Source organism: Conger conger, chromosome 9 (genome assembly GCF_963514075.1).
Source record: "Conger conger chromosome 9, fConCon1.1, whole genome shotgun sequence".
Classification (NCBI taxonomy): domain Eukaryota; kingdom Metazoa; phylum Chordata; class Actinopteri; order Anguilliformes; family Congridae; genus Conger; species Conger conger.
This window is the reverse complement of record NC_083768.1, coordinates 29,818,882-29,890,970: the sequence shown is the minus strand read 5'-3', so window position 1 is coordinate 29,890,970 and position 72,089 is coordinate 29,818,882. Positions and strand designations below refer to the sequence as shown.

General features: G+C 40.9%; 2 protein-coding genes across 4 annotated transcripts; both read right to left on the bottom strand.

Annotated features, from left to right (window-relative positions):
- Positions 1–15,951: 15,951 nt before the first annotated feature.
- Positions 15,952–68,319, bottom strand: cables1 (Cdk5 and Abl enzyme substrate 1). 3 transcript variants are annotated; one of them, XM_061255591.1, is made up of 12 exons: positions 68,305–68,319; positions 65,887–65,942; positions 60,443–60,892; positions 41,775–41,846; positions 41,197–41,289; positions 36,720–36,797; positions 29,825–29,933; positions 29,265–29,421; positions 27,338–27,441; positions 21,243–21,349; positions 20,329–20,536; positions 15,952–20,110 (listed from the first exon to the last, which is right to left on the bottom strand). In XM_061255591.1, the coding sequence occupies exons 3-12, from the start codon at positions 60,778–60,780 to the stop codon at positions 19,970–19,972; spliced, it is 1,407 nt and encodes a 468-aa protein (XP_061111575.1). In that variant the 5' UTR covers positions 60,781–60,892; positions 65,887–65,942; positions 68,305–68,319; the 3' UTR covers positions 15,952–19,969. The 3 variants fall into 3 exon arrangements, with proteins under 3 accessions (XP_061111575.1, XP_061111573.1, XP_061111574.1); XM_061255589.1 differs by lacking the exons at positions 65,887–65,942; positions 68,305–68,319 and having other exon boundaries at positions 60,443–61,134; XM_061255590.1 differs by lacking the exons at positions 36,720–36,797; positions 65,887–65,942; positions 68,305–68,319 and having other exon boundaries at positions 60,443–61,134.
- On the bottom strand, positions 66,124–69,360 carry LOC133137360 (zinc finger protein 501-like). Its single transcript, XM_061255592.1, has 2 exons — positions 69,177–69,360; positions 66,124–68,417 (listed from the first exon to the last, which is right to left on the bottom strand). Exon 2 carries the CDS (start codon positions 68,181–68,183, stop codon positions 66,891–66,893), a length of 1,293 nt encoding a protein of 430 aa, XP_061111576.1. The 5' UTR covers positions 68,184–68,417; positions 69,177–69,360; the 3' UTR covers positions 66,124–66,890.
- Positions 69,361–72,089: the final 2,729 nt, after the last annotated feature.

The window sequence follows — 72,089 nt, the reverse complement described above, 5'->3', positions numbered from 1 at the left end:
TAACCAGTCCCGAATGAATGTTGTTTCAACCATATGTCCACTAGGTGACATTCAGACACCTTCCTTTAGTAGTGTATGCTATAAAGCCATCTTTTTTTTTTTTTTTTTTACATTTACATTTTAATCATTTGGCAGACGCTTTTAAGTGACTTACAAGTGCATAGGTTCTTCCACAGGTTAAAAGAATCAAATAGTAAAATACACATGAAGGGCTGTTTTAAACAAAAAGATGGTCATCGTAAGTGCAATATTTTTTTCTTTTAGAAAAATGTTAGGGTTAGACAAGAGGAATATCGGAAGGGGGGGGGGAAATCAGGAGGGAGGACTAAGGTATAGTTTGAAAAGTTGTGTTTTTAGTCTGCGTCGAAATATGGGGAGGGATTCTGCTGTCCTGACAGTGGTAGGCAAGTCATTCCACCACTGAGGAACCAGAACGGAAAACAGGTGTGAACGTGCAGCTCGACTGCCAGGTGTTCGTAGTGAGGGAACCACAAGGCGACCACAGCTGGCAGACCGGAGTGGTCTTGCTGGGGTGTAGAAAGCAATTAAAGATTGTATGTAAAGTGGGGCAGTCCCCTTAGCAGACTAGCGCCTTGACCCGGGTGCGTGCTGCAATAGGAAGCCAGTGTAGGCCAATGAGGAGTGCGGTGACATGAGCTGACCTGGGCTGACTGGTGATCAGGCTGGCTGGAGCATTCTGGACCAGCTGGAGGGGCTTGATGGCACAAGCTGGGAGATCGGCCAGGAGGGAGTTGCAGTAATCCAGAAAGGAAATGACAAGTGACTGAACTAGGAGCTGGGTGGCTTTCCCCAAAGAATTTTGTTGTCAAAACATATAGCTAATTTTGGTAAAATATCCTATTCCCGCAATGTTATACTTAGGCAATGTTAGAAGGGGCGTGTGCTTCAAAGTTCTTCAAAGTACCCGGATTCGCTGGTCTGGTCTATTACAGTGAGGTTGTTGATTGGCTACATTTGTTTGACAGTAACATCCTTTTGCATCAATCAAATTCTCCCTGACCTCCACAAGGTGACTGTGGTGACAGTGGAATCTTCAGGCGAGGCAGAGACGATGAAGTAGCCAAAACTATTAGCCATGTATTTTTCCTCCAGTCTGTGCAGGACCGACATGGCTATATGTCGTAATTTCAGTGAAATTATAAAATTAAGTTTAGACGATGACAGTGCAGTGAGGGCCAACCTGTGTACCACTAGCAACAACTATATGCAGCCAGCCAGCAAGTGAAAAAATGATCCTATGCTAGGATAAAAAGTGTGAAGGTAAGAAACAAGACAAAAAAATGAGTACCTGTCAGAGGAATCAGCAGATGCCAATCCAGTCCAGTGACCAGGGACGCAAGACTGAGATCCAAAAAAGACAGACACATCCATGCATGCTCAACAATTTATGTGATTGGAAGAAAGGGGAGGGATTTTCCTTTCTCTTCCTGGCCTGTGTAGAAATAATGAATGATTATGGAAGTACCAGAGAAAATTTGGTCTTTAGCCTCATATATTTTAGATTTGGGCCACTCAATTACATAAGACATCTTTCTGGGGTTAAAATGAAACTAATATTACCAAGCGTTTTAACTTAGGCACTAATGATAAAATAACTTGCAACACACAAGTGGGCGAGGAGAGAATCGTCAATACTTTACTGGCTGTACTTCGCACTGAAGACCAGACTGTGCCACAAGAGCAGAGTAAGGAGACATTACATATTTTGTACACTCATATGCTTTGTAAACTACAAGAGCCTGTTACACTTACTTGGTGATAAGAATATTGAAGATATCAAGCTCTTGCTTTGTCATGGGTTAAAAGAGACAAGTTTGGTTATCAATTACATATTTGGTCTGCTAGTGTGTTGGGAGACATCATTAATTAATTAAACGCACACCATAAGCCAACCTAAACTGTGAAGCACCCAGACATAAGGCAGTGCAATAATTTAATGGAGTGCCAAGGCATAGAAATTGACTGCTATAGTAGTCTGCCGGTTTTGTAGCAAACATCACCTTGACCAAAATGTCCCAAATTAAGCTGAACTAGTCATAATTGGCTAGGAATGCAATGCAATATCTCGTTTAGCCTTTCACTGCATTTCTGAGTTTGTCGGAGAAGGGAGAGAAAGTAGCCAGCAAATAAAAATACCATTGTGTGGTAAACACAATACAAATGGCCATAGCCTAGAGATAAACATCAGACTTTCTATAAGAAAGGTCTGAAAGCAAAATTGTCTAGAAAGAGCCAGATGGTCCATTCTCTCCATTTGAATATACTATATGTGTTTTAAGTTGGTGAAAAAGACACACAGCAATTCATACAAAGGGACAATTTCTGCTTGCAGCAATCTGTTTTTTTATTATACAAATACAGTGAAAAGAATCAAGCAGATTGGCATGATCAAGAACCATTCTCTGTAATCTCAGTGATAACATAATATCACACAAAGAAAATTAATTTACGAACGAGTGATAACCCAATTATATAATAAAAAAGAGCAACCTTGTTTCTGTTCAAATTCCCATAGTTCCAGAAATTTGTACAATATATATCTATTCAGCTATCAATCAATTATTTCATAAAAATGTGAACAGAGTTCTTAAACTCAGGATCTGGCAACTTTAGTTTACTGTCCTGTTCATGTAACAGGAATAGTTGCTCTTTAACCTATTCCTGTGAATAAATAAAATCAAGTAACCGCTTGCTATGTAATTGCAGTTGGAGGAGACAAGTTTGGTTATTAATTGTTTGGTATGCTAGTATGTTGGACTGGGACAGATGTGCAGTGTGACAAGACCAACACCCCAGTCGCCTCTTTATTCTACATACAGTCCATACAGTATATATTTGGATAGCTGGTAGTTCTGTTCTTTTAGCTCAGAGGTCCAGCACATTGGATTTAGAATTTAACAATAACTGTGAGATTAAAGTACAGACTGTCAGCTTTAATTTGTGGGTAATCCTATAAGATGAACCAGATAGGAATTTCAGCATTTTTTGTATCTGGTCTCTCCATTTTAGCAAAGAGAAATCTCCATAACTGAACCGTCAGTAATGTAGCCTACCTAAGCACAATTACACACTGGCTAACACATGTCACGTCTGTTGTCTCAGTTTGCACTGGCACTAATGTTGCATTCGATATTTCATCAGCCAGTTGTTTTCCATAAACAGTGAACATACAGTCAAGTAGTTCATTTTGACTTGTTTCTGATGTGTACCATTGTGTGTTAGACAAGTGATCGGCTAACTGGCTATCTAGTTTGAGCCTACCCATCACAGACACGTGTCCTCCACGAAATTTAATACAATGGACAATTCCTGACAGTGAGTGCATTTTTCTTTACATGTTGTTGGGGTATGGAGTTACAATGACCTAACATTACTTTCATCAAGCTGACAAGCGTCAATCTGCCAATGCTAGGTAAGCTATTTCCAATATGAGTTTCCTCCTCGCATTTTCTCCAACAAATGTTCTGTAATGCCTTGCCATGTCTAAGCAAACATGAGAAATTGAGAAACAAATTGTGAGCTACATTTGCTGTTAGCTACCAGTCCTTTTGTTAAAACCATGAAAAACTTCCTGTTGTCTAAGCTGCACATTGTTTGGTCCCCAATCTCTTTATTTTCCTCCACAGACATCTTATAAAAAAGATGATTAGCAAAGAATATAGTCCACCTTTTTCATATTTGTACTCGCCATTTCCTTTCATCACAAACAGTTATTCACACAATAACAAATTGAAGGGGCTTATATTACACAGACCTTCAGACCTATACAGTCTATGCTTCAGACTGTAATGGGCTTAATAAATTTAGGCCAAATGGAAAACAAATCAAAGGGGCGTGTCACTATATGCAAAGGGAGGATTTTCCATTGCGTAGCCGAATCAACTGTAAGTCGCTTTGGATAAAAGTGTCAGATAAATGACAAATTATTAAAAACAAGTGAATTAATATATGTGACATGTACAGTATTTAATATTTTCTTTATACTTTTATTCTTTATATTTTTTACAAAACGTTTGCACATGGGGCATGCACAATTTTTAAAAAAATGCGTCCTGGGGTGGGTGGAGTAGGTGTCGATCTCATTTGCATAGAATATTCACTAAACAATCAAACAGTACTCTGTGTAGTATTGGTCCATAACAGCTGACTATCCAACTTTGACATAGATATGACATGGCGGTACCTCCAAAGAGGTACACTGACATCCTGATTGGGGCATTACATTACATTAAGACAATCCGCCCCTGAAGCAATGCAGGGTTGAGGGCATTGCTCAAGGCTGCTATAGTAGTCTGACACAATTAAGCCTACTGCATTCTAATCATTCATATACAACTATCCTATCTCTAAAATAAAGATCACATTATTTTCCCAAAACAGGAAGTTCAAGCGGGGTTCAAACATATGACTGGATTTGGCGCATAGTCAAATCAGTTCATTAAGATGACAGTTTCAAACTATAAAGAAAAGTTAATTTGACAATGAATATTGTGCAGAAATATAACTTTTTTTTTTCTGCAGAATGCTGTGGGGATTAGCACAATACTAATTTCAACAATACCAATCACTTGGCTAACTAACATTTCATTCTATTCCTGAAAGTGCATTTTTTCCACTAGCCGTGTGTACTTGAAGACCTCCAGGGAACTTAAGTATTGTTTCTGTGTTTTTCGCGTGTGAGCAGTAGGTTATAAGGAAACCTTGTTAGTCTATCAGCAGTTGTAGATTTGCTGGCAAATTACTGCGTTAGTTAGACCAGGTGTGTTGCATTTTCTGTTATTAGTTAGCAAATCTTGTGTGTTTTTCACCAGCTGCCGGCAGTTTCGCTCGGTTCTGTTATTCTGATTAGGTGATCAGAATCAATTAGACACTTTGGACGCTGCAATTGTTAGGATAATTTTTAGATCGCTAGTTTGCATTAGTAATTAGCAGTTTATATAGGCGTGCTCAGAGCGACGCTCCCTCCCATTTTGGAATGGTATGGTGTGTCAGCACCCCATTACGGTCTGCTCTCTCCCCTTCAGAACGCGCTTCCAGCGACGTGGCCCTCCACGGCGACGGAACCCCACCAACCTCTGCTACCCCTCACTGACCCCCTGTGACAACTTCACAGTTGCAGGGGGGCTATGGAACTGCCAGTCTGCCACACGGAAGGCTGACTTCATTACTGGTTATGCCTCCCTCCTGTCCCTACAGTTCCTTGCCCTCACCGAGACCTGGATTACACCAGAGAACACTGCCACCCCCGCTGCCCTCTCATCCTCCTTCTCCTTCTCACACACCCCCCGGCCCTCTGGCCGTGGAGGTGGCACTGGCTTGCTGATCTCCCCTTCCAGGAAATTCTCTGCGTTTTCCCTCACTGACCTATCCCTATCCACATTTGAATGTCACGCTGTCTCAATTACTCACCCTGCTAAACTTTATATTGTTGTTGTTTATCGTCCTCCAGGTGCCCTGGGAAGTTTCCTTGATGAGCTTGACACTCTACTCAGCTCATTCCCTGAGGATGGCACCCCACTTATCCTCCTGGGAGATTTCAACATCCACCCGGAAGCCTCCCAGTCTGCTGCCTTCTTACCACTACTTCACTCCTTTGACCTCTCTCTGCAGCACTCTCCCCCAACTCACAAGGCTGGAAACCTTCTCGACCTGATCTTTCTGAGGAACTGCTCCTCTTCTAACCCCACTGTTACCCCTTTACACAAGTCCGATCACCACTTCATTTCCTTCTCCATCCCCCTAGCCCCTCTACCTCCCTCCCCTTCTCTCACCCCCACTGTTTCTGTCCGATGTAACCTCCGCTCTCTATCACCCTCCTCCCTTGCCCCCAGAGTCACCGCTTCCCTCCCTCCTCTTGAATCTACCCACCGATTCCGCATCTTCCGTGCTGCTTCCCTCTCTCTCCTCAGCCCTTGACTCTCTCTGTCCTCTTGTCTCCCGGCCTGCTCGATCCTCCCCTCCCAGCCCATGGGTTTCTGACCTTCTACGTTCCTCCAGGCCCAGCCTACATGTAGCTGAGAGGAACTGGAGGAAATCAAAAGACCCGTCGGACCTGTCTTCCTACCAGTCTCTCCTGGCGGAATTCTCCTCCGCTATCACCACTGCCAAAAGAAATTACTACCAAACAAAAATCCAGAACTCCACTTCTAACCCTCGTAAACTGTTCTCCATTTTCTCCTCTCTCCTCAGCACACCTCCCCCACCACCTCAGTCCTCGCTCACTGCTGATGACTTTGTGGTATTTTTTGACGAGAAGGTTGCAGATATCCGCAGCACCTTCGCGACCACCACCACTTCTATGCCTGCCTCCATTTCTGTGTCTGCCCCATGTTTCTCCTCTTTCTGTCTCCTTACAGATGCTGATGTGTCTCACCTCCTGCTCTCCCACCGCCCTACTACTTGTGCCCTGGACCCCATCCCCTCAAGCCTCTTTCAGGCAATCACGCCCGACATCCTCCCGTTTGTCACCTCCCTTGTTAACTCCTCTCCGTCCTCTGGCTGCTTTCCCTCATCATTCAAGAGGGCCTACATCACCCCGCTCCTAAAGAAACCCACTCTAGACCCCTCCTGCATTCAAAACTACCGTCCGGTATCTCTCCTTCCTTTCCTATCCAAATCCATTGAACGAGCCGCCTCCAACCAACTCTCTTCCTTCCTCTCTGTCAGAATAACCTGCTGGACCCCCACCAGTCCGGCTTCAGACCTGGCCACTCGACGGAGACTGCACTCCTCTCTTCAGGCTGCACGAGCAACCTCTCTCTCCTCTGTCCTGATCCTTCTTGACCTCTCTGCGGCGTTCAACACGGTCAACCACTCCATCCTCTTAGCCTCCCTGGCATCTACAGGGATCTGTGGCACAGCCTTAGAGTGGATCCAATCTCATCTCTCTGGCCGGTCCTCCCAGGTGTCCTGGGCTGGAGGAGTGTCAACCCCTCGCCCCCTTGTTACAGAAGTCCCCCAGGGCTCAGTCCTCGGACCCCTCCTCTTCTCCATCTACACAAGATCCCTTGGCCCCGTTATCTCTGCTCATGGCATCTCCTATCATTGTTATGCCGATGACACCCAACTCTTTCTCTCCTTCCCCCCATCAGACACACAGGTCTCTACCCGTATCTCCGCCTGCCTGAGAGACATCCAGAGCTGGATGGGCAACCACCATCCAAAGCTCAACCCAGATAAGACGGAGGTGATCTTCATCCCTGCTTTAACCTCTCCCTTCTCTGATTTCTCCATCTCACTAGGGGATACCACAGTGACCTCATCCCCTAGTGCAAGAAACCTTGGAGTGGTGTTGGACAACAGGCTATCCTTCTCCAAGAACATCGCTATGGTGACCCGGGCGTGCAGGTTCTTCCCGTACAACATCCGGAGAATCCGACCCTTTCTCACCACCTACTCCACCCATCTCTTCAGGCTACACCTTTCCCTCCCCACTCAGCTCCTTGTTCAAGCAATGGTCCTGTCCCGCCTGGACTATTGCAATTCTCTGCTGGCTGGCCTTCCAGCATCTGCCATCAGACCCCTACAACTCATCCAGAATGCTGCAGCCCATCTGGTATTCAATGTTCCCAAACATTCACATGTCACCCCCCTGCTCAGCAACCTCCACTGGCTGCCTGTTATGGCTCGCATCAAATTCAAAACTTTGATGCTCGCATACCAGGCAGTTAAAGGATCAGCTCCTGTGTATATTCAATCCCTTATCAAGACTTATACACCAACAAGACCCCTCCGTTCTGCCACTTCGTGCCGCCTGGCGCCTCCCCCTCGCCACACCTGCACTTCACGCTCACGACTGCTGTCTGTCCTGGTCCCATGGTGGTGGAATGACCTCCCGGTGGATGTCAGAACGGCAAAGTCTCTCACCTCCCTCAGCGCAGACTGAAGACCCATCTCTTCAGGCTACACCTTTCCCTCCCCAACTCACAATCACTGTGATTAGCCTTAGACCGTAATGGCACTTATGTATAGATAGCGGTACTTGTATAGGTGTGCAGAAAGGAGAGGCCTTGTCATGATTTATTTATCTGTCGCCATCTCCACTACTCTCCAGCTTGCTATATACTCAGCTGTGGAAAGAAGATAAAATATTAATGTTGTTTGGATGGTCATTCTTGAAGGTGGAGTCAGGTAGAATTCCCACTGTTATGTAACTTGCTTTGACTGCCAATGAGCTCGACCCCCCCTTTAACATTTTATGGAAAATTGATCCGAATTCCTAGCCAAGCCATCGATATACAGTCAGGTCCAGAATTATTGGCGCCCTTGATAAATATGCACAAAAATACTGTAAACTAAAAAATTATACCATTATTGACATAGTTTATTTTTCAACATTGTAAATACAAAAACACATTTCCCCCAAAAAGATTTTTTTCAAAATTATTGGCATCCCTGGTTTAATACCATGGCAAAGATGACAGCTGTGAGTCTTTTCTTATTTGTGATAAGGCTAGAGAACACATTTGGAGGGATTTTTGACTATTCCTCCATGCCGAAGATCATTGATATTCTTGGGTTTGTGCTTATGGACTGACATCTTCAGTTCAGACCACAGGTTTTTGATGGGATTAAAGTCTGGCTACAGCAGAACATGGATGTTGTTTTCCCTGCATGGATTTTGCTGTATCTTTGGAATCATTGTCCTGCGGGAACATCCACCATACGAACAAGTCTCTGCTTCTTTGCAGAGAGAACTAGATTTTCTGTCAAAATGGTTTTCTGTCCTGGTATTTTGTTGAATTCATTATGCCATTGATATTAAATTGTGCTTCTGAACCACTGGCAGCAAATCATCCCCAAAACATCAATGATATCCTCATATTTGTCTGTAGGTATGGGGTGCTTTTTTTTGTATGCATTCCTCTTTTGCCACCAAATATGTTGATGGTGTGTATGCCCAAATGTTCGATTTTGGTCTCCACTGATTACAGCACTCTCTTCCAGGCATACTTCCAATGAGGCTTGGTTTTGTTTATTCTGCTCAGTAAGGGCTGTCTTTGTGCCGTCATTCCAAAGAGTCAGGACAAGGCACACTCACATCCTCTTCCTGGAAAGTTTGCAACCATTCCAGGAGTTTTAAAAACATTGCTAAGTGCCCTTACAGTGATTAGTGGTATTTTTCCCTGTTTATGCATTTCATTACCAGTAGTGGTCAAGTACCATCTATCTCTTCTGAATTGGCAGTTCTTTGGCTTTTCCCATGCTGATGGATGACAAAGGGATTTTGCATGCTTGTTACCTCACTTTCATTCTCTAGTGAAACAGGAAGTGATGGAATGGCACAATACAGTAACTTTTGACTGAGATTAGCTAAATCAGTAAAATGTTATTGCCAATTTAAATGTTTTTTTATTTAAAATAACTGTTAGGGGTGCAATAATTTTGACACCTGTAGTTTTCAGAAAAAGGAAAAGATAACATTGAAACATGAAGGTAAATGTATTGAAATAAAAGTATATGAATTCCCTAAAGGGCGGCACGGACGGTGCAGTGGTTAGCACTGCCGCCTCACAGCAAGGAGGTCCTGGGTTTGAATCCCCGTCGGCCAGGGCCTCTCTGTGCGGAGTTTGCATGTTCTCCCCGTGCCTGCATGGGTTTTCCTCCGGGTACTCCGGTTTCCTCCCACAGTCCAAAGACATGCACGTTAGGCTGATTGGAGAGTCTAAATTGCCTGTAGGTATGAATGTATGAATGTATGAGTGTATGAGTGTATGAGTGTGTGAGTGAATGGTGTGTGTGCCCTGCGATAGACTGGCGACCTGTCCAGGGTGTATTCCTGCCTTTCGCCCAATGTATGCTGGGATAGGCTCCAGCCCCCCGGCGACCCTGATCAGGATAAGCGGGTTCAGATAATGGATGGATGGATGGATTTCCCTAAATGTTTGATAATTTATAGATAATTATCTGTGTCATTATATAGATACTTCTTCTATAGATATATCAGGTGCCAATAATTCTGGAGTCAACTGTTTATAAAAATAGATACAATTCAATTCAGTAGAACTTTATTTATCCCACATGGGGCAATTTAAAGTGACAAAACATCATGCTCTGTTCTAGTTTTAGTGACAGGCACATACACTTAGTAAGCACTTCATTTGGTAGACCTGTACACCAGCTTGTTAGTGCAAATATTTAAGCAGCAACTAAATGCATACAAGCATGGAAACATGGTCAAGTGGTTCAGCTGATTTTCAAACCAAATGTCAGAAAGGGGAAGAAATGTGATCAAAGTGACTTTGTCTGTGGAATGATTGCTGGTGCCAGACAGGGTGGTTTGAGTATCTCAGAAACTGCTGATCTCCTGGGATTTTCATGCACAACAGTCTCTAGTGATCATACCCAATGGACTCCTTTTGAGAAATCATCCCTGATAGTTCAAATTCATTTCAGGTTCTACAGAACCTATTTCATCGTATGTTGCTGCTATTTTTACATTAGCAGGGGTTGTACAGGGGCATTTTTAGATTGGCCAGGTGCTGTACACCACATTCATTCTTTCACAAAACATTTGCATACCAGATATATCTGGACTAAATCATGTATTGCCACCTACTGGGCAATAATAGCAGTTTAAATACAAAAGCAATATACCACATACCCATCCTTTTTTAAAGGAACCTTAGTATTACTTATGACTAGAGAGAGAGATATATAAAAACAATACCAGAATACAAATGGATAAACTTTAATTAACTAGACTGTGCACAGAATTAGCATAAAACAAAGTATATCTTTATCCTCACTGGGTATGTTGCAAAATCAATGTTATTCCATCTTTCAACTTATCCATTGCTTTGCAGGTAATAAATTGAGCTGCAGAAATGATTGATGTGTCTGTCAGTCAGAAAAGTCTCAAACTCAAAGGAGGAGACATACAGGTATCTGTTGAGACAATGACAGGAAAAACAGGGTAAGTTGTACAAGACCACAGTACAAGAGACAAGAGCTGGGCTAGAAGCTATCATTCTTAACAGAGCACAAAGTGGCTCAACCACAGCTGCATAATTGGGAAAAAACTTTGAATACTTTGTATGGGGCAGCCTGTAGTGTAGTGGTTCAGGCTACTGTTGTGCAGGAAAATGCTACACAGAGTCATGTCTCATGGAGCTCAGGGATGACTGGACACCTGCTCAGCTATGACCTGGGACATCATCCTCTGGAAAGCACTAGGGGCAGATACCAGAGTCAGACCGTAGGGAACCTTTGTGAAACAGAAAGGTCCCGTGTGAGTGGTAAAAGCAGTAAGGACTCTGTTCTCACTGTGCAGGGGTTCCAAGTTTCATTTCATGCTTTGCCTCAGGAAAAAATACTTGGGACAGTAGGGGGCAGCCACGTTGCATTTCAGGGTGACTTGCCCCCATATAGAGGAACACTTAGCTCTGGTGTGTAGATATCATTTGTATTTGGGGAAAAAAACCTTTCCTCTTATTTAATTTAGCAAATACCTGGGACAATATTGATTTATAATAATCAATATGTCAATTTAAGTAGCGCCTGAAATTCCCGGTTGACTTCCATTCTTTTTTTCACCCTGTAACAGGCTGAGCAGTCATTTATAGTAAGATTACCCATAATCCTTAGGTTGCCAGATGCCAAACCACAACCACCATCATGACTAAGTGGTCTGAGCACTGTACTCTTGTGGTTCCACAAGAATAAATCATGATCCGTCAACCTGACGGATGGGGTCGCAACCGTCTTTTTTTCTTTTTTTTTACCAGTCATTTATTTAATGTTCTCCTATTATGCATTTTTGTATGCATGTTCATTCCAATCCATAATGAAAACTAGGTTGAATTATGACATGATTTCACCAACTGGTGACACGCTTACAGCAGTACAAGCTGCAAACTGAGTAGGGTGCATCTAGGGTGTCCAGTGAGGCCCTGTTACAACAGGCCCTGGTATTTACAAAATTGGTCACATTAAAGTCTAAAAAGAGGAATTGTATATCATGGATAAAAGACACGCAAAACGTATAGTATTTTTATCCCTATTGATTGACCTTTAGAAACTTAAACTTAACTTGAAAGATAAAACAAATCCAATTACACTTGATTCTGGCAAAAATATAAAGAAGCTAAAATACATGCTTTACCTAACATGTATTTTTACTACGGGCTCAACAATAACACTGATATTAATTATACTGCATCATGCAGTGTGGTATAATCAATTACTCCACGTTTTTCAGCTCTCCATGCAAGTTCTCTGAAGTGAGAAGCACCATTCTGGGAATGTCAGCCAAGATTAAGGTCTGGTATTTCACAGAATCTATCAAGCCATGAAAGGCCATCTGTAACAGATATTGGCTCTGCTGGGTGAATGAAAATCAGTCTTCCATCTGAGGCATGTGAAGGGTATGCACATCTCGTCTCTCCTTTCCCTCTTAATTCAGTTCAAATCCATGGTACTTATTGGCAGGCCAATTAGAGTATTATTGCTCTAAAATTATACAATATAAAAAAAAAGGATACAGGATGTAACTATGGCATACTGTGATTGACATACAAACATGAATGTAATCTATATTTACACATTCATTTTCATTATCATAAATTGGGAAATCTATATAACCAACTTCAGAATATGCCACTAAACTGGAACTGAGACTGAGGGAAAAATTCCTGTGAGTTTTGGTTACAAACATCCTGCTGTTTTATGAGCAAGTGGAAGCATTTCAAACATACTTGTCCAATACCTCCACATTGAGCAAACACCAGAAAAATAAAGAAATGAAATAAGAATCCTCCACAATAGTCACTACTAACCAAATATTAACCTCAGTGGTTGCATGAAAAGTAGGTATGTATAGGTATTCCCATTTCTGTGAAAATAGAAAAAAAAAAAAGAATTCAAAAATGAAAAAAGAACCTGCTTGAACTGTAATATTTGGTTTGGATGGAGTCAAATCAAATATACTCAGAGCTCCCCCCTCCCCCCCACCTCAAGGTTGTAATGGAAGGTAAACAATGATTTCAGTCACGGAATTGCTGAAGGTCATCGTTGGGAAAAATGCCTTGCATGTGATACTAATACCTTTACAACAAAGAGTATGTTGTGTAGTTTTCTTGGCTGAAGCACGATTTCGGCCCCTAGTATCATTGGGGCTTCCGCTAGAACCTTTGCTTCCCTCCTTAAACAATCTTCTATCTTCCAAAAACATTTCCTTCACGGGAAACAGACAAGGTACCAGAGATTATAAGAAGAGCAACAATGTTAAACCTTTTTTATTTCTTTATCACCCATGACTTTATATGCCAGAATTTATTGGTACTTTGTCGAATTCATTGTGCCATTGGTCTTAAATAGTGCCCCTGGACCACTGACAGTGAAAGATCTCCAAAACATCAATGACCAACCTCCATATTTTACAGTAGGTATGAGGGGCTTCTCATGCTGATGGTGTGTATAGCCAAATGTTCAATTTTGGTCGCATCTGCCTATTGCACTCTCTTCCAGTCATAATTCCAATGCTTGGCTTTGTTTATTGTGTTCAGTAAGGGCTATCTTCGTGCCACCCTTCCAAGAGTTTGTTGGTATAGACATGCCATTTTCAAAGATGCAACCAATCTCTGCAATTCACTTGCATCCTCTTCCTGGCAAGTTTGCAACCATTCCATGTTTTATATTCGTTTTATTATTACCCTTACATTGCTAGGCGTTATGATTAACTGTTTATGTATTGTTTTGTACCCATTACCAAACTTGTGGTGGTAAATTACCATCTGTCAGCTCTGAATGGACAGTTATTTCTCTTCTCTCATGCTGATGGATGACAGAGGGATTTTGCATGCTTTTTACCTCATTTTTACACTCCAGTGAAACAGGAAGTGATGGAATGACACATAGTTCCTTTTGACTGAAATAAATTAAATTAAGTGAAATTGTATTGGAAATTTACAATAACTGACACCCATGTCTTTCAGAAGAAATGAGATTACTTTAATGAGAGCACATTAAAACATGAGAACAAATTAATATAGTTTTCCTATATTTTACATTGTTTGAACATACGGTAACATATAGATTATTATCAGTATATACAGCCTTTTTTATTCATTTTTATCAATATATCAACGTTGCCCACTGTATATGATATTATATTCCCCCAATCTAAAAAAACAGTAGCCCCATCGATTTTGCAATTGGCATCAATAAATAAGTAAAACTGATATGCACTGTACTTTTGGTGTAACCAAATTCATGTTGGTGTGTGGGTCAGTCGACAACCCAAAATAGATGCTGGGAGACACCCCGAGGGAGGACAGAATAGCTGGACACAAATGTGGAAATTCTAGTTTTACTGACATTTTTATTAGTGTGTTAAACTAATAAACACAAATCTTCACAATTTACCTTCGCAGGATCCTAGTAGAAATAATTCAATAAAATAACAAAATGAACCAAACAACACAAAAGCGTTTCAGCCACCTTTTACCTCAGTCAGTCTTCGTCTCTCACTCTCTCTGCTTGCAGATTCCAGTTTCGGACCCCCAACTGTGAAAAGAAGCACTTTTAAACCTCTGGCTGATTAGCAACAGCCCCAGTTCTGTGCGTGTGCTCTCTTAACCAGCTGGCGTGGCCCCAGATTGCCCCAATTTCCTCCCCCAGGGTGAGCACTGCCATGTAGCCACTCTGAGAGGAGGAGATGAAATGGTCACGTGTAACGTGGGATGAGGACAACTTCCTTGTTTACAAACTGCTAAAATGAATTGTGGCATTTGACCAAGTGAAAGAATCCCTGAGTCACGGGCAGGGAAACCGCTGCCTCAGCCAAACAGCAGCTGTGTAAAAAGGAGGTGTGCTGGCAAGTACTGAAACCCGTGCTTATACAACGCATGTTATTTCTCACAATGGGGGTCGCTGACGTGTGACCAACTGTCCGGGAAAAGGCCCTCAATGGCCTCTTTTTATATAGGGTTGAAGTGGGAATTAGCTGGTCAATGGCGAGGGCTAAACAGAGTGGCTGCATGCCATGGGGGTCAGGCTTGTGTGTTTGTTTTGATCACTGCAAGGGGGGGCTGGCGTGACTGCAGGCCTTGTTTACACAGGATATGTGTCAAGCCTTAGGGCTTTTGAGCGATCCTGATGGATGCCATCAGATCTTTAACAGCACATTGGGAACATCCCAATATAATGGGCCTTCTGAAAGTGGGATCTCTTGTTGACCCCGGATGGCATTCCAGAACATTACAAAATGGTAAAACAAAAGATAAACCCCAATTAATATCTAGAAATAGGAGGATTCCACAAATCCAATGCACTCGCTGCATTTATCATTAACCAAAGCATAAAAACATTGGAATCCATAGGTATTCATTCATTTGGACTGTATTTTCTGGAAAAACAAGGCTGTGACGAGTATTTTTTTTCAGCATCACCGAAAATATTTGCCTCCACAAACGGAGGATTGTTATTTACACTATGACAAGTTGACCTACTGGGGAAACCGATCAGTGATGCATATTTCAATAATTGATTCAATAATCAACAAATACCTAGAAGTCTTGCCTTTTATAATTGCATTTTACATACTAGAAATCTGCTCGAGAGCCATAAGATTCCAGATCGTTTTGCTCATTCTCCTGGCATTGCATAAGTGCATTTCAAACAGCAGTGGAAATTACAGTCTGCTTCTGAACCGTATGATTTGAAGGGTAAGAAGTCTTGAATGATAAAATATATGACAACAGCTTGGATTGCAGCAGCTTATTACAGCAGTCTTCTTGCTGCTGCTTCGCTTACGGTTCCTGTAGTTTGGGATAAAATGTACACTGAAGTTAACAGAGGAATTTGTGTAATAGGTAGTTTTGGGAGTCACAAGTACCTGGCAACATCAAAAAAATGTATTTCACATGCAGGCCCCTTTCCAGGATGATGACAAGAGCACTCGGGGTGAAAATGAAAGGGGGACACTTAAAGAACCATTTCAACACCTTGTTTTTATTCTACAAGCAAATAAGCCTATTTACACACACAGATATTTTGTATTTTCAAGAAATTGAAAATCAATTTGCTTCCTCACAAATCCTAAAGTGCACACCCAGGGGCCAACTCTTGTCTAAAGGGCCAAGCAGTGAGATACTTCACAAGTCAGGCTCTTTTAAGATTCTTAGGAATAATTTACATCACTGTGTGCAATCTCTGTCATGTTCTCTCTTAAGAGCTCTGATTTGAATTCAGGAGAAAGCTGACCACGTACATTCACACTTTAATAAGCTGTGCCCTATGTGGAAGAGTGTTTAGCACACAGCCGGCAGGCTGTTACTCTCCAAGCCTCTACCACACAGTTATGAAAAATAAACAATGCTCGCAGAAAAGATGCTGCAGACAGCACTCTCAAGTTGTAAGATCAAACTCAAAGCCCTACATGGTGATCTTAGCACCGCCTACCAATACTGCGGGCCTTATCAAAAGGAAGAGAGAGAATTTGGCATTTTGAAACAGAATATTCTGAAAATAACTGATTATAGATTATGATTGTATAAGCCACTAACAGAACCCTACCAGTGAAGAACAGGACTGGTGTATGGTAAATGATACAAACTTAGTTGAACGGTTTTCAGTTGCTCTGAACTAAAAATACAGCATGCCCACAATTTACCTCATAATATAGTAATGATGGGTTGCTAGTGTGAAGTACATCATTGTCATAACTGATCTGCAATTGAAATTCCCAAAATCAGGTAATCTTCTGTCCTTTTGGAGAAGTAAGCAGGGGTTTGCTCTACCTGGAACTGTCTTTGTTGAACTTACAACTTTAGGATTGGGATTCCATTAAATCCGATCAAATGAAGGAAGGAAAACACATAGGGCACTGTGGTGAATGACATTACAGTGCATTCACCCATCAGATAAGACACAGAGCCCTGTCAATTGGCCATACCCTCATTGCTGGCCATCAGCTATGCACCCTTAAGCTCAGTTTCTGCCCCTGCTTGAGATTAGCACCATAAACGTGCTGATAATACACTCTAACATAGAGCACAGGCTAAGGATCAAACTCACACAACAGCAGTTCTAGCCTTCACGTGTTCAAATGAAGCTTGGAAAGCCAGTAGAAAAGTTTGAGTACTGAAATGTACTATACTGTATGAAATCCCCATAACTAAACATTCAGCAATTTTTCCCCTGTAAAAATGCGCCTACCACTAAACCACCAATCCGGAAGTAAAGCTGCTGGCTATGAAGACTGGAATGACCATGAAATATACAGTGAAAACACTGTGATTAACGTGGGAGACTTACATCGAGACAACCTAGATGAATCCGAAGGGATTTGTTCAGCTAAGCCAAAATAAATGACAAGCCAGTTTTGAAACTTTGCCGTTAATTATGAAACACTTCTGCACCCCCAACCTGGATCTCAGCAGGCAACATCCATCTCCATGGTACCCATAAAAAGTGCACATTTAGCCAAGAGAAGTTGAAAGCGGAATATGCACACAAAAATAGTCACCTTGGAAGATAACAGTCGCATCCAATATAGCTACATTCACAGCCTTCAATGCGGCTCACCTTCATAAGAGCTCAAAGGTAACTCATCACGTCAGACTATTAATGAGAACTTATACATTACAAGAATAAACACTCAACAATAACAATCAGTCAACCTTTGGCTACAAATTTGGCATCAAAGAACAAAAAGAAAAGTATAATTGTCATATAAAAAATAAAAATAAAATGACAGGAGGGCCAATATTTACTAAAAGTTTGTGTGAGAGTCGTGAACATTAGCATAGTGCAAACCAGGGGAATACAAATGAGTTGCAGTACATGTATGTACAAACAAACACTGATGTGGGTACAGAATCACTAAAGATTTATGCATGTTATTGTTTACAAATCAATGTATTACTGGGGTGAACTCAGTATAACTGGAATATTGTCTACACTATGAGCACCATTCAAATTTACAAAGACCCTAGTTAAGGACAAACATCATATCTTAGTGGATATATTAAATGCAAAATACCCAGAGCACAATATGTGTAATGTCATGGCTGACGAGCAGATCATTTCTCCTGCTGAAGTAACCAGGCAGGAAACTTAAATGAAAAAGTATATGAATATGAGCATTCATGCTCTTGGCTACTTGTACTTATTGTTTGATTTAGATCGTCTGCATTGAGCAAGTCTGTCTCAAGCTCGTATAGTTCACTTTGTCATGATAGATTAATGTTAATTGCAATTACATTTTTCCACAAAAAAATTTCAAGGTACGTTTCATAACTTATGAAATGAATCACGGCACTGGCTAATTTTGAGATTCATTATTCAGTCACTTAAACAATATCTTTGGATTACTACCTCAACAAAGATAACGTAGATTTCACTAAATACAGTGACTTTTTTTCCTTTCAGTCTTCTGGCAAGACAACAGTTGTATGCCTTTTTGTTTTATAAGAAGACTGCACCTTCAAATCGCGCACTGATAGCAAAAGCTGGTCAAATGATTTTAGTGCATAAATTTACCTAATTTACACAGAAAATAAATAGGTGGAGCACATGAGGCTAGACATAAACCTATCATTTTGTTTTATCACAAATAAAAACATTTTCATTAGTCCTGCAATGCTACACCATAAATTTGCATCTGTTAAAGCCTGCTCACATCTCATGCTATACAATTCTAATCCATATTAATCAATATAATACATTCTGTGGTGCATGAAACCTTCCCCTAAAATGGTTTAAGCAGTTATGGAATTTGCCGTTATCTCAATAACATTTGACAATACATAGGCTGTGATGTGAAATAAAAATCCTGAACATATGTAATAATGCTGACCATATGTGTGATATCTTGAATACATTGGATTAATCTTTCTTTCTTTTTTTTTTTTTTCCTTAGAAGGTTTTTTTCCTTTAGTCAGCTGTGCTTCACATAATGCTAGCACATTTATTTTAATGCATCTTAGACTTAGCGTTTATCTTTTATCTTCTTATGTACTGCAGTTGTATTTCTTCAGTGTACATGTGGCAATCTTTTCCTGTATTTTAAATGGTATTGTTCAAGGTAAGGTACCATCTACTGAGTTATGTATTACGTGGGAATGCAACCCTGCTACCAGTGAGAACAGGATGTTTTGTTAAGGTGCATGTTGCTAGTTTATTGGTTATAAGTAAAAGGGTGCTAACGTGAAAAGAGTTAATGGTTCATTGGTGATTGCTAATGTCACAACTGCAAGTGGATTAAACATTGGACTATGTGTGTAGTGTGTGGTTTTTTAGTAAATCTGGCCCAGGGTTCACAAAACATTGGCTTGCTGGTGAAGAAGAATCTATGACTTATTCCCAGCTTAAAATGCTGCTTCTTAAAATTTAAAATTTAAAGGAGTGATCACATTCACCACTCGGCAATCTGTAAATTCCTTACCACACCACCATTTGAAAGAAAATCCGTAAGAATGTTAAAAACATACAAGGCCAATTCCTGAATAAAAGAAGTGCACAATAAAAAAGGGAAACAGTCAAATGATGGTCAGCTTGTCAAATCTTGCACCACTGTTTGTTCATTCTCCAAATATCAGAACAAATTTGTTCAACAAATACTTTCCCAACTGTTATTCTGAGAGGTGAGTGGAAGTTATACAGTCTCAAAAGCATGTAACCCAGAAAAGGGCAGGGATTTGTGGGTAGGGCTTCTCTGGGAATCTGTGATCTGGAGCGGGTGGAAACTCCAGGAAAAGGGTTTCTGCATACAGTGGGTTCTTGTGGAGCTCTAGATCAAGTGAGGATGGAACAATCCAAGAGGATGGAGCCTCAGGATGCACATAAACAGAATAGGACAGAGCCTTGGGGACCTCAAAATCAGAAGACAGAGCCTTGGGGACCTCAAAATCAGAAGACAGAGCCTTGGTGACCTCAAAATCAGAAGACAGAGCCTTGGTGACCTCATAAATCAGAAGAGGGCAGCTCTCCTGATTGGGAGCCAGCGCTAGGAGCTCTGCAGAAGGCGTCTGTAGTGGGGCATGACCTCGTGTTCTGGCAAGTGCAGGTTGAACTCCAAAGCCACCAGCACGGGGAATTCGAAGGCAATCAGCTCCCGTCTATTCATTCGAAACTTCTCCTCCAGTTTCTGGAACAGATATTGGGGAATTCAAAAAACCATTTGAAATATAAATATATACATCATTATTTGATATAATTTGAAAAGGCGATGAAAATATTGAAATTGGTCACAACAAAACCCACTGGGGCTCTAAAATCCTAGAATCACTGTCAGGTTTTAGTAAGATTTACATCATACATGTGTATACTCGTCATGGTTATCGTCGTTGGGAGAGGCGTTCTTACGTCTATTAGGTGCTTGACCTCATGCTTCTTGAGGTCGCTGCCGATCTTAGCGGCGAGCAGCATGCAGGCACCAGCACACAGCTTGCGGTTCTGCTTGTTCAGCTTGCCTCGCAGTGCCAGCTTCTCAAAATAGACAAAAGCCATGGCAACTGTGGGCTCCTCGTAGCCACACTCCTCCTGGGCCAGCTTTCGGATCTCCCTCTTCAGGCTGTCGTTTAAAGAGGGGAGGCGAACGCAAGAAATTCTGATTGTATATGGCATTATGTATAAGAGAACGTTTCATATGCCACAGTATATAAGTATATGCCACAGTGGTTTCCAAAATTGCAGTCTCTTGCTACAGATAAGCAAAAAATGCTGTATTACATTAACACAGGTAAATATTATATCCCATAAGTTGTCTTCAATAGTGTTTTATGAGTTTTACTATACAGAATCAGTCAAAATCCTTCATTTACCCCTGTGCTAGTGATCAGGTCATTTATTTTGAGGTACCTGTATACTTGCATTAGTTGTGTTTTGGAACCATTTGTGGCCAGGTGATCTCACTTCAAAGTCAAACATTTCCTCATTCTAAACATCCATTCCCAAAGAGTCTTTGAGGCTGCACAGTGAGTGTAAGTATGTAAGCTAATTAAGCTTATAACAGGCCATGAAATTACAATCATCTGGAATCCATGTTTTATGGATTCCGGGAAAAGGTATCACTCAGGATTAGCAACAATCATTGCTTTATATGTAATTATCTTTAGAAGTTCAGATGAAATTATGCATTTAAAGGAATACAAATGCTATGGATTCCTCTCATTTTATCTAGTGATGGACTCACTATCACTGCAAGCATACAAGGATTACAGGCAGCTTTACCACCCTTTATCACTGTGTACAGTTTTTTTTTTTTTTTTTTTTTTTACCTTCTGATCTTGCTGAGGGTCAGTCGGATGTGAGGGAACTTCTCCTTGAAGGTCTCATTCATGTCTTTCTTGAGATCGGAGGGCTTGACGTACTCTATGACCGTCGTCTGAAAAAGAGCACATGAGGTCGAACTGTTAAAAGATATCATCTCTGAGAACACCATTACCCTACTGGCCAGGAGGCGATTTCCATTAGCTCAGTGCAAGCCATGTCAGGTATCTGGGCTTGAGTCATATTTCACCGCCTGAATACAGGATGCCAGTGCCTCCACAGAATCAAGATGATCGGGTGAGGTAGAGAGGGACAGATTTCAATCGCTTGATAAGAACTGCAGCAGTATTGAGAAGAAACTGGCATGGTTCCATAAGTATTTGGACAGTGGTGCAATTTCTGTTTTGGCTTTGTACTCAAGCACCTTCGATTGAAAGTGAAAACATGAATACGAGGTTAAAGTGTAAAGTGGTCATATCCATATTGAGCGGTCTGTGTAGGAAATACAGCCTGACACCATAATATTTGCACTGGTGTATGTTTGGGATCATCCTTACTGTGGAAGGAAGCATTTGGACATTTGGTTGAACTTTGGTTGAGCAAATTAGATTCTTTTTAGACTTCATGCTGCTGCTATCAATACTTAAAATAAATCATTTACTCATGAATACATAAACACAGACTCAGAGAAAATAAGCCATGTATTGCTGATGTCTGAAACCCACACAACAAGCACATGTACAAAAAACAAACATTTGACTGGATTGGAGGAAATGTTTTTCTACAGACCGACATCAAAAGAGGGGATATTCTGTTGATAAGATCACTGTGACAAAAATACAACAGTGCAAAAGACTGTTGACCAGAAAGTGAATAATTCTTCCTTATTTTTGAGAAAGTGGTGTTTGCCTAACCTGCAATTTCCTCACTGAAATTTCATTTCCTGCTGAATTCTGGGAAATACGTCTTGATAATGTACCCCTTTCCATACCATTGTTTTGGAAATATGACTTTCAGTGTCCAGTCAAATAATGATCTCGGTGTTAGAAGTTCCTGTTCCATGCACCAAAACATAAACCAAACAAGGGAGCTAAAATATTGTGTATTGACTTCTGGCCAATGAGTTTTTTTATTCCTTTGGCTGGTGGAATTCCTTTAGAGGACACGTTCCTCAAGTCCAAGCAGTGGAAGTCTGGCCTTGTAAGAAATTATTTAACCAGTCTGAGAACTTGTATTCTTTTCAAAGGAATGAGAGCAATTCACAGTAGGAAGGACAGTGATTGTATTGTTATTCTAAATATTAAATAAACTTTCTTTCGGGTAGGAGTACAGGGAAATGATAAGGCAACTAGTCATTACAAGAGGAACAACCCCCACCCCTCAAAATAATCGTGGCCATTAATGAAAGATGTGATTAAGCACCGCCCAGTGTTCGTTCCCAACTGGGAAATGGGGGACATATCCAGCCAGCCAGCAGGATGCAGACCTATTTGATTCAGTAGCCCACACATTGGCAATGCAATGTCACATGAATTGCAGTCTGTAAGCATTTGGACATTGGCGCATGGATGTTCTTTTGGCTCTGTACTCATGTACATAGGATTTCAAATGAAGCAATGAAAAATGAGATTAAAGTGCAGGCTGCCACCTTTAATTTGAGGGTATTTACAACCATACTGTGATCTGTGTAGGAATGACATCCCTGTTTATACAGCCCCTCCATTTTAGGGGACCAAAAGTAATTGGACAGCTCTCTTCAGTAGGGAGGCACGGATGTTTCAGTGACTACTCCCCGCAGAAGACTTCACCAGATCTACAGAGGCTACACTGCAAGGATACCACTCTTTAGCTGGATGATCAGCTTTGATCAGATGATCAGCTTTGTTTGCTAAGTAATACTGAAGTCTGCAGACATGTGGAAAAGTGGACAGATTAGACCACACTGCACTGCACTGCACCCATGTGATCATCCAGGAACAAATTAGCAGCAGAAAAGCCTGTGGGGTGCAGACGGCATGTAAGCACTGTCCCAGCACTGCCCCCAAAGTTCTCATCACCTTGACACTGGTTGAAGTGATCCACATTCTGAGATCAGCATGACTTTAATCTCAGTAGAGGCACCTAAGGTCTCTTCAATATTTCATAGGTCCGTAGCTTCTATATTTAATAGCTTTGCCTTGGCTAATTAATGAAACATTGAAATGGAGTTCATGATTGAAGTATGCAGTAACACTGAATTTCAATAGTGCCTGCTCAATATTCTCATTATTACATGCGTGCTTTTAAAAAAACACTGAAACATGCACTTCTGGACATAAAAAACAATGCATTCTTTGTTCTATAATTAATGTTTGAGCAAAACGATAACACAGGAAGCTGGACTGAGATGGCCGAAAGGAGCAATGCAGGTCCAATGTTTTCACAAATAAATGTAATTACATCAGGATATGAATATTTACAAATAATTTTCAAAATTATTCACAGGACAGGCTACAAAATAGCCTATGTAAAAAAAAAAAAAAAAAAAAGATTTAAAAAAAAAAAGGTAAAAATAACAAATGATCTTACCATTGAGTTGAAACCAACAATGCATATATTGGATCAGGATTAAAATGGGAATGAAGTGGATAATGCAGCTCTGGTTACATTCTCAAGCGTGGTGTGCTTGGTGTGTTGACAGTGGAAAATCCCATTGCATCCCACGAGTGTTTGCAAGGACGTGCCAGGAGAATTGGGGGTGGGGCAGCCAGAACTGGAAGGCGGACAATTATTCCTGTACACTCACGACCGTGCGGGCGACTTACATTATGACAATAATAAAACAGGAATAAAAGTCTGCCCATAAGCGGATTTATTATTGCTTGTTCCCCAAGTGAACCATATTGAAATCAGTCATGCGCATGACAATGAAAGCGGGCATTATTTACAATGTCTCTCTTCTGGTAATAGGCAATATTATTGATACAGGGGTACTAAAAATCAGCACATCCAGAAGTGCTGTAACATAAGGGGCTATGAAGCATTTTCCTGAAATTCACATTTGTTAATAATGAAATTATGCCTTATTTTTGAAGCAGATATCTGTGTCTTTAGGTAGGGTGGGGGGTCCAGCATGGACCCCGGGCTCCTGAATTTGGTTGATTCTGGTTCATCAAACCACATGCGAACACTCATGTAGGTTAACATATAAAAAATCTGGTTGAAAATCTAAAATGGTTAGGTCAGAAAGTGATTGATTTCTGCAGAAATGCCCCTGCAATCAGCAATCAGAGTGCAGTATTCCTCCTACTAGACCAGTGTTTCCCAACTCCAGTCCTCGGGACCCACATGCCAGAAGGTTTTTATTGTAACCAGTAACTCACACACATGATTTAATGATTGAACCAATCAAACCACAAAAATGCCCTTGATTAGTTAAATCAGGTGTGTGAGCTACTGGTTACAACAAAAACCTACTGGCAAGTGGGTCCCGAGGACTGGAATACTAGACCATGGAAAGAGATACAAGACTCATTTCAGACAATTAGTCTTATATGTCTGAATCCTCCTGGTCACCTGACATTCCTCAGGCTTGCCCCTCCATGTGGTGTGACTGCAATAAGAGTTGGGTTACAGGGTATGGATGCGGATTGGACAGTCACCACACCAACCACTCCACCGTTTATTGTTCGGACGCAAGTGTTTATCATTCTATTGCATTGTGCTGAAATAGTTTTACATACAATCCATTGTTGTTTATCAAATAGGCCCTCGTCCTTATCTTTGTTGTACTCTTAGCACTTGAAACAACTTCCCTCTAGGGTCTTTCAGCACACTTGTTCCTGGTGATGGGTATGCACTTTGCACTTTGTTGTACGGCGCTCTGGATAAGAGCGTTTGCCAAATGGAAATAATGTGATATAATGATTATAACAGTTCAAATCACCACAAAACAATTGGAGTAGGCAGTCATTTCTTATGCCACGCTTAGTGAAGAAGGCAACCTAGAAACCAGAAGAGAAAAGCATCACTTCTTTGCCAAAAAGAAAATAACATGAAAACATCTGACCATACACCCATAAATTAAAGGCAATGTTTGATTTTTTATGGTTGCCCTGAAAATATCAGACCTTTCTGCAGAGATTCTGAAACTGTCCCAGGGGCATTGGTGTGAGGTGGTTTCCGTTCCAGCCAAATCCAACAATGATAATTATTGGGTTTCTGTAAGTTTAATTTTTTTTCCCCTTCGGTGATTTTTTGCCTCTAGAATACACGGCAGGTTTTTGCCTCTAGAATACAGAGCATTTTTTTGCCTGATAATCAAATAATCAATCAAATAATTAATCGAGCAATTAATCAATCGGTTTTACTTAATTTAATGCTTTACTTTTGTGTTAACAGCACATTAGATGCTGGCAATAGCAAGTTTAACGGGACCCAAAACCAGAATGCATGGCTCACTGAGCTTGCCGCTCCTGTACCGGGAACACTGAGAAATGTCTCACCTTAAGAAGCTGCATTCCATGGGTACAGAAAAACAGCAGGTGACTCCGGCTCCTTGGCTGGAAACCTAATTAGCAATCGCCAACTGCCGCGCAAAGATGTGGCATGCTGCTAATGAGATCCACAAGGCCAAAGTAGTACCAGGCCTACTCGTCTGTTTTGCCATACCACCTTATCAGTCTGATACGAGTGGATTGCTAGTCTACTTCCTGTTGCCGAGGACACTGGAATCGTTAGCCTTTATCTCTTGCAGACAGTATCACTGATTATCCAATATTTGTGGTTGCGGTAGTTCCATGTTCCATGGCTCTAGAGCCTACATGGAAGTTCTTGCAAGCAATGTCAACAATTCTAAGACTGTAACCAGGAAAACTCAACCTGTGGCAAACCCCCGGTCATCTTACAAACAACAGCTGGCAACAGCATTGCAACTGGCTCCTTCCAAAACTGACCTGAAATCACAATCTACTTTTGTGCCATAACATGTCAATTGTTCCTTTCTGCTGCAATGTACTTACTGACAAGAACAATTACAACATTAAGGATGTTGGTAATGGCATTACTGAAAGCTACATGGAATCACAGAAACATGCAGACTAATGGGCTTTGCTAGATGAAGATTACATTGACTGTTTATCTGCAGCTTTTTAAAGCCTTCCATTAATGCTGAAGCAGGCTGTAGCATTGCTATGATGTAATGGCTTCAAATCAATGCTGTACAGACATAGATTAGCATTGGTTTGATTCATAGTAACTTTTTTTTTATATATGATATTGGTTGACAAAGCTTACAGAGCCAAATAATTCACCCTGTTCATATGTACCATGCAATACCTCTAGACTAGGCCTCAAACTGATGGACATTACCCACTGCAACCCATTAAAACTAACCCATTTATTTTCCAAATTAGCTACAAGGGACCTAGTGTTGTAGTGTTTTCTGTACCTTGATGGTTATTGCAGATAAGGCCATATGTAAGGCCATGAAGAATGATACCAATCTCAAAAGATGAGCCTTAAAGCTTATTGTGCTACAGATAGGTGCAATAAAAGTCGACTGATGCAGTGTGCTTCCTTGCTCGTTTAAGGCTAATTTGACAAAACAGTTGGTATTGTTTTCAAATAGGTTTCACCAAGTGAAGGGGGCTACTGAGCCCATTAAAAGATATTGCATCCTTGAAAATTATAAACCTGCCCGGTTATCACCTCACACCATACAGTCTCCTTAATGAAGATCCACATTGAACACTCTCTCAAGATACAAATAGCTAAGCACACCCAATATCCACAAATAATCACACATATTGGAAGCTGTCAGCTTTTCCCCAAAAGACATTTTGTATTATTCATATTCAGAACCTTTAATTTATTTCTTTTTTTAAAGATGCTCAAATGAAAGTTTACCAAGCTTGCCCACGATGAACTGCTGAGAAAAATGCCACATTTTTTTCAGAGGAAAAGCTCCAGCGGATTGAATGTGAATGGAGGGTGGATTTACCCGTCCCTACAGTAGCCGGGGCTTTGCACAGACTTAGAAGCAGATGCGACTTCTTTGTAAAGGAGGTTCCTCTAGCGAAGGAAGATGCTACTTCAGAGAAGCAGCATGAAATCTGGCACTCACCATGTATGATGGGAAGATCAACACCCTCTTGTGTTTCCCGCAAGGCCACTGAGGGTCGTCAAGCAGATTGGGGTCGTATTCAAAGCAGTCTCCCATCTCATTCCCTGCAAGCAAAGTAAACACACATAAAAACCTTTTAAAATTTTAAAGAAAAATCTGTATAAATGGGCTAGTTTTGTGTTGGATTGTTGTTTTATTTAAGTATACACTGATGAGCCAAAACATTATGACAACCGGCCTAATATGCTGTTGGTCCTCCAAAAACAGTTCTGACTCACTGAGGCATGGTCTCTACAAGACCTCTGAAGGTGTCCTGTGGTATCTGGCACCAAGACGTTAGCAACAGGTAATCAGCATTATTCGCTTCATCTGCGAGCGGTCATAATGTTTTGACTCGATGTAGATGTCAGGCCCCTAATCAAGACATATAACATACAATGACTGAATAAATAAATAAATGCTTTGTAACATTTCCGCGTAATTGCCCATACATCAGATGGCTTTGGTAGTAAACCACTAAAAACACCATTAGAATGCCGCTGGGTTGCCAGTGTTTAAAGTTCAGTGCTGTGACCAATAAAATATAAGAAATCCCACCAGAGATATTTTAGTGTGGAGCTACAGAGCCCATCTTTCTCAAGTAGTTGTTTGATGTGTCATCATGTCTCAGATCTCATCTAAGAAAGTGGCCTCATGAAAGCTCAGTGTGACTCAGTATTCATGACACAACTGCACATTAAACACGCACAATATAGTTTTAAACAGCCCTGAAGATTAAAGACACAAAATTATGGGGTGAATTAAAGATTAGGGGGTGTGATGCAGTAGGCAGAAAAAAACAAGAGCAGACAATTAATTGGCATGCTACTGCAAACACCTTTCCTCAACTATCTTAATCCGAGTGGCTTAAAATGTTCTGAGCTCACTATGAGCTGAGTAGAATGGATGGAAAAGGTCCCTATCTTTTAAACAAAGCTTACTTCAAAGCATGCAGAGCTTTCAAAATATCAAGCAGAATTATTCATGAAATCCTTGTGTGCCCTAGCTAATTTATCAACGAACTAACTACAACTACACCCTCTTTGTCCACTGCCCAAAAGGCAAACAAACACAAAGCTAATTAAAATGCATTGTCCATAAAGCATAATCAATCTTAATATATTATATATAGTAACATTCTGACCTATGTGCAGTGGATATCTCTGTATCATTCAGACAACTTCTTGGCTCAAGGTACAATGGAAGCATGAAAAAGACACGGTCTGACAGTAGCTCTGGTCAAACCCGTTGGTATCCTTGTGAGTGGAAGCGAGGGAATCCTCTGCTGACTGTATCACTCCTCGTGACAGTCAAGTAACAGGAAAATAGCAGAGCATGTAGGAGGTCTAAGCATCCATTACATTAGGATACTTTGCATTATTCAGACCACCTTACCCAGAGTGGCAAATCACTCTGCATAATGATGTCTGCAGTAACTTAGTACTTTGGCAATGCCTCACCTGGATTACAAAGCCAATTTCCTCAACAAAAGCATCATGCAACCACAGATATGGTACATTTTCAGGTTGCAACTCTGTAAACAATGCTAGCTGACATATTCCTCAGCACACTTTTATGAAAAAATATCAAAGCAATAAATTACTCAAAAGATCCCAAGGTGTTTAATATTTTATTTTATTTTATCTGAGCCTTAAGGCATCAAACCCTGAAAATTATAATAATCTGCAAGAAGATACGTGGTAATTATTGAAAATAAGAAAGTGCAGTTTCAATCTGGACTCTTGATGTAAAGGGGAGGCATTCACCAAGAAAGGCAGCTTTAGGCACACAGAGAAAATGATTGTGGGAAAGTGGAGATATTCACAAATTTGCCTTGCAGATGCGGTTCTGTTAAAAAAAACATAGGGCTAAAATGGGTTATTCTGACCTGTGTCGATGCTGCTCTGGTTGCTGTTGGCACGACCCAGGCTGAGGCTACGGTGGCTGGCATTGCGGGACTGCGAGAAGGAGGAGGTGGAGTCGATGGTGTTCCTGCGGCCACTGAGGGAGTTGGTGGGGTAGAGGAACTGGGTGTAGGACACCGTCTGTGGAAAGGTTGCACAGGCCCAGTACTTAGTGCCTTTCCCAGAAGACTGTGCATTCTCTCACGTTGAGTTTTGGTCCATATTAGCTTTTGGGTGCTGTAGCTCCCAGATGAAACGGAACACTTCCCTGAGATTGCACGATATAAATTATATTATATTATATTATATATTATTATTATATATCCATTATATCAAGCTGAAACAGTATGGCCTCCATCTGGCAACATAAATATGGGCAGAGCCACACTCCCACAGGACCTAACAGTTCTGAAATAAGTAGTGAAATAAAGTCAAGAAGACAGCCAGCTACCATTGGAAAGTGATGGCTAAATCTAAGGGGATACGATGAAAAAGCCCCCTCAGATACCTGTTGAAGGAACGCTCACCTCCAGAACAGCCTCACCTTTCCGTCAGCGCCCAGCTCTACACCCTCCAGCCCGATCACCATCTCCTTGGCGCTGACCCCGCCCGAGGGGTGTCGCTGGCGGCCAGCACCATCCAGTTTCATCTCCCTGCAAAGGCAGAAGACCTGCTTTAGTCCCCGCCCCCCCAGACAGGCCCTGCCCTGCCTTCTTCCCTTCCCATGATCCTTTATGTCCCCTGACACAGCCAGGAACTCATGACTAAGAAGCTATGATGTCAGTAGAGATTTAGGAGATGTGATTTAACCATCCAAATCAATTAGTCAGACACCGTATCTCACAGATGACAGAAGGATATCTGTGTATTTAAATAGGCTAGTATTTAAATGCATTCACATAAAGAAAGCACATTTGACATGGCATCTCTGAGATTCTGGATTCTGTATCTGCAATTAGTCAATTCCATAGGAAATAGCAGTGCATCTCTACTCTCAGAAAAGAGTGTTGTGTAGCTAGTGCAACAAATAATGTGGTTTAATTAATTACGGTCTACCAGTAAATACAATTAAATCAAATTTCATAATATTATTTCACTTGAAATGCAAATAACTTTGAATGGCACCATACAATAAAAAAAATAAAAAACATGTTATGCAAACACAAAACTGATCATTTTGATCCAGTGACTGTTAAGGGAGTTACCAAATGTTGGACCAAAAGGGAAAAAATTACCTATAAAAATAACTACATTAAATCGTAGTTTCTGCCCTTTAGCACTTTTCTTTAAAGGAGGATAATGATGTGTAGGAACAATTCAAAATTTTGTACATTTACAAAATTCTGGTGCATAATCACAATGCATGATACCGCAAATTAACCAGGAAGTAAAACTGAAAATAAGCGATATATATATCTCCAATCAGGCAATGAAACTGCCACACAATCAAAAACAAAAAAACCTTAGCACCAAATGTGTGGACGATATGCCTTTTCAGTTGCTTTTTTTTTTACTTGCAATATAAGTCAAGGGATGTTGCATTTAAGTTCAAAGGCACTTTTGGAAGTCATTCAGGGTAAATGCATTTGCCACATGAAAAAAAAATAAAAAAATAATAATAATTCTAAAGTTTGTCATCTCCCCCTCACTTTAAGTGAACCCGCACAGAAGACAGAAATCCTGTCCATCTGAAAGATACAGAAGAACTACTACTGCAAAATAACTACATGTAAATGAATGTGTCCTCAGCAGCAGCTGTGCAGCAGACAGGTTCAAGTCAGTCTCATATTGAGCCTCTGTTCACAGCTCAGGGTCAATGCAACGCCACATCAGTTCAGAGTAGCCCAATATTGCGGCTGTCCAGTCAGATTAATTTTGTTAGCTGCAGTCAAGTGAGGGGGCTTTATTTTCAGCTGGCACCATTTTAACGCCCCTGCCTAGCAGTGGGAAGTAGAGGAGAGAAAAATTAATGCATGTGCTGGGGGAACTTCATCTTGAGCAACTTTCCAATGAGACTGAAAGGACAGAATCAATGACAGCAAAGGAATGTGAGCGGACTGAAAAACACAGTGGGCTGTCCAATTAGAAAGGTGATGTAGGTGGTGTGGTAGGGGTCAGGTCGGATGAGGCAATGAAGCTCACCCCTCAATTCACAGGGTCCAGAGTGCCTGGACTGCACTCACAGTACCATGAACAAGTTAGCCTACAGTACTGGATGACCTTGTCTAAATTGAGTGGGCAAGGATTCATATTGGAGAATACCTTGGGGAATAACCTGGGTGGAAAGGTTATTCCCCAAGGTAAACATCCCTTATGAATGAAACATTTTTGTGCTACTGAAATATTGAATAGCCTATAAATAAGTAAAAATGAAGAGAACATAAATGAGAACATAAAAAGAAGAAGGACATAAATGTGTACTGTGTCCTGGACGATCTCTCAATCATCCAGAAATGAGTCACAAAATTACAAAATAGGATTTCAGGTCAGAAGAAAGCAGAATGTTAAAAGTAATTGGGACCTTCTCAGCAAAGACAGCGGCAATTCATATTTCAGTTATTTACTGTGCCAACGCTCCAGAAGCTTGGGTCAATTAAAAGCATAATTGATACAGCCAGTTAACTGCATAAGCTGTAGCAAATTAATCCCTGTAATAGAGCTCGTTATGAAGCAAGGAGCGTGGGTTTGGCGGTTCTGATTCTGGGTGATCACAGAAATCTGAGTCAAATCATTACTTGATGTCTGATGTGTATTGAAAAAGATCAGAAATGAAGGCAACGGCAATGATAACAGTGGAGTCCTGCAGGGATTTTAATGGCTGTCCGCCAGGGAGGGTCGGTAATAGTTGCCAAGGTAACCCCCATCTCATTGTTCAGTTGCGACTTCTATAATTCAATGGGTGACTCTAACCTCCCTTATATCACTTGCTAGCAGACTGCAGAGTGAACTATTTCATATGAGAGGACCCTGCAGCTTTTGGATAAGGCCAGGAGCTACTACTGGGCATTCAAGAAAGATGAAAAAAAAAAAAAAAAAAAAAAAAGATTGCCAAATTGGAATAGGGAGCCATTTAACATAAGGGCCATGGTAAATTTGAATGAATTTTTACCGTTTTATAAAGCTTTCTAAATGATTCACTGTGTACAATGTTGGTAAACAAAGCAAAAGAGCTTCGACTTCAAAGGCATAGCAATCTGCAGCCTTTAGCTGCGAAAGGACTCCCTGCTTCAATACACAGTGTAAAGAATGCCTTCAGCACATTACCTGACTGACGATTACTTGTCAATGAACCAGAATCAACCCAAGCCCTGGTTACAGTGTCACTAGACACCATGCAGTCGCTCTCCAGTAACACGGCACAATCGCATGACTCCACCCTGCTTAGACGTCACGGCTCTCACATATCCTCCAGCAGCACATGACGAAGAAAATATGCCAGCCAGACGAGACAAGAAACTGAGAATCCGGTGCAGCAGCATGTCTAGAACAGGTCATGACCACAACACAAGTGCAAATCTGGGGCTACAGTCTAAACCAAGATCGAGCACTCTCGTTTTGCAACAGCCGTTTATAACAACTTGGCAAAATGGCTGACATAATCAAAATATTCTGACATCAAAAAGTACCATTAAGGATATGTGAAGACCTTATCTGACCTTTTGATAGCTGTGGAAAAACAATGTGATGTTGAGGGTAGAAACTGTCATGGAAACATTCAGGTGGCAATTGCTGCATTTGTGACATTTACGCATTGCTGTTCATGGCATTTTAATAACAGTTTTCGAAGAGCTTTGAATAGTTACCATTTTTTTAAGGCAACTCAGGAAAAAAAAGTGGGGCAATTTGTTTCCCTGCATTGCAGAATTGATGCACTCTCAACCTCCTGGAAAACAGACGTGCTAATTAAGCAAGCAGGGCTGTGCACACAGGATGTTCTGAAGATGTTTGCGAGGACAAGTCGGAACCGTACAGCAGCACTTCAGCAAACCACTGTGGAACAGTAGGGCATTGTGGACTTGTGTTGTCACAGGGGAGTGTGGCAGAGAAGGGACTAGAGATGACTTCATTAGGAAGGCGGCTCCGCAGATTGGTGAGCAGTGGGCCTGCATTTCCGTGGGCCCGCCACAGCACTTTATACTCAAGGTCAGAGTGACGCTTTGATCTAGCTCAGATAGCCGAACAGATTTGCAATTCCTCACAAGTACCATAATCAGACTGGAGGAGCTCTTTTCCACTCCAACCTAATCTGTCTGTTATCTGTGCAGTTTCAGGCTATGCTGGCCACTGTCACACTGAGGACAAGAACAACATACGGCTTAAAAGAACGACTAATTCTAATGAACAACTTTTGCCACAGAAAACAACTATGTCTTTCTACGGTCACAGAGCTGTGTGAAATGATCCAGATTCAATAATAGACAGCTATGATCTTATATGACCAGACAGTGATGACTTACCTGAGGTCAATTATTGCATAGTAACCATATGACACTTAAAGGAAAACACCATCATTTTGGGAAATATACCTTTTTTTCCGACTTACCCAGACGTGGACGAGATGTTTGATTTCATTTTCACTTTTGTGCATTTAGCGGCTCAATTTCCGGGTTAGCATAACGTGTTAGGCTTCAAGTCTTTATGCTAAGCTATCAGAGTCAGTAGCCTACCTCCTTCCAAGTGAAGAAATACACCTTACAGCAACTCTGAAGCGGTCTTCGTTATACAAGGTTTCATTGGTTGGAACTATAACTGAACTGAACACACATGTATCCTCTTCCATCTTCCGCTGGTTGAGCGTAGTGACCCGGGCACCTTCTGAAGGTAGTTTTAAAAGGTAGAACTTCTGAAAACAACGTCTCTTCTTTTAACAAATTTCAAATACACAATACCTTGTGTAAATAAGGCAGCTTCAGAGTTTTGAAGGAGATAGGCTACAAGTCTGTATGCTAAGCTAACATGTTTTGCTAACATGGAAATTGAGCCACTGAAAATAAAATCAATCATCTCGTCCAAGTCTGGGTAAGTCAGAAGAAAGGTATATTTCCCAAAATGTTGGTGTTTTCCTTTAACAGCAGTCAACTTAATCTTACACAACAAACCATGATTTCCTACAACTGAACTTGATTTTGCAACAGTGGTGCAGCAAAAAATGGCCAAAAATAATAGCCTTATATGGGGAGAAATGTCCGCATCTCTCCCACCTGCTTTGAAGAATGATATTTTCATGAACAAAATCCTTGTTTTAAACCAACTACTATGACAATATTTACATATGTATGTACACTTTCATTATAAAATCTGGGGGCAAACTGATTAAGAGTGATGTGGGGAAAAAAAAGAAAAAAGGTTTAGTTCACGTGCAGTTTTAGGTGATCCAAAAAATGTCCAAAAACTAATACGGACCAATTACTGTTTTGGTTTGACCTCTGGACCAAATCTGAAGACGCTCTTGGTGGTCAACAATCCTTCCCCATCTAGCACAACAAATTTCTGGACAGGGGCCCCTCTGAACAGATTGCCTCAACACTTGCTGAACATGACATAAAGGGGTATCGGTTGTCGGCGGGGAGCAGCGTCTAGACTCAGCAGTCAATACTCTGCAAACTAGCCGAGGGCTGCTAAAGAGAGTGAGTCATTGCTGGCTCTCAATCCGTTATGGTCTCTTGTCAGGCAAAGCTCGAGCCCACTGTGTCTTGGTTAGTGGCATGGCGATGCGTTTCTCTGGGGATTAATGTGTCACAGATGGGTTTACAGTTGGGCGATGTCACCTGATGGACTTGCCCACAGAGGGGAGTTTGGAAAAGGTTAAATACCTTTGTCACAATGGTCTTTCTAGTCCAATATAGGTGATATTATGTAAGTCTTATTTTCCCACTGCAGTGTAACATCAGACATTATGTACCACAAATCCAATCAGAGTGCTGATTAACCAGGGAGTAGAGCATGCAATTTGGCCTCATTGACAAGGCTCTTCTGGCCTTACCGATATCAAGCGCTTTATTAATACAGACGCAAAAAAGAAAGTGTTAAACTGAAATGACTCACTCTTTTCATTGAAAAGAAATTGGGGCATGCAGGAGAATTTCAAAATGATATAAAAATCAAACCTTGAGGTCCCATGGTTTGATTATCGGTTAATTTATGCTTTGATTTCCTGCTAAAAAAGGCTTCTTTTAATGCAAGTCCTAATGCTAAGGCAACATTTTGCAGCTTTAAATGGTCTCCATTCTCTTTTCATTCATATCTTTCAATCCAATTTTATGTGTAAAGAAAAAAATGTGGAAAAAGAAAATTAGGCTTGCACTACAAATTAGGCTTGCAGTACTGCAGTTTGATTTAATAAGGCCTGTCTACACAAGGCATTGTAGGTAAAAGGAAAAATCGAAAGTGACAATGTGTGGATAAATTAGGGTTTAACTCCTGAAGGATAGCGATAGGAAGCAGGAAGGACTGTGAAAGCTTTCATGCTTTTGACTAATTGTCCTACTCGCAATGGATGTCTAGACCAATGTGCGATTAGACTTGCACAACAATAGTACCAGAAATTCCATAAAGAGTTTTTTTTTTTTCCCCGGCAGCAAACGTGTAAGACCATGGTTACCTTTTAAGGGAGAGAACATGTTAAATCCTTGTTGAATGTATGACGACAAATTTATCCAGCTCAAAGTTATAATTGGCTTTGGTTTGAACCCTGAATGCCAGAGAAGACATTTTGTAACAAAAAAGCATTAACTTGCAGTAAAGAGTAGAAGCAAATCATGCTACGCAACTAGCAGGCAAGCAAAGCGCATCATGAATGGATGTAAGGATGTAATGCATTGAGCAAATTGCTGTTGGCCACAATGAAAACAAGTTCACAGAGTTCTTCATGAAGGGAACCAATGGAAGCAGAGAACATGTACCAACTAGAAATGGACAGGCACCGCCACAAAATGCTGCTTTTCTTTTCATTCATTCATTCAACCAACCCATCCACCATTATCCAGCAAAGCTCTCCTTGTAGTCGCTCCATATTTCATTAAGGTTTCTTAAGTTACAGTACGGGGTACTCCTTATCCAGAACCGAAGCCCATTTCAGTAGCTTTATCTGTCAATAATTTATAAGCTACAAGATCAACACAACAGGATCACTTTTTGTTCCCTCTGCACGGATTTAAAAGAATCAAATTCTCTCTCGTCTTAAAGAATTTGGCTTTTACTAGTTTAGAGTGTTATTCAAAGTGTGTTGATCGGTTTATTCAGAATGTTTGACAGAACAAGGTTACCCCTTACTGCATAAGAAACCTCACTGAAGAAAAGGGGGGGACAGCATCACGTACATCCCAGATGTTGCCTAGTCCGCCACTACAGACACGAGGAAAGTACGTATATGAGGGAGGGAGGGAGGGAGGGAGGAAAATAAGTCCGCAAGAAAGGCTGGCATGCTGTAGAATACGTACCCTGCTTGGCTACAATCTCGATAAGGCAGGACAGATAATACACTACAGAGGGATCTTCTGCCACTGATAAGGACTATCCTATAAGAGAAAATGATGACAGCCTACATAAGTACTGAAGACACAAGACTAAGACAAGAAAGTTAAGATGGAGAGAGGTGCACATTGAATGGAAAACAGAAAATTAGAAAACAAGAACCAATATAATGTATATTTATATACAGTGGCATTTGCACCCTTTCTGATTTCCTCCAATATTATACATATGTATCTTACACAGAATGGTTTCAGATATTTAGACAAAATGTGGTATTAGACAAAGGGAACCGAAGTAAACACAAGATTATTATTTTTTTAATTATAAAACTAGTTTTTATAAAATTAGTTATCAAACACCCAAATCACCCCTGTGAAGCAATTGCCCCAGGACTATGTGCTGGATGAGTTGTCCTTAGGATAAATTTTGGCAGACTGGACACTCCGGAGAAGATTCACCATTGTTCAAAGTGTTCTCCATTTGGAGGTAAAGACTCTTACTATGGAGTCACAGAGCCTTGAGAGATGACTTTGGAGTGGCCTAGTCAGTCTTTACTTGAACCCAATAGAGAATAGCTATGGCAGGACCTGTAACAAGCTGTTCATGCTTGAAAACCTACCAATTTGCCTTAAATAAAGTACTTCTGCAAAGATGAGTGGGCTAAAATTCCTCCACAGCTATGTGAAAGACTGATCTCAAATGTAATTTTAAAAACTGTGTCTTACTCATCTAATATTACATTTTGTATAAAGATCTGAAATCATTCGGTGTTACAAATATGCAATAGAGGAAATCAGCAAGAGGGCAAATACTTTTTCATGGCACTGTATGCATACAGTATGTCTTTAAACACACCTAAATAAATATTTTTACTGTTTATTTTTATGCCTTTGGTCTTTTATGGAATAATGAGTTCAAGAAACTCAAATAATTCATATTAAGTAAAATATATATTGGTTTTCTTTTTCTTTTCTTTTTTTTTCCAAACTTGGGTCTTTTCTCAGATCTGCATTTTACTCATGTTTTAGGATAAAAAAATGGATGATAGTATCAAAGACAAGTAAGTAGTCAATATAACAATCTAGCCATCTTTTCCCCTTTTATTTAGGAATTCAATAAATAGACTGAATATATCTGAGTAATGCATATATCTAAGGACAATCAGGTAATATACACTCAGGGAGCACTTTCTTAGGTATTTATTATACCTTTTTTTTATTTTATTTTATTTTTTTTACTTATTGGTCTTCTGCAGTTGTAGCCTATCCACTTAGAGGTTTGATGCATTGCATGTTAAGAGATGCTCTTCTGCATACCACTGTTGTAATGCATGGTTGCATTACTGTCACCTTCCTGTCAGCTTCGAACACTCCTCTGACCTCTCTCTCAATAACAGGGTGTCTTTGCCCGCAGAAGTGCTACTGTGTGTTTTGTTTTTCACACCATTCCCCTACAAACTCTAGAAACTTGGGTGTGAAAATCAGAGATTAGTATCAGCGGTTTCTGAGATACACAAACCACCCAGTCTGGGACCAACCATCATTCCACGGAGCATTAACAAGCTGGTGTACAAATATTTGCATTAACAAGCTGGTGTACAGATCTACCTGGCTGCACATGTATGCATTTATAGTAATTTCTAATACCTGGGTCTTTCCAGAATGTATGTATGTTTGTGATGATACATGATATGTGATCAAACGTGTGACCTGATATGCGATTAAAGGAATGGCAATGGTTAGCCATACGTATCGACGTAAGACAGGTCTATAAGCACGGCTAACCTGTGCACAGACCTGCTTTCAGTTTGAGCCCATCCTTTGAGCCCTCTGCAATCTGCAGTGCCATCTGGGCCCAATTAGCAGCTCCTAGCATTTCTTATGTTTCACTGGTGCAGCTGGGAGAGGGGGCCAAGGGTTCACTCGCAATATGCTGTCCGCCCAACTATCCTGACGAGACCCCAGCGCAACAGGCCCCAGGGGACCCCGGGCTGAGAGTTCATGCTGGGTCCAGCAGGCCTCGCACTTGTGACACTCAAGGTCTTTTCAGCGTGTCACCAACAGGCCTTCCATGTCAAAGCCAGCAGGCAGACAAACTGGCAGCAAGCAGACGGACCAGACTGCCAGATGTCGATCGAAAACCCATGCCCAAAGGGAGTTTTAAATGGATATAGAGGAAAAGCCTGTGGGTTCCGACATTTAGCAATAAAGGTGAGTTTCATAGCATAAAGTTGTGGTCCCTTCTACTTGAAAGCCACATAAGGGAAATTAGCCGTTTCCAGACTAAAAATCTTTATTTATATTCTATTTTTTAAGCATTTATTTTATATTATTCTATTTTTTAAGCATTTCTTTTATATCCATGTTTCATTTGTCCCTGCTGTCTAACCAGAGATTCAATGCCCTTTCAATGGGAGCTGATGGGACATTATTAAGTGAGCTGCAGAGTACAACAGGTATTGAACCATAGTAAGTCTCTGTAGCTAAATATATAGACCATGGTTTTAACTACCAACTAAATTTTCCGGTATTGCAAAGGGGCTTATGTAAAGAAACTACTGGATTTTATGGACAGTGTTAAGATACGGGAAGGAGGGCAAATACGGACGCACAGCATTCCTGCATTCTTGTTTTTGTCTGTGAAGTACTGGCACTCTGAGCAATCCTTTCCTGCCTGCCGGCATGAGGTAAACCAAACAAAAGCTTGGACCAATCTACACAAGCCCTGAGTCAGATATTACAGTAAGTATAACAGATTCCATGACGCTATTCTCTCATTTAATCTTTTTCCTATTGGCGTGACCAGAGGAAGTTTATTTCTGTTGCTAAGGATGTTTCACCACTAAAATGTTACAGAGTTCCAAGAAATGCCCTTTACAAAACAAGAAATAGAATCTTACTGACTAGTTTCTTGAGATTCAAGATGAACGGCTTTAAGAAGTGTTAAGAGACCTAGTGCACCACTCTGTTCCCTCTGCATGACAAAAATTGCCTGTCACCTGTATATTTTTGTCGCTCAACTTGCAGCAGAATTCAGTCGGCACATGCTGCAGACTGAATAATTACAGTCTTGTTTTAATACACGAGTGGATAAATTCAGGGTGGAACTGAAATTCAAAACTCAAGTTCAACCTGACAGAGTACTAATACGGCAAATTCTGTTTTATGCAGTTTTATATTTAAAAAATGTTTTCCCTGTGGTGCCGAAAACTTACTAAACGGAGGTACATACCGAACCAAGATTTTTTACATCCTGTTACACCCATACTGGTCCCTTAAGTGCAGTCCGGACATACGAATTTCACAACATTTCTTCAAGTGTTTTTTTATTTTTTGTTACATTCGTTTTTTTTTAATCAAACAATTGTGTGACAAATCTTGAAGTAAGAGATTAATCTTTCACTTTTAATATTTATTTTCTTCTGGAGTTTATTTTTGTAGATATAGATTGTAGTCCTTTTTGTTAGGCCATCTGTTCAGAGAAGGTAAAATTTAAGATTCCTTTCAATCACTGGGCTAAAGGACTTCTGGTTCACCCTTATTGTCTAAAGGCTTTTTTGTGGGTGGTTTTAATGTCCTAGAATGCAAAAAATGACTTTAAAGGTGCAAAAGTTCAATTGCCCTCCACCATAATCTCCAAACCTCCCCCTTCAAAGACCTGAGCGCCACTCTGTTGAAAAATACTGGGGAGAACTGAGACCCTTAGACCAGTCGTCCGTGTAAAATCAAGCAAGCAGAGAGCTGAAGAGGATTTAGATTGTCTATAGTTTCCATTGAGTTGCAAAGGCATCGACGGCAACAAGATTACTCACTAAATTCTGTAGCTAATTGCTCAGCTCAACCATTCTTCTTTGGGCTTAATGTGAGAAAATAATCTTACATTAATCCATCAATCCATCAGAAATGGCTATTTGTTTATTCAATGGGTCAAAATTTTAGCACACAACATTGAAAACATGATTTGTTTACAACCTGCTGATTGTTCATTGGTTTGTGAAAGACCCAAGTGAGTAGTCAAATTGTGTCCATGCACATTTCAGACTTCTTAATGTAGTGCGTTTCATTGATTTCCAATTGAAGACCATTGTTAACCATGTTAAAAAAAATCACTGATTCTCTGGATGACTTTATACTGACAAATGTATACTTATTCGAATTTAAGGATTGTGCTTCAGGCCTGACCTCATTCTTTTTGCAAAGATAACTAAAAAAATGACAGAACTAGTAGTAGGAGCCATTTGCTATACAAATGTATAAAATATCTTTCATTTTATGACTGAGTATCACCCTTGAGAGTCTAAGGTTCTTGTGGGCTAGACTTTACTTGACATTAGCTGAACATAAAAGGCCCTTAATATTTCTGGCTATCTTGGACCAGACCACACTGTACTGGGAGTCCTGTCAGCTGGGTTAACAAAATAAGGCCCACATGTTTTCTCCTTACCTTCCATTGCGTGTGTCATGCTGTCTCATGTTCTTGATGAAGTGGACCTTCTTGAAGCTCTTTGGTCTGGGTGAACCCGACAAAGTTCGGCATCTGAGCACAACATAGGCAAGGATACAGGGCAATTAGAAAGGATTTCCAAATATATGCTCCTACGCATAAGGTTCTTAACTAAACAAATGGAATGAAAAACTTCAGACTTCAGACGTCATGTTTTAGTCATTGACCGACAGGATACACAACTTTGGACAGATACAGTCTGCTGTGTTTCAAAACATTCCAAGGTCCACACAGACAAAGTAGGTGCTTGTCAGGCCTGTGATACAGTTATTGGGTCTCATTATTTCACTGTGGCATTACAAGTCTTCTGTGTTTTTCCTCCATGATAAACATTCACCCCCTTACGTACGTTCCAGGCTAATCTTTCAGGTTGAATACTGACAGCATCTGACACGGTTACATGTGGGTGTGGGTGAGAATGTTAATCATCCAAAAGAAGAGAAGCAAGATGTGACATGACTCTGCAGCCCTGCACAGCACCGGAGACTTGATGCGTGTACAGAATAAGCCTGCTGTACCTGCGCAGCGGTGCATTCTCCTCAATGTCCTCCAGAGTTTCCAGGGAAGAGCGCTGGGATATGAGTCTTCGTCTGTTGCAAGACAGGCAGAAAAGGCGAGGAAAGAGATCAGTGAAAGTGCGGTCTCAGCTACCCACAGCATGGGCACAATACATAGGATCTGTACTCTACCACACCATGGGTGGCAGGACCAGGGGGGTAACAGGGGAGGGGTGTCTCTATTTCAACATGTCATCGTGCCAAGCTGGGGGAGAACAGAGCCGTCACATCAGGACTGAGGAAACGGGAGACTTCCTCAACCAATAAAACAGGTGTTTTCGGCATGCTTTTAGGGGCAGCAATACTCCATACTGAAGAGGATCTGGGGAATATGGGGAATAAAAGCAAAACCATAATGATAAAGAACCACTGTTTACTGAAAAAGGATATTTCTATTCAACACACCTATCACCCAATTCCTTTCAAAGTCACGGTTTGTTTTATTTATTTTATTTATTAATTACATAAATCGCAACAAAATTACAAAAATACTTCAATACCAATACACACGCCTACAAAAAAAGACCCATAAGGGAACAGAAGTCACAGAGGACAGTGCTGTAAAAAGACATCTTCATGACAGGTATGTACACTATCATTAAATGTGTGAATGTCATCGCATAAGCAGGGCCAGAATGACCCAGAGTTTTTACCTCAGCTCCCTAAGTGTCCACACCCTCACATGGAAACAAGGGGTGAACACCTCTTCAATCACAGCACTCCTAGCAATGCTGTATCCCCCACACATTAAAATATGGATAGTAATCTTAATAATTGGTTCAGAAATTACCAATTAAAATGGAATCAAAATCCATGGACTTTCCATTTCTCAATCCAACCTGTAAGAGAATAAGGTCTAAGCTTGGATTTCACTCCTCACAAGGACCTTTGTTACAGTTTGGTGTGTTCTGTTATGCGGAAGTGAGAAATAAGCAAGTTAAACCCGTAAGCAAGTAATCCACCCCCCCTCCCCCCATTAAAATCCCAGTAGCTTTACGAACTGTATATAATATTTTCAGACAACCAGATATTCATCGAGTTGTGTCCAAAAATATTTAGTTTTGTTTCTATTTAAATACCACAACACAGGGAAGAAACCACCTGCTTTACTGCACAATTGCTGGAAGTGAAAGTTAAATCTGCATCTGCCAAGAGAAGAAAAGATTATCTTCTGGCACCTGGCCAAATCTCCTGCGGGGGCCAGTGTGTTGAAAGCAAACATCAAAATATATGCGCATATGACCTAAATATTTGACTGTGATAATGTGTATGCATCTACTAAACTGTGCTTGGGAGAAGACCAATAAATAAGGCAACACAAGCTTACACTAATTTGCACATAATTATTGCAATGTAAACGTAGGGAGAGCACACTGCAAGTGGTGCTGCTCAAGAGTCAGAACCAGGGAACTTTCTAGCTTTGAGTCAGTTTGCAGACATGAAGATACTCAGTGAACAATCAAGTTAAATGTGATCTAGTGTTCCCAGGAGCCCCTCAGCCAGAATGAGGTAAACCACATTCAGAACCGCTCACAGACAAACCGACAGTCCTTTGGGACAGTGTGGCAGCTAAATCAAAGTTTAGGCCGACACAAAAAAATGAATGCACACACTAACACTTTGCACAGAAGGCATTTCTGAAAAATGTAACACTAATTTCCGTCATTACAATGAAATCTACAACACAATAAAGTGTGGAAAAAGTGAGGGGGTTAGAATACTTTCTGAAGCCACTGTAATAATACCGTGTTTAAGCACCAACAGCAATAGCACACACAAACATGTGCGTGTGCACACACAAAATACAACAATAGAAAAAGAAGAATAATAGATTGAAAATAAAGAAACATGTTCTTCTCATTCTGGTTTGCCTATGTTACTCTTCATCTTTATTCCATTTATAATTCCTTGAATCAATCATCCAGTGCATGTATTCTCTGCCCCCAGGTTTTTCAGACTGCACTGACCTACTTTTTTCCAACACAAATAGAATGTTTGATTTTCACATTGTTCTTCATGAAATTCTTCCACTTCCATGGAAGACCTGGTGCCACAAACAATCTTTATCACTATTCTTATATCAAAATATGTTAGACATGATTTTTGCTTTGAATGCATCTGTCAAATTACATATATTTTTAAAGTCAGAAAATCTGACCACTGTAAGATCTTAATTAACAGAATTAACAGACCATTAAACAGTCCTATTTTGAGACTACCTGTTAAACACATTTTATACTAATAGTTGACTTTAGTCAGTTGTATTTCATAAAGATGGGTTTAGATTCCAAGTGTCAGTTCACTGAAATTGTATGAACTTCAGGCAAGTAAAGGAAGGCATGAAGCCAAACCATGAGTTTACGATGCATGTAAAAACAACCAATATTCTAAGTAAACTCATCAAATTGCTTCCCCTCTAGCATGGTCTACGCACTTTCTGTACCATTCACCAAAAACAATGACTGTGAGGTTAATGAGTTTGCAGACATTTCAACTGCTGAGGTTGTTTTCACACATTAGTCATTTTGAGCAACTACTGAAACAATAGACCCCTGGATCCCTTGTCAGATAAGACATTACTGTAAACAACATTGAGCTGGGCAATATGGCCTCAAATCAGTATTGCGATAATTTGATACATTTACCTTACGATAACGATAAATACAAAATAATCTTTGGGGTTCAAAACAACACTGTTTAACTACCATCACAGCTTCCTGACAATGAAGGAATGGTCGCAAGCACCTCATCTTATCTCCATGCATTACAAGCAATTTTAGGAAATAATTCAATGAAACACAATCTTATAATGAACATTTTAAAATATCGAATATTTTAATTAGTCATTTAACATACCACTTTAACATACTGACAATTAATAAATGTACAATTAAAATTGTATTTAAAAAAATACAATTAGTATATCATTTATCATTAACATATTGCACAATGCACATTTAAGACAAAAATAGAACTTAAGAATTTAAGACTTTTAATATTAAGTGCAAACTAAATCTAAAGGTCTCACATCTTATACAGTATATAAACATAAATATTCAATAAAATATAACGGAATGCAAGCTATCTAGCCAAAAATACAACGCAACAGCTAATGAGTGCATAAAACTACATACGTTGGCTAACGTCACTGACTAGAGATGACTAACATTAGCCACGGATATCACATTCGCTCTCATCTTAGCTAACCTTAATATACATACTTCAAAGCATTTCTTCTAAACATTATGTTCGCCACAAATACGTATAACGTACATCTTTTCCTGCTATATATGTAGCTCACTAGCTAGCTAACTGTCACTTCAGATGTCAGTCAATGCTGCTAGTTAGATGTGTCTTATTATGGTCAGAAGAGTCATGACATTGTGGTACATAATGCATCTCAAATTACCGTATGTTCTTGCATTGTAAGTAGTTGACTTGTCAGTGTGTTTGTCAGTTAAGATCATAGGGAGGTAAAGTGGGAGTCCTGCTGAATGGCATTTCAGGTATACTGCTAAGTGCTATGCTAGGGGATTTCATCATAGACCGAAACAACAACAACTTCATACACGCAAATGAAGCATTAAATTGTTCTACAAAACAAAAAAAATTTATAAGGCTCCAGAGCATCCACAAATTATCACTATGGAGCTTTTGGTTGCTTTTTACAAATTTTCATAGTTACGAGCGTACGGTCAGGGTCCCCTCTGACCTAAAATCGAGTGATACTGGAGTCCTTGAGGGAGGGATGTGCCCTCAGTAAACATCTTCAAGTTCAACACAGGGGAAGGGAACAGCCCGAGGTAACAATAAACAAGCCAGTGGGGCGAGACAAAGTAATGTTTATAGGGGGGTGTGGTGGAAAAACAGTGCTGCGAGAACTGGTCATTAACACTAAGCAGTGCGAGATGTGACCACTAATATCAAACGAGAAACTAGGTGAGTCCGGTCTGGTGCAGCCACTTGTCTGAGAACTCTATAAAACCTGAAAACTGCAGAACATTATGCAGAAGCCAGCCAGGATGTTCTGTTCTGTAAATCATGAGACCCATGTATAGTTTAGTATGATGGGTCTAAGTATGGAAAGCAAGCCTCTGAGCTCAGTCACTTCAGGTCAGCTTCCTTGCAGAATGAGCCCTGCAGTTAGAATGATGAAGGCCAGCATAATTACTCTAAATTTGCCTCTATCACAAGTCACAACACTGAGACAGAATGAGCTGAAATAATAGACATGCTAGTATTTCCAATCTGTGGCTTTAATCAGCAGTCATACATCGCAAGTCACAGACTACTAGCACACAAGTGCGCACACACACACAAGGGGGGAAATGCATGCACAGCATACATGTACACACAAATGTAGCATTTCTAAGCAAAATCAACATACAATCAATGTTTTGTCTGTCAATGGCCTGTAATGCCACACATGTACACGAGACCAAGTTTGAGTACCCTTTTAATCCCCCTCTTACAGGCTGTGAAGTTACTGTAACAGGGTTAGCTCGGCTAGTTCGCCGTAAGCACGGTGAAGTGTGGCGAAGGCCTGGAGCAGGTTACCACAACAAGGCTCCCCGGAAATTCAAAAGAACGTTGTTGCCCTTGGCTATGGGCAATTTTATCTTTAGCTGAATGGCAACACGTTCGTCTGGCAATTCTTTGGACAAGTGAAAGGCTGGGGTTCAAATCCCACCTCGGACTCAGGTGAATCTCTAACTTGTTACATTAGCAGATGGTAATTTAATGATTAATCAAGCTTTTTCATACGCTTACCCCATACAGTCCATAACCTGTGGGAGCCATCATTCATCATTTTCCATTACATGTCACTCATTGTCCTGTGCATAAACAGCAAGATTTCAAAGGACAACAAGATTTGTTATTGTCGCTTCCTCTCATCCCAATACAGTTGCAGTTCATGTAAATGTAAATGCTACAATATAAAATTACAAAGCTCTGACCTCAAGTGGCATGAAGCTCCAAGTGGAAATGTATTACCTGCTTGAGGGGTTATTTTGAATACTCTGAATAACCCCTCAAGAATATTCACACTGAGCTCAAACAATACACCCATTCTGCACTATGCACTACTACTGAAAAAAAAAAAAGAATCGACAAGGAAACCTTGCAGTTTGTCTCTGTGCAAGAGGTCTGGCCCTCCAAGTTAGGTGTTTTTGCCCAAGGCTGTAAATGTTTCCAAAATTTCCAAGCGGTCTGCACTGGTCCAACAACAGCAGAGTCACGTTCATGTGGAACGGTTCAGTAATTGTTTCAAAACATTAACCTTTCCACTCTTGGAAATAAAAAGTGTAACCTATTGTATTATCTAATTCCTTAAATTTATTCACAGAAAACTGTACTAAAAGATTAGAACAGTGTACACAAAAGGTCACACAAAAGGTACAACCACCTTAATCAGAACAATCCTCCAAACTACCAACCCATATTAATGCCATTACAATGACTTCCTTGTTCCTGTGAGGGAGTCACTGGTTGGCCATGGGCTTGTTTGTCATTTGGCATGTAAAATATCGCATATGGCCTGTAAATAAGCCTTTTGCCAGGAGAAGTAACATAACGGTAAAGCCCAGAGAGCACTCTAGCCGTGGCACAAAGGTCAAACGGAAACGTGGAGAAAGCCTGTCATATACAGTGTTTAAGCATTCAGCAGAAGCATATACAGAGCAAGCAGTCGGTTCTGGCCAATGCCCTCAGTCCCCCCAGTGTGTCCACCGTGCCCCAGACTGAGCTCTGACCATTTGATTTCCCTGATTCACTAACAGACAAGGCATGAGCAGGTCTGGATACTTAAGTCACGCTCCAGTGGAATGGTTTCCATAATACTCTGTGTTACTGCATAAAGATGCTTAGACTAGAAATGGTTTTAATGCTCTCCTGAGTAAATGTGTGTTCATTAGGTAAGAATGTAAACAAGCAGGAATTGATTTCATAGTGAATCTGGTTGAAATTATAGCTGCTTGGTTCACATTGACCTCAATTCTGCTCTTAATTGAATGATGTGAACTTCCAATTTTCTTTTTGGAGAACTAAGACCGAGTTAGAATTCAGTGTTCTTACTTCCCCGCTGAGTTCCTGATGCCTGAGCTCCCAGATCATTGACAATATCAGCTTGTACGAATTTGCCACACTACACCAACTGTAATATTTCCACTATAAAATGAACTGCAGTTCTACCAGTGGTCTAAACAAGGTTTCTTCTGGCTATACATGCTGTACAAGGAACCAAGGCCTCTCAGAGCCAACACACAGGAATGTGCTGGGTAGGGCAAAGGTGCGTTCTTCAGGAGCAGCATTTGAGCAAAAAGGTAGTGCGTGAAAATTTGAGGAATAGTTCTAGAGTGCAGTCATGACACAATCACTGATCTGAAAGCTTTCAACCGTGGCCAGTTTTGGATCACTGCTGTTCGTTTATCGCTGACCTCAGTTCAGCCCCTTTTCACCTTCACTTTTTACTATCCAGGCTAAGGAGGCATTATGGGGCAGAGAATAGAGCATCTTACGTAGCAGCTTTATTTTTAGACCTCAATGAGTGATGATAGAAAATTCGGTTACAGTCAAGATTTGCGCTCAGCAGCAGCGCAAGCCCTGAATGGAAAAAAACGGCCGTTCATTTCCTCCCCTTTGAACAGCAGGGCTTCAGCGAATGGTCTGTTGCTGTAGCCATGGCAGCAAGCCGAGCTATCCCCGCTCCCGAGCACGGCCGAAACTGCAGGTGACGGCTCAATGTGAAACAGACTGGCGACGCCGAACACGCCAGACCACGCCGTGCGTCCCTTTGTGTGGGTCCGTGGGTGGCGTCCAGCGGGGTGCCACTAATATACAGCGGAGGAGGATGAGATTCCGTTTCATTATTTACATCATCTTTACATGTCGCAAAAAAACTCCCACCTCCCCTGGGACTCTCATCATTCAGGGAAAAAGGCAATTTGAACTGCCTTTGATTGCTGCCTCTTGTTTTGTTTTTTTCAGCCAGGACATGTACCCTCTCCTGATAGGAGCCTCTCTTTTTTCCTGCCTGCTGCTTCCCATGATGGCTCCAGCAATTACTTCAAGCCTGGCTGATAATGCCGCCTGGGTTGGAGAATCCGATGTGCTCATTCGCTCGACTGCATCCGCAATTACTTGATGGTCCAACTGCGGTGCTGCACCCACTGAGAAATTAACAAATTACCGAAGAGTGCTCGTCAATTTCAGAGCAGGCGTGATTTGCTCAGGGGTCAAATTATACGTGCAACATTCCACAGCCTGGTACTAATGAACATATTATTGCAAAATAATCTCTTTGGAATTTGTTCCTGGAAGACACTAGTTTCCTTCAGCAGCTCTTCTGGATCACAAAACTTCTGCATTGCATTGATGAGTACAAATATAACGCCTAATTCCTGAGTCTCCTCAAGTCTACCACACATTATATCAGTTCCTGGTAAGCTCACTTTTACCAAATTTGACCAACTGGCTTGCTTCCATCAAGTGAAAAAAGCCAGGCCATCAATTCAGTTTTAAAAAGTATAGAAATGGCTCCTGTATATTCAGATTAAAAACCTGCAGAATGTTTCTGTGCCTTTCACCATGGCAGGAGTAGTCTTAGCAACAGGGCACCCCAACCCATGGACTCGAGCAATCCACAGACTTATGTGGATAAGCTGTACGCAACAGTTGCTGCTTGGGCTATAAAATATGCAGATTTTAATATAATGAATTGTTGCACCTCTTGATTCTCTATGGAAGTATTTTCCAGACTAGCACCTGAGAGTAAAAGAAGGGAGTAACAGAAGGCTTAAGAGTCTATTCGGTGGGGAGGACTCAGTCATAACGGAGAGTAAACACTCTGGGGTTTTCCCCCTGTATTTGAAAGTTGAGTGTTGTTTTATGAATTCAACTGCACAGCCAGCAAGCAAGGGTGAGGTATGCAACATGTTTGTGCATTTTATACAGTCCTTGGTATTACTATTATTACCATCATCATTATCATGGTTTTGAAATTGACTTTACTTTAGTTATACCTTGAAGAGCTTTTGCTATTGTTTAAACAATCATGTGTGAATGCCCACCATAGATTACACAAGTTCAGTCAACCATGATAACTTGGATATTCTTCTTGAAATTGCTACATTTTTGCGAGCTCTCCCCCTGGTTTTCCCTTTTATTCTAGCTCCCTGTGGTAATTTCCAACATATAGCTGTAAAGAGCTCAAAATAATTCTGAATGCATTGGGATTTCAATTTACTGATTGATTCCTAGTGTGGCCAGGCTTGTCCCTTAATCTTAAACTTTAATTTCAAGTCCAACGAGCTGGAGTACAGAGCCAAAAGAACAAAAATTGCACCACTGTCCAAATATTTCCGAACTGTTTAAATGTATTTGAACATGAGGGGAAATGGCTATTCTCTCAACTTTGCCATAATCATATTACACTGTGCTCTTCATTGGGGGTACAGGGCTGTGGGAAGGTGAGAGCTGTGGCTAAAAATGTAGTAAAGGTGAACATGTAAGAAAGACCCATGTATTTTGAAGAGATCCTCTACTGTGAATAAAATTATAGTCACACAGCAAGACGCCCAACCTCATTACCATTTGTTTAGTTGAATCAGCAGAGCAGAACTTGCGTGTATGTGTGTGTGTTTTTCTGTGTGTCCGAGTTCTTGTATTGGAGTGAGTAGAAGGGGGTCCAGCAGTGATGACATCACTCAAATTAAATAGCCTATACTCAATCCACAGGAAGTAGGTCTGCTCCCTTTAGGACAGTTTTGTCAAACCCCTGGGAGACAACCAGAGTAATAATGAGGCCAGATTCAGCTCAGGCCAGCTGCCATTTCACAGACGTCCCCCCCTTTCCACCCCCTGCCGCCCCCTTCCTCTTCCTTGGCCAGGCGCTTGACCGCCATACTCATGCCAACTTCCAGCTGAACCAACATGGGTCTGTGAAGAGAAAACCTGACCTGTTCCTTCCTGTCACATGATTATCCTAGCTTTGACTGAGTTTCCCCTGCCCAAAAAATCCTCATCTCTACCATTTATTACCAGGGCATCCACCTGCAGAGCCCAGCGATCACCCTGTGCTGTTACACTTTTATAACAAACAGGTTGGAGTCAGACAAAAAACTGTGCCATGGCTCAGAGAAGTAAGTTGTTCATTCTTAGATAAACAGAACATAAAAAAACATAAACTGCTTCCACAGAAATGCAATTCAATGTGAACTCACATTTCAAACAACTGAAGTATTCCTACTTATGAATGTTATGTTATTTTGAAGGAGAGCCGGACAGAAAGTGCCATGGCGGAAGAGTAGTGGAAGAGTCTGCTTCCCTAAAGACAACACCACAGCACCCGCCACCTCCACCCCAAAAAAACATATCCCTGCTACTGATTCAGCCTGGGCTAGAGCCTGTGATATGTAACCTCTAGGATGCAGTTCCTGTGCCAATGCTAAAAGAACAACGCCACTGAGGACTCCCGAGGTTTACTGCGATAGCTAACAGAGATATAATGGCGACTGGTACTGTTGGACCAGTGGCCTGGCAGCTCATCTGAGGATGTCTTCGTACTGGCTGAAGACGAGAGCGCAGGCGGCGGGGCGGCGGGGCTGCCGGAACAGAGAGAGGAAGTGGAGGCCGGAGACGAGCAGAGAAATGGGGCTGCACTGACGGAGGCCTGGGCACCTCGCCCGGCACAGCTGGGGTCCCTCACGCTCGTCCCCGGCCCCGGCGCCCGCCAGCTGCCCTCCCGGCACAGCCCGGACACTGGGGGGATTGTGCGGGGACGGGGGGTGTGCACTGTTGGCTGGCTGCCACAGCTACGACTTTACTTAACATGGCTGCTGATCATTACAGTCACACTCCTCCCCCCACACATGGGATGCAGTTCCCTGAATGCCCTGAATGCGACCACAGAATGTGAGAGGGTTTCAACTTTCATGGACTGTACGACTTTCATAATGGCTCTGATCACGTGACCACACTGCAAGCACTTTCCCCAGAATCACAGACACTCCAGAAACACAGCAACGGAAATCACAGCAGGGTGAAAATATGGGCATGTGTGTTACACTAGCACATTCAACAAAGCCGTATTTGGTGATAATGTACTGAACCCATGACACAACATTTATGACACTGCATATATACTCATGCACTAAATACATCATCGAGCGGTGTTACAGTAAATATTCACCTGACCTCTTTGACAGACAGTGACACGGTAATGCTGTAGGCTTCAGCAACTAGGCCATAACCTCTGTGGTTTCCGTTTCCTCAGACATGCTTATGTCTAGTCATGGTGTTAAAGCTGTGGGCCTCGGCAGCACCATGCGCTTCCCTGCAATTTGGCCGACGTGTTTAGGGAAGTGGCAACACTGTAAAGTTAATGCACCGTTTTGCACAGAAAAGAGACAAGTAAAAACCGTAAAACTGAGGTAGTTTGCTATGTACAATTGGTTGACGAACAGGTGGAGAACAGGGAAGAATTTGGCAGCGCTCAAGAGTTTGGCTGGCACGCCTGTGCATGTTCATTCTGTGGTATTTGGCAATGGGGGAAGTTTCTGCACTTGATGGTAAACTACATAACATTGCATACTTGTTGGTGTATGACTCCAGCTCATCTGGATTTCACTGCATTGCACGCTAGTGTAAGAAATGTAAATAGCTTTACAGCTTCATGAATGAGTTTTATTAGGTTTGCATATTGTGTTGGTGCATTCCTATTATGTATACCCAATCTTGGCAGTTCAGTGGGGAGAGAGAGAATTCTCAGAAGGGCTAGGACAGGCCTGGACTGTCCAAGAGAGGAGCAAATTCCTCAACTTGCTGTGGCAGCCTTTAGGTCAGAGGGCTTATCCAAGATGTGCGGCCAATGCCTTATGTTATCTTTGTCATTTTTTTCAAAGCAATTTTAGAGTCTACTGTCAAACTTTTCCACCTTGGCTCTTTTCTAAACTAAATAAAATTCCACCAATTTTGCAGAAACATTTGACATTGGACCATATATGCACATATGGAATGCATTTTAAACATGCAGGTCATTGCTTTAAATGCTGCACTTTCCTGTTAAGGTTCTAAATGTACTTTTCCCCTTTTCTATAAAACTGTATCATTTAGCAGAGGCAAAGAGAGACAGAGCCCAACACTTGTGTGTGATAAACGTCTGGAAAATAGGCTTGACAGTTTAAACAACAAATCACTGCTGGGCTCCCAAATTGGACTTTTTTCTTCCAAGAGTGAGTAACCTGCTTGTAGGTATGGCCTCAGTAAAACTTGTTCAACAAGAAATGCCACTTCCCTTCTGTGCCACGTAAACAATGACACTGCGCTGCCAACACGCATACCTCTCACTTTTTCTGAAGTAATTATAGGGAAGCCATGAAAAATGCATTTCTGCACTCGAAGAGGCCAAAAAAAGACTGTGCCATTCAAAAAGGTAACAATTGCTAGCCTAGAGGCCACATTAAGGGGAGGTTATTACTTGTCTGAAAAGTGGCAGCATGTTGCCAATTCAAATGAAACGAGTCAACCCAAACAAGTAAACAGCTATGAACACATCCTTCTGTCAGCATCAACCCAGTGCCTCTAGGAATGAGAAAACAGGAATCGAAAACCACACGCCAGCACTGAAGCTCGTTCTAATCCAGTCACAGTACTGACAAACAAATGGCATATATCAAAGTACTGATTTTGACATGGGTTTCCTCCAACTGCATTCAATATCACATTACCAATTCCAGTATGACTTTGTGAAGCGTTCTGGCAGAGAGAATATTTTAGTAGGGGCAGCTCAATAAACCAACAAAACCACGTCAAATTATCAAGAAGTCTCCGAGCTTGTGGCTCTGCGTTATTGCACAAAGGAAAACTGGTTCTTTACTTCCAGGATTGGAAGGGTCCTATGGATCTACCCCTATTCCCCCTGCTGATAACAGATCTCCTCCTCCCCCCCCACTTGGCTGCACCCTCCATCTGGCCCGTAGCCTTGTTTGCCAGCTTCCGCTGTCCCTTAGTAGAGTGATCTCTTTGCTGTTTGTGTTTTCTTTCATAACGTACAGCGGAGCCTGAGTCAACAGTGAATCTGCTGACTCAGGACTCGCAAGCAGCCCAGGGCCAGCAAAAACACACTCCGCAACCCGACCGGAGCTTGGGTGAGGAGGGGTAACATGCGCACTCACACACACAGTAGTCTGTCCCTAATGTTTACACCAACCAACAGTACTCCGGTGTCAAGAGTGTGAAACCACATCCTGTCCCAGCGCGATAAGGATGACGAATTTAAAAAAGGAAGATTGGAAGACAATAAAACCATGCCTCAATGACTCATTTACAATTAGAACAAATGATTGGACAAAATAATACCCTCAAACTATAAGAATCTACAGAAATAAGCTTAGTGATACACATGAAAATTAAGCCGTCTTTCATGAACTCAATGTTACCAATGAACATAAAATAAAAAACCTACAGTAGAACCGGTCAAATGAGAAACCCGTTGGCTCAAAAGCACAGGCAGAAATACCAGTGTGGATAAAGAAAATATATGAGTTGTGTTGACACCTACAGCTCAAGGTCACCAATGAGGATGTATGGCTTCATCTACAGTTTCTTTATACTCTACGGTGTTGATGTATTGTGTGACTACGATGCATCTTTCCTTATGTGACATGTGAAAGCAGCCTTGCTATACAAGCCCATAGATCTCATTTCATGCAGGCTCATCTTCCTGCTGCAGGAATAAAGCTGATGCATAGCTCAACCTTTGCCTACTCAGTTGTCCCTTTATTAGGTACACTTGCACACAAATAGCCTGCTTATCCAAACAGTGAACCACATGGATGCAACTCAATATATAAAGCATGCAGAGATTTAGTTGTTGTTTGGCCAAATGTAAGAATGGGCATGTGATTGAAACGACTTTGACCATGGTGTGATTATTGTTTGTGCCAGAAATGGTCATTCCAGCATCTCAGAAACAGCTGCCCTCCTGGGACTTTCGTGCATGCCAAGTCTCCAAGAACACATCATCTCAAGATCAAGCTGGCCTGCACAGTCCCCAGATGTTGTGGGTTTGAATCCCACAAGGAAATATGGGGAACGGCATCGGCCAAGCAAATAAACGCAAGTTAGCAGCCCGCATTTTAGCTTGGTTTGCTTGCAAAGGGACTTGATTGGCTGCTCTCAATGGGATTAGATGTCATACAGAGGCCAGGCTGATGGCTACCCTACACCAACACAAACACAAGCCCTGAAGAATCACGTGCCAAGCTCAAACATCCTGCCCTGTGCTCCGCTGCCGTGTCATTGATTCAAACAGGGCCCCAAGAGAGGCATGCCAACCTCACAGCTGAGCTCACACACCATTTACAGATACAACAGGGGCCTCTGTTCACCTAAAATACCATATACAGGCACCCGCAAAAAAACAGCACGTCTTTATGCATAATAGACCACTAGGTGTCGAATGTGCCCCAATTGTGACCATCCTTTCAGCAACAGTTTCTTAATTTATATACTGAACTAATGGCTATGTGGAGCTGCAGAATCGTTAACATGCAACTACTGCAACATGTATATACATACACACACATACACAGCACATGAATACTTCAAACATGACTATCATAACAAATGAGTTGTTTTAGTATACATACATTCAACAACATGCCCCTTTCCTTTATTTATTTTAATACTCTTATTGAATATGGCAAGAAAACAATGTTTTCATTGTTTACATTAACTGGGTATGGTCCGCTTATGCAATTTTTACATCCTCTGGCAAAGACAGTCAGATCTTCATAATTAAATGAAAGTTTTTTTTCCCCCCCAAACCTGGGTCTCATTTTCCTAGTATTTAGTCCATCATTCATATCGGTTCTTATAACATTACAAACCTGCTCCATGTCAGTAGCTTCACAATGGCATCTATGGGCCATATCAAAATACAGGTCCAACTCAGCTGCCTCAAACAAGTCCAGTTTAACAACTCCTAAACTTATTTGGAAGTTAATACAAACATGAAAGTTGAAATTTATTTGCTGAAACAAAAAGCAAAAATAATTCCATTTAAAACTTACCTACTATACGTACCTATTCTGAACACATGCAATTTGAGCTCAATTTAGCTCAAATGGGGGCCATCAAAGTGAAGAGACATAATCACTGTAATAGTCATGAATAATCAGCCATTGCAAAAGGTTTTGGATTTGCATTTACCACTTTATCTTATAAAGGTAAGCCACACACCAATGTCAACAATAAATATTAATGCACGCTTAATAGCATTAGTTGGGGAAGTCAGTACTACAAGTTGAAATGGAATTATTTACAGTATTGCAAATCTATGTTGATCTGATCAGATAACACCTGTCTGTCTCCAATTCCCTCAATACCTGCTCCGACAATAATAAGAGCCAACACTGAAGCACTGCCGGTTCACAGCAATGGCTCAACCTCATTCCAGATGCTTTCAAAAACAGGCGATGTGCAAACGCACTCTCATCCACATCCCTCTTCACATACGTTAGGCAGTGAACAGGTTGTGCTGGGACTAGTGAGGCGTGTTACAAGTGGGAGTCAAGAGGTCACCGTGAAACAAAACAATGTCTGTTTTAGCCATCTGGGGAGATTTAAACGAGTTCTAGTCTATGGGCCTAATGCCCCCAACATGGTCCTACTCCAAGGGCTTTGAACTGCATAAATGCTGTATTTTCCCAATTTGAATTTGAATGAAAACAGTTCTGTGAAACTGTGGGGCCGGGGGGGGGGGGGGGGGATTAAATTGGGTGTGGCCACCAGAACCAGCAGCAATAATACATACTTCAATTTTTTTGAAATCATATATTTTTGATGTCTTATAAACTATCTTTGAAGTGGTATACTACTAATGTTAGCCAGTGACTCACATAAGCAGCTCTTTGCCGGTACAGTGGAATGTGGTTATAAGTCAATCTGGAGCACCTCACAGTCTTTAATAGAACTGATTCTGTGCCATTTCCTTAGGAACAAAGAAATTTGTTTGCTTGTGATTTTCCTTCTGCAGTTCTCTCCCCCCACCCCCCATCTGCTTAACCACTTGGCCTGTTTAGTCACTGAACCTGCACACTCCAGGGACACGTATCTAATAGTTTAAACATTAACAAATCTTGCACTGGAGAGCTATGACAGAGGTTTCGGGTGTGAACAGATAATGCACAGACTTGCCTAAAGCCAATTTATTAAACTGGTGTGCCTATAACTAAGACCCATCCCCAAATGTATGTAGGTAACTTTCAGTGACGACTCTTTAATAACCCTTACAACCAAACCCCCAGTACTAACAAATTTCACATCTGCAGAGTGCTTCAAATACACATATTTACCATGTGCCCTCATCAGCCAAAATCAACAAAATTCAACTTACCCTCATTCACAGCTTGGCAGGCACTTAGCAACATGTTTGAAATGAGATGTCAGCAGGGTTTCTACTATTGTTCTCTGCACGTGAAGCTTGCTAGACAACATTATACACCATATGTCGGTTGGAAAACACCAATTGACTGCCCTGTTTCCCAATCACTCTTTTAAACAACTACACCAGAACAAGTAGAAAGTGCTGTTTAACCAAAGCCAAGTTGAGCTTCTGGTAAGTTCAATTAACAGTGCATTCGAAAAAAGTGAGTTCAGTAAGCATTGAGAAACATGAATCCGCTTCCCTGACCACAGCAATGCTGGCCTTAATTTAATAACTTCAGAATTCTCTACCGCCCACTGAGAAATCTTATTTTGTAGTCATTCATTTGGGGCTTTTTGTTAAGCCTCGGGCACCTGCATTAATGTGACTGTTGTGCAATATTTGACATGAAACACAACAAAATATTCACAATCTAGTTCTCACAATGAAATAAATCTGTTGCTATTCCCAAAAAACCTAAGCTTGGCAATTTCTATTTTTTTTTTTTGGTTTTAAATAAGGAGATTATCAGGTCTCAGCGGCCCAACCATAGTCCTGGAGAGCCGCTGCTTCTGGTTAGTTACATAACTGGGCCAATTATGGGGACTTACAAGCCCAAGTAACCATGTGTTCAAGCCTTTCCGTAACTGATGGCTTTATAAATGCTCTTCAGGAACTGGGTAACCAGAGCCTGTAATCAGACCCAGGTGAGCGTAGCCAACATTCTGCATTAACACTGGGCAGTAGGAGGGACAGCAGGATTGCCGCCATCTCCGGCGCTAAAGCGTACAACGGCACTCTCATTACTGAAGCCTCGGGGCTTTCACACTGAACATATGGAAGCTACCTAGCATGCAACACTCTCAAAAGCATGTCAGTTGAGTATTCCAGAGCCTTTAAACAAAGGCCTACTTTGCCTGGTCAATCATTCAGCCACCTCTTATCACCCACCCATCTCTTTCAGCTGTTGTCATGACCAAATTACCTGCATCATGCAAAGAACACAATTCTATGGGTTAAAAGTGACAGAAGCTGAATCCAAAGGCTTTGTTCAAAGTTCTCTGGAACTTTGTTTGGGACACAGATATGATTAACTAGAAAGTTAAATGGGATTGCAGGTCATGTGGACCAACACCACGGCAAAAGAGCATTACAGAACATGGCTTTTTTGGTCAGCCTAGACAATACCCAAATGACTTTGCATTGATTTTGATTACTTGAGTTATAGCAGGGATTATTCATTCTGAGTTTTTGCACTAGTGTTGTTCACCCTCTCACATTTATCTGCATTACAGCAGCATGCTAATATGCTACTTCAGAAGAATAACTTTTCTATGAAATCATGGCTAAATCCACCGTGCAACCCAGGAGGCGAATATGCGATTCAATTCAGACGCACAGATACATGCACAGCACTCTGGAGTCAGCCTATGACTTGTGGACTGACAGTTCTACTGGAAAATCACTCAAGCTGTGGCAAACGCGGCTTATGAAGCCTTACGAAGAACTCTGAATCATCTAAATTACTGTAGCAGGAAAAAGGTCATAGATCATTTCTAAATCGTTGGAATAAGAACCTGTTTGAAAAGGGGCTGGTCTACATATTTTGGCTAATCAATCCCCTACATGTAGATACTGCTGATAAGACAGGGCAGTCTTAACCCAATAGGATTCCTGTTAATGTGCACAATATACATTTGTAGTTTGGAAGTGGGCCCCTTCTCCCGTACGCAACCTGTAATACTTCTAGCGAGCATGCATTTCCCTGCATGCACTGACCTCTTTTTTCAAATATAATATACAGCATAATTTAGAAATTAATTAGAAGTTCATACATTCAAAATGATTGACACCAACTAAATTGATTTTCTTCCATTTTCTTCACCTTGCCTGACTTTATTCACCACGTTTCAGCACTTACATTATTATGCTCGTTAAAGTCAACACAAACAGTCAACCTTTTTTTATCCTGGTGTACAGTGTGGACTAAAAATAGTTGCCAAACTCTCACTACTGACCTTAAATAATTAACAATAAGATTAAAAAGGCATAGAGTGATTAAATGAAGGCTTGTAAAATGTAGATCAGTCATATTGGAGAAGAGAAAATGTAATTTCATAAAATAAGAGTGCGCACCAACTCATACTTTGGGCATAAAATCCAATGATGTCCATGTGACAGCTGTTGTACAGGCAGGGACAGAATAACTAGTTGGCACCAAGCAAATAAAAATCACCTCCCACATTATGTTTTCTTGCATATAACAGATTTTACATAACGGATTTTCCTGAACTGTGATATCCTTCACATAAACACGCTGGTGATTGACATTATTTCTAGTGCTCAGTGGAACAACTCCGTTTGCTGCCAAATGCGTCGCAGATTGGTGAATGTGTAGTAGGCCTACATTCATACAGCATCCAAGCAGTACTGTAATCCGGTACAAGAGCACTGACTCAAAGTAGGTTAGACTACAGTACGTTGTGAGTTTGCGAACTGATCTGGAACAGTAACTTAATTTTCAAACAAGGTTTTGATTGTAATGGAATAAATTCAATGTCAAAGTGGACACAGCCCGCAGATGAGGACAGAGATTTGTCCAACTGGCGCCCCCTTCATTACAAATATAACAACAACAGAGGTCGGCCGTGGGTTGTTGTCGTAACAATTTGGCTGGGGTGTAATTAGGCTGCGCGTAATGTCGTCGCCACAAATTTAGTATGAAATGTTCCCGGTGAAGGAGACGCGTGTTTACCATACGGAACAATGCATCACAACCAAAATCATATATCCAGTACATTGAGGAACACTTAGTTCTGACATTCGCCTTCAGATAAATATCAGGTGTAAGAGAACACACGTTCTTGGAATACAGTTAAAGCTGAAATGCTGTGTCCATTGGGTCATTAAAAAACTCAAGTGCAGAATGGGATACGTGATAAAACGTTGCAAAAGCATGTAACCGTACTGTTTATGAATGGAATGTGTGGTCTCACTAACGTCAGTTCGACATCCAGCCAGATGGCAAACTCACTTCTTGGGGTAAGTGGTTTCACTGGAAACAACCACACATCGGTGGTCGGAAAGGTAAAACACGCACTCGAGAGGATAAGTACTGCAGTTATGAAACAATAATACGTACTTCATATTAGCCTACTCGTACTCCGGCCTATTGTGCTAGCACAGCACTGAGGAAAGTTACCTGGATCTTTGCAGTTCCAGGGCAGCGTTTCCGATCTGCCCACTTTCCAGGCAGCAGTAGTTCTGAGATGCTTGCCTGGTGAAGGTGACGGGTAAAATTCCCTGAGTGTACGTCTGCAGCCTTCCCCTTGTCGCTGCTGGCACTGCGGAGAACGGAGAACTAAAAACAGCCTGACCAGCCGCGTGTACCCCGCAGGCGAATGCATCGCCTTCCGGATTCGCACAAATAGGGGCTGCGAGCGGACTTATCCCGAAACTCCCTCGAGCGTTCAAGATTAGAGCCTGGTTTGCAGCAGCGAGTGCCTGGGCCGCCGTCGCTGCAGCACCAGCCGGATACATTGCTCGCTCTGCAGAAACCAGGCTCTGTCTAGTCCTTGCCTCAACGGAACCGTCCTCGTCGCCCTGATTGTCGCCGTCATCTTGCACTGGTCGTCCGTCCAAAGAAATATTGCTGAGGAAAGAAAGGGCTGCTTGTCTTCTTCGTGGATCTATGCGCTTTCGTGCATGTTCGATACTGGAATGCTTTATAGGTAGACTGGCTGTGGTAGTATTGCTGCTGGTAGCAGCCGCCATGGTCCGCGCTATTGAAACTGATATACAGGGGCGAGTGCCGTTTGTTTTTCAATGGGACCGAAGAGCGTATTTATATGTGCACTACCAGATCACAAACACTATGGAGCGCTCTTCGAAGAGTGTGCGTCCGCGGGGAGATCACGTGCGTGAAGCTCTGAAAGTTGTAACAAAAACACATATTTTTCTAACCAATGGGAGACTTTAAAACATGGGTGATGTTTTCTGCTTGTGGCCTACTGCCCATCAACGCCACATGGCATTCAATGTACACAAGCTTCATCAAGGGGGTGGGGCACAAGAGATAGCAACGTTTAACTCGCATAATAAATAAACAAATCAATATAACGAAGGAAAAACAATTGCTTGTTAATAACGCGAAATGGTGCCCGGCAGAAAGCTTATTTGTTTTGTTAATTTAATACCACGTTTGAGCATGCATATTGACCCACAAAAAACAAACAACCGTAAAAGTACGAGATGCGATTTTAGTCTACACGAAATGTAATAATATTGCTAACTTCTATCTGGGTTGTGTAACCAAAGGAGCAAGGAACACTCGTTAAAATCTGTTAACAGCTTCGTTTATACATTAACTCGTAAACCATAAAGTATTGCAATAGGAGGATGGTGAATAAACTATCAAACCGTGCTCTGTACAACATCATACCTTAGGTGGGAGAAGTCGCAATATGAACACTTATTTGTGCGTCCTTGCTTAGCCTGCCGACCAAATGCAACCCAATACATTTCAATGTGTTCATTGCTGATTATGATAAGAGAAACGGTGCTGCCATTTTTACTGTTACGGCAACAGTTTCCTGCAGTGAGCACGTGAGATGGCAGGATACAACTTTTTATTAATCGTAAAGAAAGTCAGGTGCCAGAACAAACTGTAAGATCTGAGAGGTTAATAATATTACTATTATCCCACCTTTTATGCATTTGATAAACATATTGGATTTATATATCATGTGACTTTCTCACAAATAATGACGTTCACAATTACAGAAACAGGTTGCCTACGTTGGTTTACATACAGTTGGAACCCACGTAGTTGATGCAGCATGTTTTTTTTAGCTATTGTCCAGAAAGGTTGTAAGAGTAAATTGTACAATGGGACCTTGTTCTGTGCATATAATTACCAGGGTACCAATTATACTGAGCAGTGAGTGTATGCAAATTAACATAAAAATAATAATGTGGTGAATCATACTTTAATGAGCTGTGTGATGGAAGCCTAATTTTCAATGGCAATCATAACGTTAGGCCTATTCCACTGTTGAAATTCTCCATTCAGTTCAGTATGGCCAATTTGCCGTCCCTTCCTCCTCTAACAAACAGACAAACACTTAAAATCAAAGCTTAAATTATTAGTGATAAGACAGTGAGGCTTCCTCTATGCACAATGCCCCAGCTACGGTGTGCTGTCTGAACTGGAACCTAGTGTGAATCAATCAAATGACTTGTCACCACAAAGACACAATTATATAATAAAAAGCAACACTGATATACTAAGTTCACTCACATAGGGATCTTCCCTTTCTTTCCCATCATTAAAATTGACCCGACTTGTGTACTTAAAGGACAATGACTGGGATGATGGTCACAAACAGCAGTGGGGTCACTTAAAGAAAGGGCGACTATGGTGGATTTCACAAAAGTGTCTTTATAGATATTTACTGGATGTGCAACTATTTAAATGAAGGGAGTAGTAGAGAAGCACAAACGCAACAGCCATACAGTATTGTGTAAAGTGCACATTATTTGAACTTTGAACCTGCTGGAAAAAAAATCCCCAGCCAACAGAGGGTGGATAGTCTACATCTACAAATACCTTACGATTATTCTTGAACAAATGTGTTAAATATCTTCCAAAACGTATTTGAGCAGTATCTAAACATGCTATCCTGCAGATACTGTTTATTGTTTATGCCATTATACAATGGCAGAACCTTAGCTCCAGAGGGGAAAGCGTAACAGCGCCACACCTACTGGGCCTCAAGGAAAGACACAATAGCCAGACATAATACAGACACATGTTCAGCGGCAATCATGCTGACAACTGTTGTGATATATTTGATACCTAAAAAAACAAGCCTGACGGAACCATGTGCGTCATGTTGTGTCACTGAAACTTGAGAACATAGTGTTTATCAATTGTGTACACAGTAGTGCTTCTAAAAAGCCATATTTATTTCAGAATTTACAGATATGGAATATATTGAAAATATGTAGAACAAAATATAAAGAATTGAGATATTGGCAAATATGCAATTTGTTGCTGCTCTCAGATTTCAAAATATATACACTCAGTGAGCACTGTATTAGGTATTTATTCAATTCATTATATTTTTTAGACTGCTACTGCTGTAGCCTATCCACTTAGTTATGATCCCTTGTGTGTTCAGAGATGCTCTCCCGCATACCACTATTGTAACGTTCGGTTATTTGCGTTATTGTCACCTTCCTGTCAGCTTTGAGCAGTGTGGCCATTCTCCTCTGACTTCTCTCATTAACAAGGCGTTTCTGTCTGCAGAACAGCTGCTCCTTGGATAAAAAAAAAAAAAAGAAGCTAACTCTAGAGACTAGTGTATGTGAAAATCCCAGGAGATCAGCAGTTTCTGAGATACTCAAACCACTGCCACCGACAATCATTCCACGGTCAAAGACACTCCTCCCCCCCCCCCCCCATTCTGATGGTTGATGTGACCATTGACTGAAGCTCCTGACCCATAGCTTCAGGATTGTATGCATTGCACTGCACTGCTGCAACATGATTGGCTGATTAGATAATTACATTAATAAGTAGGTGTAATAAAGTAAAAATGTTCCTAATAAAGTGCTCAGTGCGATTTTGGCAAACGATTTTGGCTTTGGGTGAGAAAATTGAGAAAGTTGAGAATTTAGTAGGGTTTTAGTAGTCCTTTTGATTGGTTGAAAAGGTATGAGGTTGAGAGTGTCATTCTGGGGATTTTACAGTACTTACACTTGAGTGCCACATGTCACTGTTGGGACTGAAAGGGTTAATTTCAGGGGTTTTATATATAAATATAAATATATAATATAATATATTATAACAGTGTAGGAACTGTAGCCATTTATATGCAGTCCCCCCCCCCAATTTTAGGGGACCAAAAGTAATTTGACAATTGGCTACTCGCATCTTGCTGGGACAGGTGTACGTTTCATCATTAGTTTGTCCATTAATGAACAAACAAAAGGTCTACAGTTGATTCTATGAGTATCATCTGTAGAGGTCTGGAATAAAGTGTTAAATGCATCAAAACTGATTGGACAATGCTTCATCACGCAGAAGGACAATAATCCAAACCATACAGTCAAAGCAACCAAGCAATTTTTTCTGGGCAAATTAAAGCTGAAAGTCTGCATTTTAACATGTGATTGTTTCACTTCAACTATTTGTACAGAGCGAAAACTACAGAAACTGTGTCACTAAACAAATATTTACAGACAGCACTGTGCATATTTTATGTGTTCATAACCTGAATCTACTGCAGAGATGTATAGGTGAGGGGCAGACAATATTGTGAGCAGTGTCTCAATAATTAAAAACCCAGAATACAGTAGGCTCCACTTTAAATATTGTAGGTCACAATGAGAGGCAATATTAAAAGGTAGATAATAGAAGGAATACATTTATATGGTAAATGGACTGCATTTATGTTGCACTTTGTCCAGCAACTAGCCACTCAAAGCGCTTCATAATTTATGGCTCTCATTCACCCATTCACACACAAACCAATGGCGAAAGGCAGTTATGCAAGGTGCCAACCAGCTAAGAGCAATTAGGGGTTAGATTGCTCAAAGACAATGACACTTCTTCCTGAGAGGCCAGGGATCGAATCGACAACTCTCCGATTGCCAGATGACCACACCTCCTGAGCTAATATCGCTCCCGTTTATATCGATTTGTTGAAAATGATGCATTAAAAACATTTTCTTTTTTTTCTGGATGCTTATCTGGTAGGTGGTCTCCAAACATAGCGAAAAATGTTTTCCATTGGTAAGTATCTGCACAGTTTAATGCATCTCACCTGTTGACTTTTGAAAGAGGAAACTGGGCAGTGTTTGGCAAGGAAAAACAGCCCAGTAGTTAAGCATCCAATGCAATGGAGAAATACTGACAGTTGAAATACATTATGCATACAAACTCCCATTTCTGAGACTGTACCACATTGCACTGGGTCTGATGTACACTTAATCAACCAGCTCTGAGCCCCCATACCTGTGGATTCATCACAGTTATGAACTGTGAGCCAGCCTCATTCAGCAATAGTATTTATAGCTTCTGGCCCATGAACTCCATTTGGAAGTGTCTGAGTACATGCAAAATAAATAGTAAGTAAATAAGTAATTGAGTAAGTAAGTGAGTAAGTAAGTAAATAAATAAAGCCCCCGGATCCATTACATTACATTTACTTGTAGATCAGAGCAATAAAAGTTGTTTCCTATAGGCACACAGGAACAGCAGTCATCATTCAATGAGCCTATCAGGGAATCTAGAAATATTTCAGATCATGTAAACGCTAGAACCAATTAAAGAGTTAAGAGTAGAAACCAACAATGTACTCTGACATGGTTGCGTGGTTATAAATCATAATCAAATAATTGGAAAACAATTGAAGCAATTGGGGGCACATTCAAGCAATGATTTGAACAGGCTTTGATCCCGTTTGGTGGGTGTGTCGGGTGTGTAGCCAGAATCAATAATGCCGTAGGCATGTACTTTAACATGCCACTGTTATAGTTTACATAAACTGCTGTGTTTTGTTGGGGCTGAATATGGTCCTGATTAAAAGCTATACTTTGACAAAATAAGGGGAGGTAAATGTGTGCTAAGAGTCCGCTCACCTTGGTATTGGATCCTGCAGTCATGAAAGGGTGAGAACCAACACCTGCTAGAAGAACTGTGAGAGAGGGCTGTATTAAACTATTTTGCTTCCATCTCATGGTTAAAGGTGGGCAATGTCAATCAAATGAGGCAAGCAAGACTCAACCAGACATTCCTTTGTAATCATAGTTTTACATGTTCTTTCATTACACACACATTGTAATTTAAAATAAATAAAACAAATGTCACCAGTACAAATAACCCACTTCTAGCTTTGACAATCAATTGAAAATCCTAAATGGAAAATAATTCCCATATGCTGTATGAATGTTCCTTTGAGGCTTCCATTATTGCAAACATGGAACATTTTTCAAATTGATCCAAAAATGGATACAGCTTCATGATTCATTATTTCAAGTATCAATGCTGCCCTCTACTGTCTGGCCCTGAACTTTTGGGAACTTGATTTTGCAGGCTTCCTACAGTTGAAGTCAATCATCTCCGATTTCTCTTCTTGCTCTTGCTAATGGACCGCTAAACTGAAAAATCTATACTTATTTTTGATTTCAATACCATATTCAAAAATAGTAACCGAAAGCAGATGGGCCATGATGTATACATTTATATTTCATGATTAATCCTGACCTATGTGACCTTCCTGGTGTTTTTTTAAACCTGGCTAAATACTTAAAACACTTACCACATTTAATACAAGGGGGTGTATTCTATCTTGAGTGTGACTGTTCAAGTTGTTCTTGAATTGTCAAGGCCCTCCACAAACAAAAAAACATTTTCAGTCAGTGCAGGAATGTCCCTTTTCTGTGAATACTCATATGCCGTTTTAAAGACCCTACATGAGTAAAATGCTTCCCACAGTCAATGCAGGTATGCATCTGCTCAACCATGTGAATTCTAAGATGTAGTGTTCAGTCCCAGATGCAAAAATGTCTTCTGACACTTGCTGCAACTGTGCGGTGCCAATTTCTGATGTTAGCGAACTTAAGGATCTGAAACCTTTCCCACACTATTTAAGTGAATGGTTTCTGTCTTGGTGCCTTGTAAGGCTTGCTGAATTACTAAAACGTATTCCACAATCAGCACAGGAGAATGGTTTCTCTCCTGTATGAAGTCTCAGATGTTGTTTCATAGCATTTGAACGTATAAAACGTTTTGGACATTCAGGACATTTGTATGGTTTCTCTCCCGTGTGAATTTTCTGATGCTGCTTAAAGTTTCCAAATGTTCGGAATGTCCTCATGCATTCTGTGCAAGAATGTGGTTTCTCCCCAGTATGAACCGTCTTATGTTTTCCAAGGTCACTGCTGCTACGAAAAGCCTTCCCACAGTCATTGCAAAAATATGGTTTTTCTCCCGTGTGAATTCGCTCATGCACCTTTAAACTTGAAGACAATCTGTAACTTCTTCCACACACAGAACAGCAATAAGGTTTCTCTCCAGAATGAATACGTTCATGGCTTTTAAAGTTAACAAAAAGTCTGAAAGTCTTCCCACATTCAGCACAAGAATATGGTTTCTCTCCTGTATGAGTTGACTTATGGTTTGTCATGCCCACCAAGTGCCTGAAAGCCTTCCCACATATCGGACATTTGTGAGGTTTTTCCCCCGTGTGAATTCGCTGATGAATTGTTAAAGTCCCCATTTGTCGGAAACTCTTCTTACATACATCACACGAGTATGGTTTCTCTCCTGTGTGAATTAATTTGTGTTTTTGCAAGTGGCTATGCTGAGTGAATGTTTTCTTGCACTCCATGCAGATAATCCCCAGGTTTTTATGCTTTTCTGCAAATTTAAGCTTGCTTCTGACATGAGCCTTCTTGTGTATCTTCAGGTATCTTTCCTGACTGAAGCTCTTACCACATTCCAAACAGAACCATTCCTTTCTGACAATAGAGTTTTCACTTAGATCCTTTTTCTCCATTTTTACTTTGTCAGAGCACTTGAGAGCAGATGACATTCCAGTATATTGTTCATCTAATGTAATGTAATCTCCCGTCTCATCAGGTAGTTCTGACTTTGCAGGATCTATTTCATAATACTCGGTCTTAATCATGGTGCTGGTGGGCTCTTTTTGTTCAGAAACAGGTCTCACTTCCTTGTCCTTCTCTGCAGCATTGAGCCATTTAACACATTCATTTTGTGCAGTGGTTCCATTGCGCTTTTGGCGGTTAAAGGGGGTTTTGTCACAGAGACTGCCTAATAGAGAGTCTTCATCCTCCACTTTAATTTGGCCAGAATTAAAAGTTGGCAAATGCTTTTGTTCTGTTGAGAGCAGAGATTCAATTCTAGGAAGATCCATAGTAAACAAAGGTCAGTTGCTTTTTAGAGCCGAAATGTAAAAATGTTTACCAGCCCCTTGTGTACATTATTCTAGAATGAGATGCTCTGGAATAAGACTTATGTAATGTGGTATAATTTACCACCAGTTCCAGTCCAGGCGCAGTGATCATCCAGGCTGAGAACAGAAGGCCCTCTGGATGAACCTCTCATCATGAGAACATCCACTCTGGGTGAGCACCGGCTTCCACAGCTCCTAGAAAAAAGGAATACACTTTTTTCCAACTGTGCAAACTACCTCAGTTTCAGATTGTCTATAGGTTTAAAATTACATGAGCAAATTCACACAGCTGGCCACTATAGATTTTTTTGTAGTACAAGTGACATTTTATAATTCACAATGGAGAGAAACCACATTCTTGCATCTAATGTATGAGGACATGCAGAACATTAGGGCTGGGCCAGTGAGTGTTGTTTTTTTTTGCATCTTTTTTCATGGTGCTATTTTCAATCACAATGGTAACATGATATACCGTTTGTAAGCGTTAAGTCAAGATGCCATTGCTTTACCACAACAGTTTTTTACTTTGTAACATGTGGGTGGCAAAACAAGAGTGGGGGGACCTCGCCTTCTCCACATTTAGGAAATGTGCACAAAACTAGGTTAACAGTTGCCCAAGATAAATAAACAAATAAATAAATAAAATCCGCGAAGGTATTTTCTTGGGTGCTCCACATATGAGGTCAGTTTTTCACTTTCTCAAAATATATTCCAAAGAATAACATACCATCACACGTCTTCAAATGCCTATGCTAACCTAACATGCCTTCTTACTCCACTTGCTGGCTAGCCAAACCACTAGGTATAGATTCATTTGTCATGGTGAGGCTAGGCTTCCCAATTTATAAAAATGGATAGGCTGGGTGTAATCAGTCTTTATCATTGTATGTGCCTAAGCAGTATTTAACCGTGAAGGTTAAACGTAGAAATAATGTGTTTATTTTAATAATTTACCTTTTTGCGTTTGTAGTCTTCAGATCCCGCTAATGGTGCGATAACTCCGTTGTCTGTTCCAGGGAACAGAGACCTTTTAGTCTTGCAACTTTTGTCAGAAAACGTTATGCGTCTTGGTAGATTTTCGGTTAAGTTAGCCTTTCGGTAGACTTGCTTTAGAGTACGCAGTACAAGGTAGCATTAAACAACTTTCGCTGTTGCAAAGAGAAAACACACGTGTACGGGGTTCTTTTGAGCTGCGTAGAATTCCAGAACGCCCGCCCATTCACGCCCTCCAATCAAGGCGTACATTCCACCAAACACTCGCGAATTCTTCCTATAGATACATGTTTTTTTCTTTTGTTTGTTTGTTTGTTTGTTTTTGCAGAATAAATGCAATATACTACTGTATAATTGCTGGTTATCTTGGCACATTTTTACAATTAGCAACATCCGATGTTATTTAATGTGAATATGCATATTGAGCCTAAAATGAAAAAAGGAAGGAAGAAATTAATTGACAATCACATGATTGTGTTTGAGACTGCTTTGACTTCTCTGTGTCGCTCTGACTTGAGACACATACAATGAGACTTACTGATTTGTGGCAATTTGCGACAATAATATTTTCCACAATGCACTAAATACAATTATGATACTGTAGATTTTCAATTATGAAACAATATCATATTCACAGTCCAACGTTTTAACTGAGCCTGTCACTCAAGATCGATGTCTTCACAAGTTGTGCTTTTTCCACACACGTAAATTGCTATACACAAAGTGAAAGTGTACTACGACTTTTCACACATTCAAAGTTGTAGAACTCATTCGTCAACATTTCTTGAGAAAGACCGCAATTGTCTGATTGTGATTTGAATATGGCTGGAATTGACCACAACCCTGCCCTACGTTTTTTGTTTTACAGTCCTACAAATACCTAGAGCGGTATTTACATTTAAATGTTGCCTGTCCAGGGATGGGCAAACATAAATTGAAATATAGTTTGATACAAAATACAAAATAACCCAAATGTATCAAAACAAAATACAAAATACTGCAACCAAAAAATGTATCAAAATAAAACACATACAAATACATTACATTTGTAGTTCAAAAGCCTCTACTGCATATACAGTGACTTCCAAAAGTATGATAACAGTAAAAATAATTAATAGTATTGCTATTAGTGTCGCGCTATTCTCTGCAAACTCTGTGCTTGAAAATCCAAGGAAATCCAAGTTTCTGAGATACTCAAACCACCCTTTTTGGCACCAACAATCATTCCAAAGTCTCTTGACATTTCTTCCCCATTCTGACATTTGGTCTGAAAAACAGCTGAACCTCTTGACCATGTCAACATGATTTTATGCGGCATGATTCCTTCTTCTTTAGTTTTGATTGGCGAATTAAACACCTCCTGGTCCTTTACCGCCATCTACTGAGTGAATTTTATTTTCACCCATCACATTTACCCGTTCTCTATTTCCCTTTTCTATCTCCATTTCCCTGGTGCCTAACCCTCCTTTTGCTGATATTCCCTGAATTTCACCCCCCTTTACGCCACAAAATCCCCCTTTCTGCGTCATGCTGATCCTCTCTGACCAAAAACCTTATTCTATCCATTTCATGATTTCTCTGTCACTTATACCATGTTCCTTTCCCACTATTCCATCTCTATCCTGTTTTTTCCTACAGTTCCCTTTTCTGCCCTCGCTCTTTATAGCTTCAGCATAAGACATTTTACATTGTGTCCTTTCCACCTGACCTTCCATCTTCCTTCTCTTAAACTGCATTGCCCCCATTTCATGATTACCCCCACAATGAAAGCATATAGCCTGGTCAACTTACAGTCCTCCTCCGTACATCCCACGCCTTCTACAACTCTTCCTACATACTGCTACAATGTGTACATTGTCCTGGGACCAATAACACATCAGTGGAACACTCTCATATGTAACTAACTTCATCTAAATACACCCACTCTGGCAAATCCCAATCAAATCAAATTACAATAGTACTGAACCACTTCTTTACCCTTGTCCTACAATCTCCCTCCACCTCCAAAAAACAGTCAGCTTCAACAGACAATGGGACCCCACTAATATCCCCTTTCACTGAGAAAAAGTCTAGGGTCTGCCCAGGACATTCCCAACACCATCGTGTGGTGTGAATCGGTCAAACACAGGTCGATCCCAGGTTCAATATGGCGTGTATATCCTGGGTTTTCTTTGAGAATGGGGTACAATGGTCTTTCCCCACATTGGAAAGCAGACAGCTTTAGTCTCTCCAAATTTCCTGAGTTCTCTTCGACTGGCACTCCATAATTACAATTGCCTCACTCCCACTGCTTTAACCTCTCCAATCTCAATCTTCACAAATTTCCCCTCTTCATCGGCGTCATTAAAAACACAGACCTATCCATTGTAATTCCAACAACATATTTCTCTTCCCATCTTCATTTTCAATTCCTTTTTTCTTTTCTTCCTTCATCCTTCCATCACTTCATATTCCATTTCTTAAAGTCCATTCACCTGTCATCCCATTTCAATTTACAAAAAATTACAATAAACCAACAAATCCATCAGTCAAATTCAAACATTTTCCCAGCGATGCCCTAACATGGCTGCTCTTCAAATGCTGCTCTTTCAGCCTCCACCAGGGGGCCTACTCAAGAATTTGTTTATGGCGAAGTGAGTTACGGTATGCCATACTTCTGACTGTTTTTGAAACAAAAGAAAAAAGTCAGCTACCTAATAATCTACTGGATAGATAATCATAGTGGTGGGGCATTATAACCCAGGGTATAATAAAGACCAAAAAACAAAACAAAAGTCCAAGCAAATACTGTAAGTAATTGGCAGGTCTAATTAGGACATTTTAAAAAAAGAAAAGCTTTCCGTTTTAGTGCATACTACTTTATGCAGTATTTGT

Excerpts from the sequence above, each read along its gene's own strand:
- LOC133137360 (XM_061255592.1), bottom strand. The coding sequence starts at position 68,183 with ATGGATCTTCCTAGAATTGAATCTCTGCTCTCAACAGAACAAAAGCAT.
- cables1 (XM_061255589.1), bottom strand. The coding sequence starts at position 61,014 with ATGGCGGCTGCTACCAGCAGCAATACTACCACAGCCAGTCTACCTATA. Across the intron at positions 29,422-29,824 it reads AGCTGGGCGCTGACGGAAAG|ACGGTGTCCTACACCCAGTT; the intron begins GTGAGGCTGTTC and ends ACCTTTCCACAG. Across the intron at positions 20,111-20,328 it reads AGGTCAAGCACCTAATAGAC|AAACTGGAGGAGAAGTTTCG; the intron begins GTAAGAACGCCT and ends TATCTGTTCCAG.